General features: G+C 45.4%; 1 protein-coding gene across 3 annotated transcripts; it reads right to left on the bottom strand.

Annotated features, from left to right (window-relative positions):
* Window positions 1-18487: 18487 nt before the first annotated feature.
* Window positions 18488-45195, bottom strand: LOC306733299 (thyroid hormone receptor alpha-B; the record flags this gene model as incomplete). 3 transcript variants are annotated; one of them, XM_079214515.1, is made up of 9 exons in its annotated part: window positions 18488-18738; window positions 20327-20585; window positions 22566-22712; window positions 28449-28654; window positions 28873-29020; window positions 29865-29965; window positions 33369-33425; window positions 33902-33963; window positions 45140-45195. In XM_079214515.1, 9 exons carry the CDS (start codon window positions 45193-45195, stop codon window positions 18488-18490), a joined length of 1287 nt encoding a protein of 428 aa, XP_079070641.1. The 3 variants fall into 3 exon arrangements, with proteins under 3 accessions (XP_079070641.1, XP_079070642.1, XP_079070643.1); XM_079214516.1 differs by lacking the exon at window positions 33369-33425 and having other exon boundaries at window positions 29865-29986; XM_079214517.1 differs by lacking the exon at window positions 33369-33425.
* Window positions 45196-72089: the final 26894 nt, after the last annotated feature.

Raw genomic sequence — 72089 nt, 5'->3', positions numbered from 1 at the left:
TGTGTATGTGTGCATGTGTGTGTGCGTGTGTGTGTATATGTGTGCATCTGTACGCGTGTGTGTGTGTGTGCGTGTGTGTGTGTGTGTGTGTGTGTGTGTGCGTGATAGGGGCGCCAGGGTCGGAGGAGAAAAGGGCGTCTGCGAGCGGTCCTTGAGATTCGAGCACATACTGAAATTGACAGCTGGCTGCAATGTTCTCCTGCTGCCGAGTGGAAAATTCCTGCCATGACGGAGCATGAAGTGTGTGCAAGAGAGAGAGAGAGAGAGAAAGAGAGAGAGGGAGGGTGTGCGCATGACACACACATGAGCAGGAGGGAGGAGGGCGATCCGAAAGAGGGAGGGTGGGATGCCGGGCTATCGTCCAAACAGCTAGCGAGGGGATTGGTTGGCGGAAAAGCTGCCTTCGTGAGATCACAGCCCCCACAACAGCTTCCACCCACATGGTGGCCCTCATGTGAAAGAGACCCACCCCAGCCCACAGCGAGTCGACGAGGAACCGACCCGTGTTCTGTTCTCCCCGAGGGGCCGGCCGCCAAAGTCGTTCACATCACCTGCCGCACTCTAATAAACGCAACGACACAGACTTCTTCTTCTGTGAGTCAGACTGAAGCTCCAGCGGCTCTTTCCTCTTTACTGTACATTAGTGAATCAGTCGTGCACATGCAGGTGAAATCGTCAAACTCTCATCATCTAGTGCAACACTACATTTTAGATGACGTCTATTGAGCGTCCGTACCTTTTTAAAGTTTTAACACTGGTTCAAATCCCTTCATGCGATGGGAAAAGCCCACAGAGAATAATCACCAGCTGACTCTGCAGCTCAGCCTTACAGAGGCTTCAGCGTCTTTAAGCTCATTGTTTTTGTTTTTACGACTCTGAAGACTCGACTCAGATAGCAGCAGGTAGCTTGTTTTCATACTCCCAGAAATAATCAGCAAGTTAGGACCACATGGTGGACGGTTTAGCGGCTAAAAGAGGCGGATATTTCCCTTCAGGAGATGGTGGAAACCAAACATGGAACTAAAAGGAGAATAAATCTGTAGCCAACGTTCATCAGTTGGCCAGAAACACACAAATAAGTCACTGTGCGAATGACGGACAGCTGCTAGCTAAAGCGTTTGGCGTTATTATGTCAATAGTGTGTTTACCTCTGATTCTACTGCCCCCAAGTGGCCAGAAATATATATAAACGCTGCTTTTTTTTGGAAGTTTTTGGAAGAAAATTGACTGTTGCATGGATGAATATATAATTTGGGCTGTATGATTGTCATGAAGCCTATATATATACATATATATATATATATATATATATATATATATATATATATATATATATAAAAATAATTAAATAAATATATTTATATATATATATATATACATATATAGATACAGACAGATACACAGATAGATAGATAGATAGATAGATAGATAGATAGATAGATAGATAGATAGATAGATAGATAGATAGATGCATAGATACATAGATAGATACATAGATACAAGAAATAATTTATTTAGAGAGCTTCTCGAGCCGCGGACATTGATCACCACAGACGCAGCTGATCGCCCGTCTCAGACACAGACTATCAGCCGCTGCATGCCGCTGTTCTTAAGTTTATTTAGCGCTTGAAAAACTTATGGATGTGTTGAAAGCACTCATAATTATATGACAGTGCTATTAGTACACCATACATATCATTATTGAAGAACATGATTAAGGGGATCGTGATGAGAATACAGAGAATCACACACAATTTATTTTCACTGCTTCAATTGATTGAATTTCTGATTATGAATAATGCATACATACTGATCCGCCCATACACATATTCAAACTCATATACACATATATAGTACATGATTCATACGCGCATACAGTACATATATCCTCATAAGTATATATTTATTCGTAAATATAATCTGATTGATTTGGGTGATGAAGCACTTCAAATTAGCCGATACATTTTCTCAACACTGACGCATTTAACTTGTCTGATATATTTGCGACGCTTATGTCTGGCAGCGGGCGATGTTAAAGTTGCGTTCACGGCAACAATGTTGCAAAAACGTTGGAATATTCGCAACGCGTTTGCTGTGAATGACTACGGTATTGACTTCCTCATATGCGTTCATGATAATCTCCTGCTTCTCAGTAGAGAAATAAAAAGAGGTTCCTCTGAGTTTATTTGCCACTGTATTGTTAGAACATCGTGGTGTCAGTGCTCCATTATTATCCCTTCTGAAGAGGAGCGGGCGCATTTATCCAGATGACTGACGTCTGGTTAGAATTAACGAGACCGTTTCAGCGCGGATCAGCCGTGAAGAAACCCAGATAGCCTGATGTCAATCATCTCGCTAATTTAAGATGGAGATTAGGACATTTGCTTGACTTTGGCCCAGACCTTTACTCCTCCTCATCATCATCATCCTCAGTCCGGTGTCACAGGACATCAAGGATCCACCTTGTTTGTACCAGAACCCAGTGGCTGGGAACTCTCCAGCCATAAATCCCATTTTACGCGGTACATTTTATGCCTCATGAGCTTTTTTGGAAAGAAATATGTACTTTACTGAGTTTAAGGCGTCTCAAGGGAGCTGATGACAGGTTTTCCACAACTCCCTGCGCCGCTGGGTTGCTAATCCAAATTGCCCCCAACCTGCAGCAAAAGCCTGGACTCATGACATGAGGATTTACAAGGTAAAATGCAATATTGTGGATTTATCCTCCCTCAGCATGTCAGTGATACAGAACAGGCTGGAGCTCACTGAGGTGTGACGACACGTCCTCAGCAGAGCATATATAAATATATATATCTTATTTGGGGCCTTCTCCTATCTGTGACATCGAATCATTCTGTGTTGAAGAACCAGCAGCTGTTTCTCACCGGGGAAACCTCATAGCCCTCCGCGAGACATCTGATTTGCTCCGTCAATAAATCCGACGGGATGCGCTGTGACGTGTGCTGATGAAATGAGCAGCGCCTCTCTGATCTGACCCGACAGGCCTCGTTTACTCCTCATTTAGCCCATATTCAGGCCTCCGACTTCACATCCTTTTCGCCGCGTGTGATTGTATAGAACATTGTTCTTTTCCAGATTTTTGCAAATACCAAAACACCAAACGGAGGCGCTCGCATGCAGCCGGGGAACGTAGCTGTCCTCAATCTCAGTGGGATTAAGTGCTCATCTTGGATTATGTTACGGGGGGACGCTTACGGCTATTATTACTGAAACGGCTTCAGGACTGCAGAGCGTGTCTGAGAGGAGCAAAACGTGTTGATGCTGCAATATATCGACCACATCATCAGTGCAGTCACATAGCATTGTGTATTAAATAGCATATAGTTTTATTTTTGGGGCTGCCTGGTGGGTTCCCTCCCACAGTCCCAAGGCATGCAGCTCAGGTTAATTGGACTCTAAATGGCCCGTAGGTGTGAATGGTTGTCTGTCTCTATGTGTGTCCTGTGATAGACTGCCAACCGGTCCATGGTGAACCCTGCTGTCGCCCAAATGTCAGCTGGGATCGGTTCCAGTGACCCCACAACCCTAAATTATATGATAAGCGGTTTGGATAATGGAATGAAGTTCCATTTTTTTGCACGTTTATAATGGAAAAAAACAGTTGTACCGCATTTTTTTTTCCAGGAAAGGAACACATTTTACTGCAAAAGTACAAGTATTGCTAGACCAAAGGCTTGATACAGTGACTTAACAGACATTTGTTTAAATAGAAAGCTTTGAGATTGTCTTTTTTACACTAAAATACTGGCCAGATCTTCCATGTTGTGCCTTTAACAACATATCCAGCCCAAAATCTTCCCTTTCACCAATCTGGATTGCAGATATGATACAGTCATGATGGAGAAATTACATTTATGATTTATTCCCATGTCCAGTGACTTCATCAGTCAACAAGAACGTTATATATACAACTTCAAATAACAGAGACAACAAGAAAAAACGTTGGTTGTTTTTTTGTGGGTTTAATTTATTAGTCCATTAATGAAAACCCTCCAGCACATGACGTAGCTGGCGGGAGAACTGAGAGCCAATAACAGCCCAGAGAGCCAGTGAGATGTAAATTTAGTCACATATTTATTACATAAATATATAGTAAAATAGACCAGCGACAATTACCATAAAAATATCTTCCTTTAAAACCCTGACCATAAACAAAGATTTGAAAATCACACATTGACATTTACAAACACGCTGATTGTCTGGACCTGTCGTTAAGCAGCCCACCACGAAAAACCTGACATCACACCACCCACTGGACTCTGGTCGGGAGGAGGCAGAGGAGGGGGGCAAAAAAGGGGGTTGAGGGTGGGGGGAAGGGTGGTGGTGGGTGCCCGGGAACAGCAGGGGATTGGGTAATCACGGGGGAGGACAGGTCCAGGCGAGACGGGGCTCGGTGTGATGGCGGTGCGGACGGGACGGCGTGAGAGGAGATCACAGTAGATATTCGGAGATTTCCTGCGCGCGCGTGTGTGTGTGTGTGTTTTATTTGAAAGACGAAGGAGCGTCTTCATTCACCGGCCTAAAGCCGCAACTGGTATATACGTCCTCGCACGTTTGAAAATGAATCCTAAAACATCTTAAACCTTTGTTTTCGCATGACTGAGACAGTGAGAGTTCCATGTGAGAGTTCCAACAAAGAGAGAAATGACAGGAACAAAAACCTGGGACTAATATATATTATATATATTACATTTTCAGATGCTTCCGTCTGTCTGGTTGAACCTGCACCAGACACCAGGAGGCTGGGGTCTGCAGTATCAGGGAACATTTAAATAGTATCCTGTATTTTTTTCGTCAGTCACGGAAACTGAATAAACTTTTAAATACTTTCTGCTACTCTTTTGTATAACCCTGAAAAATATATGAATATCCGGCACATCTGGATAGAGACTGAAGGAGAGATCTCCGCTGTTCGTACAGTGAATGGCCATGTGTTTCCCTGCGTGCTGTGTCCTGCCTTCATTGATTTGCAGCAGACTCTTCTAGCCTTGGATGCATCTGCAAACTATGTTATACTCTCCCAATATTTTATTTGACTTTTTAATTCCCTTTGGCTTCTTGTTCTCACTAGAAATCTCCAACCTGGACCATTTAGTCGCTCTCCGGCTCACAAAATTCACGGAGCGCTTATCTTCTTAGTGACTTGTAAGGTGGGAAAACGATGCGAGAGGACAGTAACGTCCCTCTGTAGTTCAATGCCATCGAGATGTATTGTAAGAGCTTGGACACATGGACTCCAAAGATGGCGCCCATTCACTTGGAATGAAAGTTTTACACAATCAAACTTTCACGATATACAGAGTGATAATTGTCCTGGTCCAGTAGTATAAAGATTACACAAGGTTGGCATATGAAGAAGGTTCCACAAACACAGGACTTTCCCCCAGGAGACTGGCGGAGAGTCCCGCGTGGAACCAAAAAAGTCAACGTTGATTTATTTACGTAACGTCGCCTCATATGCAACAAACCGACTTATTTCAACCAAAATCACGATGAAATTCCGAAAAATTGACGTCGTAATTTGTCGAGTGAGAATGTGCTGCCAGGAGACATATGAAAGCAGTACTACTGAATATCACAGTAAATTCCTTTAAATATGTTCTGCCACCAATGACGGCTCACTCTGTTGACTTTAGAGTCCTCGCTTGGTCATTTTGTGGGCAGTAATTTGGGAGTTTTGTGACTCCAACATATTTCTTTTCCACCTTATGAGTCGCTAAGTTTGCCTTCAGCCTCCTTCCGTGATTTGGTGAATCCGCCGAAGCGGCTGAAATGTTTCGGGAGATGTCCGTCCGGAAACGCGATACATAATTTGAAGGTCGAAGCTTCGATCTCTTGCACTTTAATAATCTGTAGTATGTAGTTTGCATGGGGAGCTGTGACAACAGGTTGACACGCTTTCAACATAACTGACAAAAACACCTCACTTCCTGTCTTTGGCACCTTCCGACTAACCCTGATCCTGAGCGGACAGGTCGTGACCCCTGAGTGTCTGCAGACCACATTGTAATTGTTTTATTTTATTTTTTTCCCAGCAGTCTCTGTAGTCACAGTGAAGCAAGGAACTCTTGGAGGAGTGATACAAAAGTAAGAAAGGTAGTTGTATTAGCTGTTGTAGTGAGTCTTTTTTGTATTTTATTTTATTTTTTAGCTCATTTTTTAGCTACTTTATTGTTGTGTAGGTTTTGTTAAACATCTACTGCTGGTTTGAAGTCATAGCATGTGTGAATCGTCACAAATATACTGAGCAGGCTGAACAGGGTCCTTGAAAAAATCCAAGAAAAGAAAAAAAAGACATTAGCAACTCAAAAAGAAACAACAAATTAAAACTTCACCACCGAGAGAACTCCATCTCTTCGGCGTTACTTCTGTTGGTTGAAATATCCGAACACAAGGTTTGCAAAAATGTGTTTGAATGCACGGTACGGGCCTTCAAACGGGCATCCTCGTGGTTGGTTTAAGACAAAGTAAACTCCTGCACACTGCGAATGCTGACGTTTATCTCCTTCATCGTTTACCTTGTTCTTGATCGATCATGAAATCATTTTTCATTTTGAGACGACTGTCTATACGAGAACAGTGGATCGTAGAATAGTGAATACAGACACAGAGATAGTTCATAGACATTTGTACAACACAACCCCATCTATAAATAAAGTCTGACATGGAAACATCGACCAGCACCAGCCGCCGCACACAAGACGTAGAACTTCCACCTGGCATTTGCTTTTTTTTTGTGAGTTTTTTTGTTTTGTTTTAGCGAAACACTGGTCCTGCTGTTGAAGAAACCACTTTGAAGCATAGCGTGTGTGGTTTTTTTGCGAAATGTTTTTAACAACATACGATAAGCATGCTAAGCTCTCTGTACATGCAAACACCAAGTCCTTTCCCAGTTGTAAAAAGGTGGTAAAGGAGACGTTCCCAGTGGTCGTAAAGCCGTAACGAGGTGGTTGTTGGTGATTTGCTGGTGCTGCATAAAGTGGATTGGACTTGCTACAGTTTTGGGAAAAAAAAGTTGAATCCCTTTTCTTTAGGTTTCAAAGTTAGCTGAGCAGAGAGCATTTTCCCGCTGGTTTTGCATACAACAGTGGACTCGTGTTCTGTGTGTGCCGAGAGAGCGGATGGTGTAGGTGGTGGTGGACAGACAAAGGAGACATGGTGGAGTGAGAGCAGAGGAGGGAGGAGGGTGAACGGCAAAGCACCCTTTGAGGCCAGTTCTTCAAACCTGAGCAGTTCTGAACAAATTCAAAACCGTATTTTTCAACCTGACAAACATTGCATATTTTTTTTTTCTCCCTCATCAGCACAGATCTCCCCGACAGGATTCACATAATGTATCTAATCTCTGATCTACATATCTCCGATTGATAGACTATTATTAAATGAGCTAATTTTTGTACATTCTTAGCTGTCTAGGCATGTGATTTCCTCACCTCATCCTCATCCGTACAAAAATAAATCTCAAAACCGCCACAACACCACCTCTTAAGTGCTCTTCGTTCTGTCTTGGGATTTGGTGTACTAGGCAACGGTCTCAGCGCAGGACAGCGATTGGCGTCCGCTCAAAGCTATAATGTCTAGTGGGGGGTTGGGGGGGAGGTGGTGTAATGTTATCTCATGATCAATACAACTCTCTTATTTACACAATGCCTCTCACTCAGCCTTTAACACACAAGCGGCTGCCAAATCGTACCGTAACAGTCCAAATTTAAACAGTCTGAACGTTTCAAAAGTGTCGATGCTGCCCAATAAGTCGATTTGGCACTTTGATTATCACTCAGCTCACGGGGGGCTTAACTACTGATTTCTTGTTGTGCTAATGTGGCCACAAATAAAGTATCGGCTTAGATTCAGCCGTTTAATATTGTGTGTTGCGATGACCTGAACATCACTCTCGGGAGTCCTAAACCTGCAACCACCCAGCAACACTTATTCACTCTTTAAACGGAGATCCCAACGCCACAAAATGCGTTTTTTCTTCCAAGTGCAAGTCTTCACAATAAATCCTCCAGTGTCCCATGAAACACGCCGTAGAACAACACCGCAGAGGACGAGGGATACAAAAGCAATCAATAAGGCCATCATTTGGAAAGAGAAACACAATTGCGAAAGCCTTGCGGACAGTAATCTGCTCTGGTCTGCTTTTGTTTGTGGGAATCCTCGCAGCTTTTCCTTTATTATTACCCAGCACGCTCCTCTTTGCTCTCTGTTAGCCCGCTGAACACAACCTTAGTTAAATTCTTCAAAAAAGGAAATAATGAAAGTCTATGACAGGACTCTGTTTTACAGACTTCTGTCATGTACGCGGCCTAAAAAGGTGCTTTTTGGGAGGGATTCGGGAGGGGAAGAGAAGAAGGTCGATCGGATAGCGTAGCGTTCACACACACACACAGCTCTCTCACATGAGCATAGACACCGACATTCACATGCATACACCTATATACATGCACAGCCGTGGTTTGAGCCATGCCATCACAAAGTTAAGCAGTGAGCACACGGAAATAGCACAGGCATGTGGACGGAGGAACCATGTACTTCTGTGTGAACACCATTAGCCAACTGGGAGAGGGAGAGCTGGATGTTGCTGCTGGCACTTTCCCCGTAAAAGGGAGAAAGTGCAAAAGACTAAACTTACTGACTGAGTTCTAATGGCTGAATTTGGTTTTGTTCACATTCTGGCACGTGTTCATGAGAAAAGTCAAAATGTGATTTATTTAGGATCACGTGATCAAGCTGGATTCTGAAAGTAGCTAACAGGCTGGCTCGATAAAAAAATTAAAAAAAGACAGACAATTCTCTTGTGTTTTCAATGGAAGCCCATTCCCACCAAAAAGATAACTCAAAAAAGATTGTTATACTAAGTCATTGATAGGACAAAATTCAGGGATGCGGGGTTTTTTTACTTCCCTAAAGTCTTAATTAAGAGATTGAAAACTAAATGTTTTTTACTTTCTTAAATAAATTCTCATCCTTTGACTTGCTGTGAGTTTGTAATCCCTTTGACTTGCATGTTTGTAATCCCTAAATGACTAAGTATGACATAATCCTGTTATGTAATCTTGTTAAAAAGTTAATATTACAATTTTTGTTACCCTAGCCTTCAAACGTATCCTCCCTTCCGGCTAACGCAACCTCACTAACGGTGTCTCTTCTCAACAGACGTGTCCGTCGGTCAGAACAGCTCATCTCTCCTAACGGTAGCTTAGATGTCAAACTCCAGATAGCTTCAGAACAGTTTACCGATATAATAGAACAGAAGTAGAACAGTTTTTCTCCAGAGAGGCGGAGGGATCTTTAGATGCTGTTCGGCTAACTTTCTGTAACCGGCGTAGCGTTAAAGCGCGGTGGAATTAGCTAGTTAGCTAATTAGCCAGCTGTCTGCGAGTTAGAAAGCTAGCTTGCTAATTCCACCGTACTTAAATGCTACACTGAATACAGAAAATGAGCAGATGATCTGGCGATAGCGATGTGCTTTCCTACACTGAAAAAAGATGAAGCGTTAAGTTGTTAAAAGCTTGTTTTAGTCGTGACAGCAAGACCTCACCTCAGCGAGTCATCGGCTTTGGATTGTACGCAAGCTATCGGCAAACGGTACACAACAAAATGGCCGCCGCTCTGACCGTCCTGCTACGTCGATTCGAATGCGACGACGTGGGAAGCATGCGACTGCTGCATGTTACTTAAGAGATTTGAGTTCTCAGTGACATCAATATTCCCCTGAATAATGGGGAAAGCATTTCTGGCACTTCTTGAAGCTTTCCAGTTTGCAACATGAACCAACTCACACAGCGGCAACACCCTCGACTCCATTCTATCGCACGGGATGGAGGTTTTTCTTTGTTATTATAAAACTTCCTCGTGCCGCTAGCCCGTCTTTGTATCGATGATGCCGACGTATTTACTGCATCGGAACTTTCACTCCACTCGGTGAGCGACGGCCTTGGGGCCCTGGCTCCTTTTTCGCTGCAGCAAATCGAACCAGTCTGGTTCTTTTCAGTAGCTATTTCTCTCACTTAATCAGTAACAATAAACACAATCCTGGATTTCTTTCACTGGAGCCAAACTTACTCTGAACTCTTTATGACTCACGATGTCTCAGTTTAGCCTCGTGCTTATAATCCATGTTGGTCCTGCCGATGAGAATGCTGTAAACTTTCTGAAAAAAAGGTTGTATTTTTAAACCCAGAAGCACAGGAACATATAAGCTTCTCTATGCTGGACCATCAGAAACCCTGGGACTTCTCCTCTTCCCCCTGAGTGCCTCATTCCAGATGTTTTGGATTTGGATCTTCATCCACCAAGATATTCAGCCTCTCCTCTTATCTCTCTCTCTCTTTCTCTCTGTGTGAATGCTTAAGCTTGGCCTCATGTGTGGTTTTGTAGTCTGACCTCTTCCCAGCTCTCCATGGTGGAGAGGTTGATCTGTTTGATCACACCTGGAAGTTGCATGACGTACTCCCTGATAAATACTGTTTGCAATCTATCTGTAATGTTGTAATTCTATATAATATATGTTTGTCTATTTTATACACACATTTATTGTGCATGTCTGTCCGTCTTATGAGACGGATCACTCTGCTGTTGCTCTTATAGTTTTTTCCTTATATGGCCAGAGCATGCTGTAATAATTATAAAGATATTGGCCTTATAAATGAAATTGACTTCTGGCGGTCGTGGGCTTCCATACAACTCACAAACACAACTCACAAACACTCCCCACCTCCACACATGAAGAAATGTGTCTAAGAAAGCAATGAGGGCTTGACTCGTCGTGTTTGAGGTAGACTCGGGACCCAAAGCCCTTGAAGTCTACTGGACAATCGTCAAAGAACCAAACACAGAACAGAAAAAAAGGTACATTGCTGATTGTGAATTGAGAAGACAAAAAAAAGATGAGCTAACAATGGTTTTTCATCTAAGGTTCATCATCATTTATTAGAAAATGTTCTTTTACCTGAGAGAATCCTTCAATAGCTTCCTTTACCCAGTCACAAAAAGTGGTCTGTGTTCGTGTGTGTGCATGTGTGTGTGTGTGTGTGGAGTGGGTCTAAGCTGATGCTCTCTCTCATGGGTGGGCGCATTTTAAAAGCAATCATGAGATTATTATTTTCCCACAAATGCATAAAAAAAAGAGGATCTGAAGAGAAATACGCCGAAAGGTCCACTCACTCACTTATTGCACTTCAATAAAAAAATCATTGTAAACTTTATAATTAGTCCTTAACTGTCTTTGCCTAAAGGCTGCAACTCTTAATTCGTAATAAAAAAAACAAACAAACCATTAAATGGTACAAAAGGCATTTGGCTTGGGTGCAATTTACATTTTTTTTCATTTTGTCACAATTATTACCAACAAAGATTCTTCCACTTATCGCGGATCGGTTTGGGCCATTCAAAGTGCATTTTAGTTAAGTGCTCAAGGTCAACTAGGGGTCAGCGGGTTGGAGACTCTCATCTCAGTGGGGTGATGCAGAGTTATTTTTCTTTTAAAGATTTGTTTATTGCAAATCAAGTCAAATCCTTTCCTCGTATCTTAAAAGCAGAGGTAACGGGTTAAGTAGACTTGCACCCCACTGATGGACCTCCACCACCCGGAATACTCTTTTAATGTCTTTTAACATTAAGTTAGTCGCGGGACATAAAAGAATTAAAGCTTCACACACATATTGCAGTAAGATTGAGTTTAGGGGCTTATCTAGATCTTAATTTGTGGCCTTAAGGCTCAACCCAACGAACACAGAGAGCATCGCTTCAAGTAGACACACCTACACTTCCAAAACAACACACACACACACACACACACACACACACACACACACACACACACACACACACACACACACACACACACACACACACACACACACACACAAACACCACTTTCTGAGCAGTTTACAAAAAAAAACCAGCACATCTCGTAGAATCCATATACTCTCCACAACATCCCCAGTACCCCTCCTACTTGTTCTCCGAGACCCCCGGACCACCGGGAAGAGGGTCTTCAGGGTCACGGGAAGAACCTCTGGAACTCACGCCAGGCCCAATTTGATTTCATAAGCCAGACGGGCCTTGTTGTTGTTGTTGTTGTTGTTGCACCGTGCTTGTCTTTTCACGGGGAAGCAGGAGGGAAATTGCATAGACATCTTGCTATTTGCATGTCTTCACAAACTCTACATTTGGCATAAGGGGGGGGGGGGGGGGGGGGCAAACACAACCATGAAACCAACAAAAAAAACAAAAACAAAAAACATCACAGACAATCTCCACCCTTGCCCAATGTGTCAACATGTGAGAATAAACTGGGGTCATAATATCTATGGTGGGCTCGGAGGGCCCCCGCAAAGCCAGCGAAACCCCCCACACTTTGCTTGGTTCAGGGGCGTCGTCGTGGACCAAAGCGGAAAGAAATAATATTCAAACTGTCATCATCCTCTAAGATGCCATTTACACTTCACTTCATGTGTCTTTGGGTGCAGATTGGATTGCTATTGGAGCGAGAACAAGTCAAGTGGAAATGCATCTAAGAGGCATTTAAGAGGAAATCTAGTTGTCGGAACCAACCGGGGACGTGGTTTCAGACGCACTCGATCCAGATGTTTTGAGGAAGCTATCTGTGGAAGTAGCCGCTGAAGCTCCTGGTGTTTCTGACCGTTAACCAATCAGCTTCAGGCTCCAGTTCAGCACCACCATCTCGACTCGGGGCGGGGCTTAGTGTCTTAAATTTGCATTTGCATACAAGAAACTTGAAGTGAGGAGTGTAAACGGCGGCCCTGGTATAAACTGGTCCAGGTGTATGACGGACTTGTTTTAGAAATTGAGATGCGAGATTTTAAATTTTCTTTCTTCAGGCTGGCTTCTTGGGAGGCAATGGGTTGGCGGACAAATGGGGAAATCCATTTTGGCCTTTCCCAACATTGATGCGGGTGTGTTGCAACCACAATAGCCGACATCCCCTCTAATTGACAACCAGCTCAGGTTCTACTCACACACCCCAACCTCCCACCCTCCTAAACCTTATAGGCTACTGTAGCTGCTGGCCACACCCACATCAATAGTTTGTAAGAATTCAATCTGACTCCATAGATGAACACACTTACACACACGCACAAACACACAACTGTCGGCATTCATGTGTGGTGTGTGATGTCGTCGTGAGAATACGAGGGGGACGAATCTATCTCTTTGCAAAACAACAGGAGGCACAGGGTTCATGATTAATGTCACGGGGCACTTCTGAATATGGATCAACATGCACATGTGAGAGAGTGCATACATACAAATGTATGAAGCAATACACATTACTTTGCTTTTTTTTTTTTGTCACCCCCCCTTCCCCCTCCCTCCCCTCTCTTACATGGCAGCGGGGACGGAGAGGTTCAATTTACTTTTGTTGCAATAAATCTTGAGTGTTGTGTATGTGTTTTTCTTCCGTATTTACATCCTTGGTTATGGCCAAAATAAAATGAAACGAAAATCAAAAAACAGAAAGAAAAAAAATACATATAAAAATACACAACATTGCACCTTGCAGACGGGCAATATATATTCTCAGTTTTGTAGTTTGTTTGTAACGTCTGTGTGACACCACTATCTTTTCTGCTGGTGTGTGGAAGTTGGGTTGTGGGTGCCCCTCCTGTCAGCTACATTCAATACCATAAAACTCTCAGCCATTACAAAAGTCATAATCCCTCAGTCTCTGGGTCATTCACATTTTAAAGTTTACTGTCTATAGACTGTGCCTTTGAGTCGGAGAAGCGCTCACATTAGCAGATGATCTCTAACGTCTCACAACCGAATAAAGGTAGAGCACAAAAGCTTGAGGGAAGAGTCCTTTTGTAACTTCTACTGATGCATACACACAAGCACATATTATCTTTAACATATACATACATATATATATATATATATATATTTTATCTATATATGCATCTCTGAACTTTCACATGTGCCTGTAAAATATGACTCCTCCCAAGTTCCTTTGAGTTTTGTGTTGTGTGAGGTATGACAAGATTGTTTAAGTTTTTTTTTTTGTATTTTCAGTTTCTGTTGCATTATTTTTCCTGTTTGTGTTTTTTTTTCATTTAATAAAAAAAAGAATATATATATATATATATATATATATATATATATATATATATATATATATATATATATATATATATATATATATATATATATATATATTAAAAAAATCCTGTTTTGTTGGTTGTAAATTCCTCCTGATAAAAGGGGACGGACAACTGGACAGACACACAGACAAACAGATCAGTTGGCTTTTCAACACAAAGTATAGATGTGAAAAAGAAGTGAAATATTCTCTGTTACACTGCACGCATGGTCAAAAAGTGACTACAGCTGTTTTTTTCCTTTTTTACACAGAAGCAGTTCAAGCGTCAAAAAACAAAAACAGAAAAATAAGAAAACAATGATAAAATGAAAAAAACATCTCCAATACTTTTGTTCAGGAGTCTTTTTTTGTGTTTTTTTTTAAAAGTCATCTCTTTTCATCTCGTTTTGTGGATTCATAATCATTTCATATATCTTTTTTTTCTTTTCTTAATCTAAATCAGACTCAGAAGGTAAAGCAGCATTATAACCCCTGACTGTCACACACACACACAGACCCGGTCAGCTCACAGAACAAAGGACATCAATAGGGTTTCTCTTTTCTTTTTTTATACTCTTCTCAGTTCTTTTTTTTTCTAACGCAGATGTGTTGGAAATTCCAAACCTGCACCTCTGGAATGAGGGATCTCTTCCTGATCCTCACCACGTGTGAAAGCTGGAGGTTATCCTTTTGGAGGGAGCTGAAGGGGGGGGGGGGGGGGCATTTGGGGTCGTCAGCTGGCATGGGAGCAGGGGCTCGTAACGCGGCTGTCGTGGGAACCGAAGGCGAGGCCGTTACGCATCCCTGCGCCGCCGCCGCCCCGTCCTCCGAGTGTTTGTTAACATCGTCTCTCCTGACCGGCCACGGCGCCCTCTCTCTCCCATGTCAATGATGGCAGTGAGGGTCGGAAAAGCTTTGTTTGCTGTTGTTTTTGTTTCCCGTCCCGCGCTTTCTTTCTTTCTCGTACATCCTCACAATCGCGCGCTCAAGTCTCTCGTTCCCGTCGCTGCTGCTTTGCCGATCACATTCATTCGGTGGCGCCCCTCTAAAAGGAGCGTTTGTGGCCAGCCTTGTCTCACAAGGGAGAGGCCTGGATCCCGTTTGGTGTCAATGATAATTTTTGGGGCCAAACTGGGGGGGGGGGAACTAGGGAAGAGGAGAGAAGATGATCATCTAAATTTGAAATGTCGATGGGAAAATGAATTATTAATGCAACACAGCCCTCCAGCGCGGGTTAAGCGGCGAGGGTTGTGTGCTGTTGGTCTAATACTGACTAACGGGTCAGGTTTGGGACTGAGCCCACTGCGACTGCCGGCATCTGTTACACAGAAAAACACCCAAAACTCGCCCTAAAAATCAACACCCGTCACTCAAAACCCGCCCCAAAGTGAGGCGGGTTTTGGTTGGTTGATTGGGGACGGGATTGGTTTAATCCAACAGTTCTCGGGTTAAAATTGGATGAGTAAGGGGCTGAAAGGGAGGACCGCTGCAGTAGTGCAAAAGCTCCCACCAGCCTGGCTGGTTGGGGGCCGTTTTAACGGTGGTAGGGGCGCAATTTAGTCTGGAGCTCGGCTCCAGGAAAGGGCTTCGTCGTGGGATAGAAGTCGGGTAAGGCAGGGCAGGTGATGGATCTCTGAAAGTGGTGATTGAGAAGGGGGGGTTTCTTCTGGGAGTCCGACCGGGCGCTCCAGTTCCTCTCTCCTCCGTCGGAGCGGCGAGGCTCGTCCGTCCGTGTCGATTACCCACAATCCCTGCCGCACGTCGCTCTGCTTCGGTACTTCTTCAGGGGTGCAGATCCCCCGACCTGCACAGGCGCCGAGCGGGAACTACTGGGAACTGCTTGGCTTTTTAAAATATAAAATAGATTCTTCTTTAGTCTTTCTCTGTTTTTCGTCCTCTTCCTGCGAGAGTGGCTTGGCCCCAGAATTGGAATGAACAGACCAGACTGGGCTTTTGTGATCAAATCAACATTCTTGAATGGTCGTTTTGGCTCTGCCATGGACGTCTGCCGGGAGATATTACCGTGATAGTGGTGAGCGTTGGTAAAGTGCACGGGGACTAAAAGAGCTTTTGAGCTGCCTCCTAAGAAGCTTCATTTCGGTGGAGAACATTCTACTTTCTTTCTTTCTTTTACGCCTAATGCACAGTCCGTGCATGCATGAAAGCTTATTCCCTGTGAAGATCTAACGGCAGCCATCACGAGTGTGTGGAAGATCGCCATGATGCAGGAGGAAACATCCCTTTTTGCATTGCTCATTAAACGGGCGTGGCCACCGAGGGTTGTTTATTCTCCCCGGTATTCTCTCCGCCAATCCGTCCTCTTGCTACTCGCGTAAATGGGCTGCACATCTACACCGTCCTGGTAAATCCAAATTTCCTCCCCCTCAAAAAAAAACAACACTTGGTCCCGTATAACAAAAAGAGATAACCCGAACGCGATGGGTACCATTCCCTGGAGTCGGTAACAAAAAAAACATTTTTTCCGGGGGGAGATGGCTGGCCCTTCCTGTCTTCAATGGTATTCCATTTCAACCAAGTGATAGCACTGAGGGTGTGCGTGCGCACGTGTGTTTGTGTGTGTGTGTGTGTGTGTGTGTGTTCATGACGTGAGTGTTTTTTTTGTGCACCGGCGTAAATATTATGCACATTTGCTGCGTTACCCTACACAATGGTGTGTGTCTGTCTGTGTGTAGGCTGCGGGCAGCCGCCTCGTGTCCACAGAGGTGAGGTAGTGCCTGACACCAGCCTGGGGGTGTAATCCACTTTTGAGGTAAATGGTAGCCTTCTTGGCGTTTGCCTGCTCTCAGTGACGCCCATGTTTAAAAAAAAAAAAAAAAAAGAAGAAAAAAAAAAAAGGCAAATGCGCATATGGAAGCCTGGGAGGGCCACACTGAGCAGAGTCCGTGAGGAGAGGACTCTGAACAAACCCTGCAGGTTAGGGCTGTATATCGACACTGCCGCGCAGTGCATACAGTAAAATGAGGCATTCACGTTACTCTGAGGTGATGTGTGTTTATGTGTGTGTGTGAGAGAAAGACAGAGAGAGAAAGTGTGTGTGTGTGTGTGTGTGTGTGTGTGTGTAAGATGAGCTTTGCCGTCTCGCTGGTGGTTGCTGCTACTGAAAACCTCCTTGGAGGCTGCGTGCGGGAGATTTATTCTGACTAAATCTTGTTTCCTCTCTCTATCTCTGCTCCTCCCTCCTCCTCTCTCTCTCTCTCTCTCTCTCTCTCTCCCTTCCTCCTCCCCAACCCCTTCTTTCTTTCTTCCTTCCTTTCAATGCTCCGACTCCTCGGAGAGAGAGGAGAGCTTCATTATCATTAATAAGACGGTGGGCTGCTGGCACAAGCAGCACGGGCAATGACAAGGCAAGTCAGCTCATATGTGTGTGTGTGTGTGTGTGTGTCACAGGAGCCGGTCCAATGACAAAAACAAAGGTAGATATGGAGCCATGTTCTGCACATTTTCAACACAATTTCATAAAAACTGGAGTAGCCTTGTATAAATATAGCACCGGTTTTCACTGGGATGTAAGTGCAAAGCTCCAAAAAACACCAAAAACAGCTGTTAAACGGCTCAGATTGAGTTGAGGAATTGATAAAAAGACTAATAAGTCCGGCAGCTCTGCTATATATCCTGCAGCCGGTACACACCCAAGCAATGCCGGGAGCATCTGCTGACTTTCCCAATGTGCAGTGTTTGCTGCTGATTGCGTGTGCATGCATGGCTGCGAGCAACAATATGTCACCTGTGTCCATATTTTCTGAATTACTGCCATGACACAGATTCAGAAATAATACTGAGAGGTGCTTGCCAGCGTGGAAGCTGGAGACATGGGCTTCAAAAAGGTGTGTAAATCTATGGCTGCTTACAAAAGAAAAGAACCTCTGCAAATTGCGCTGCTCTGAAGAACTGAGGTGGAACAGGCTGAGTGTGTGTGTGTGTGTGTGTGTGTGTGTGTCAGTGTGTGTGTGTGTGTGTCGGTGTACGTGTCTTGGCAAATGGCTACAACTCTTACTAGATAAGACATCATGCTCAGACAGAAGGGCCCCCGCACAGATTTTGAAAACAGAGGTAAGTAAAAGGAGGAGAAAGAGGTGGAGGAGAGGGTGTTTGTGAAAACAAAATCCTCTGTTCGCTTGACTCTCCTGTTGCTGGTGTGTTGTTTCTGCTATTGTTGGTTCCAGTTTTTATCCTAAAACCACAGACTGTAAATGCGAGGTCGAGAGAAAAGCAGAGATGGCTCTCCCTCCGTCCTTTCCTCCCCTATTCCAAACGAAGAAAAAAAAGAAAAAGATGGCCCTTCCCATCTCCCAAAGTTTGCCCCGGGGCGTCTTCCTCGTCCCAAACGGCGACAGCGTGTCACACCTCCTGGTCCTCGAAGACCTCCAGGAAGAGCGGCGGGAAGAGTTCGTTGGGACACTCCACCTTCATGTGAAGGAAGCGGCTGGCGTGGCACGCCCCGATCATCCGCAGGTCGGTCACCTTCATCAGGAGCTTCGGCCAGAAGTGAGGAATGTTGTGCTTGCGGTAGTTGATGTAGTGCTCGAACGCCAGCAGGTACGTCTCCTGGCACTTCTCGATCTTGTCCATGCAGGTGAGGCCCGAACGATCTGGTGACGGAGGAGGAGGGAGAAATGAGTGCATAGTAAAGGATAAACTGTGTGGGCTTGGTTGCATTTTTGCATCCTTTTTAAAGCGACGGTAGCACTTTATAATAACTACACACTATTTAGCATTAGTAAAGCATGAGCAAACACTTAATTAATCATTTATAAAGTGTTGTTACAACATGAACACTCATTAGTAAGAAGCCCTATACGTCCTTAATAGTTGGTTTGCAATATAGATTACAAATGGGGACTCCATCATTTATAAAGTATGAAAACCCAATCATGAAATGCATAATAGTCAAGCTTATTAATCAAGAATAAAACATTAGCATGGACAAATCTGATGGCTTTTCTCACAAATTAGAGGAGTGGTCAAGTACTTGTAGGCGGGATTTGTGTGTTCAGGAAAATGCAGGTATAAATGCAGGGCTGTGTATGCAAATGTACATGTAAAAGATAATTAAAGGGGTGTTGGGGTGATTGTATTTTTTTTTTTTACTTTAATATTGTCTGACAAACCTCATTTTTTTATTTATGTGTAATGTTAATATATGAAAATGAATACAAATATATAAATGTGTTTATGAATTGCATACTAATGAGTTACTAATGAGTGTTCATGTTGGAATAATGCTTAATAAATGATGAATTAAGTGCTTTACTAATGCTAAATAGTGTGTACTTATTATAAAGTCCTACCAAAGTGGCAATAAACAAATGTTTCTGTTGAACTGTGTCAGCGACCTGAGGCAGCGCTCGCAATAAACGTGTTGCAGGGTGTCCTCTCACTCTTTTATAACCAAAATAGGCAGTTTCTAGGTTATTTACAGTAGCTCCATCGCCTCTGATTGGCTCACACGTTACTACTGATGAGCATGATTGGTGGAGGGTTGTCGGGGTTAACGAGTAAAAAAAACATCACAAGTGGATGTTTGTCATAAGGAGGGCCGTCCTCTCTAATTTTATTACAACGTACTAATTATTGGAGGGTATTTTATTCCCCCGGGGCCGATGCAGGCTGACTTTATGGACGGAATAAAAATTACAGATCTGTCGGACGGTGTCACGACCAAAGTAAGTGTTCACCTTAATGTTGACGTGGCACACTGATTAACAAGACGCCCGCTACACCTATAAACCTTTCACTAGGAAACTCCGTCCTCGGCCAGCGGAATCAGCATTAGACACATCCTCTCTTTATTTGCATCCTATTATTTCAAAACTCTGAGCACTTTATGTGACATGCATCCTAAAAATCCCCCCCTAAAAAAAGTCTCACGTTAAGAGCTGAGAGGGAAAGGCTTTTTAATCACATTTAGGATGGAATTTAGATTCCCTCCACTCAACACTGAATATGTATGTGGACTTTAATCTTCATGCCATAATTACATTCTGACTCACAATAGGCGACAATGTATACAGTGTAAAGCGGCGGGTAATGAATATGGACTGTCATGGAAATGTGTCTCCGAGGGCACAAAATTAACATTTACATTACATTGAGCTCAAACCGCGAGACGGCCGAGTGTGTGAGATTCGCTCCGCGGAGTCGTGCATAGATAAAACGGGATCTGAAGCCAACAACAACCTGAGCTCATGAGCAGCACGGACTGCAGCAGCGCCACCTCCGTGTCGTCCAGGTTGAACTGCGCCAGGCTCTTGCCGAGGTCGAAGATGGCGTCCGACACCACGCCCAGGCCGCCGTTCTTCAGCTGCTCGCGCTTCACGGCCATCTCGCCGCTCAGCGTCAGCGTCTCGCTCTCGGGGTCGTAGCGCATGGCGGCTCGCAGCGACATGATCTCCATGCAGCAGCCCTTCAGCAGAATGATCTGGTCTTCACACGGTAGCTGGTGGGAGAAAGGTTCTTATTATTAAACACATTTCAAGGCTGTGAACTCCAGAGATCGGTGGTTACGAGGAGAAAATTACTGTAAAAGTCGGGTTACAAGCCGCTACTACGTTCAGTGGGTGTCCCCGCTAGTTCCCCGCTGTAGCCAGCTAGCGCTGCTGCTAGTTCCCCCGCAAACTTCCGCTAGCTCTCCGCTAGCTCTTGCTAGTTCCCCGACAACCACCGAAGGTAGCGGGACCAGCCCCGGCTCGACGCCCGACTCGGCAGCGGGGAGCTAGCAGCAGCAGCGCTAGCTAGCAGCAGCAGGGAGCTAGCAGTAGCGCTAGCTTGCTACAGCGGGGACAACCACCGAAGGTAGTAGCGGCTTGTAACCCGGCTTTTACGGTACTGTGGATAACTTCAGTTACAGATAATGTGGTTGCTGGTTTTTTTCTTTCATTTTATGGAGCAACGGGAATGGAAGTGGGTCTGGATATTTTTTTATTGTTATTCTGTTTTTGATTCCGTTGCTTAATGCATTTCTGACTGATTCTTATCAGATGATTTATAGCAGCAACTTCATCAATAACCATATTTACGCTGCACTTTTCAAAAGCTGTGTTTAGAAAATGTTCACTCAACAATCAAATCATAGAGAGCAAAAGTCACTTTTTTAAGATAATGAAGATAAAGCTTTTATACTTTGGGACGAAATAGAATATAAGGAACAGATAGAAGATAATGAGGTATATTGTATTTTAGTAGATGTTTAGAGTAGATGACAAACTCCCCCTCCTAAAAAAAAATAGGCCACACAGACATAATTAATTTACAACAAAAAAGCCAAAATAAGATCTGCCCTGAATTATAACAGAACAAAAATGCACCCCACACACACACAGCCACAGACACACACACACAGACACACACAGACACACAGACACACACACACACACACACACACACACACCCACCCAGAGGGGAAAATATAAAACAAAACAAATGGATTTCTGGATATTCTCATGCATTCATACGCTGAACGCCATCTTAACACGTGACCTGGATGGAAGTCTGAAGCATTATAATGTATGATTTGAGATATATATATAAGTATACAGATGTTATGGAGAGAAAACAGGAGGACGGGCTGAAGACACTGGCGGAAATGTTTTTCCGCTGATGAACACAGATTATGACTAATACGCCCTGATTTACATGGATATTAGAATCTCTGGGTTGAAACCCATTTAATTAAATCTGCCGACTCCGGGTGTGCTGAACTAAAATCTCACCTTCGTGTCAGCTTGTTTCATATTTCACTGCTCTCGACTGCTGAGCAGATTAATTGGCATTAATTGGCTTGATTTGTCTTCTAAATGTGCACCTGGAGGTGCAATTTTTTTTTTGAGAAAAAGCTGGCTTTGTTTTCGTGCGTTCTTATCTGTAATTCACCGCAGTGGTACAAACAGGTTCTCTCTCACATCAGATCAAAATGCTTCTCCTTATATCTAATATAATCTATTAGATTGTGAAAGAAAGATAACGTAATAAACATGACTGATTATCTGCTCTAGTGTCTGGAATACTAAAACTCTGCGTCCTTATCGGCTGCCGTTTGATTTCTTCATCTCTAAAACGAACAGAACGTCCAGCAGCAGCAGCATCCATCAAAAATAATAAGAACATTTATATAACAGAACAATATAAATGAATTCAGTGTTTTTAAATATGCAGATTAAAGAAGAAGAAAAAAGTTTACTCCCAGTGCTCTCTGGGATTCATGTTCTCACAAACGACTTATCCTCTCAAGACTCTTTCTTTCTCACACACACACACACACACACACCCTGATAATTATCCAATCTACGGTCCCATTACACGAGCACAGCCAGAAGCACATGATTACATGTTGCTAATCAAGGCTGATTGTTAGCAGCAGCAAAGGCTTCTGGGTAGGGTTTTTACAAGCCGGATGTAATGTTCAAAGACCCGCACTCACCTCGGAGAACATGGGCAGTTTTTTGGCAAAGTCGACGACGCGGGTGATGGCAGGAGTGATGATCTTGGTGAACTCGCTGAAGGCCTCCAGGTCCACCTTGTCGCCGTCTGACGTCGGGGCGGCCGGGGACTGGCCGATCTTTTCTGGCTACGTTGGGGGAAAAATAAAAACGGTCGATTAGAAAGCAAAAGAGCCACTAGAGCGGTTATTATTCTTGTAAACAAATCCAGAGAAAAGACCAAACTGATCCCATTAATACATATTGTGTGTGTGTGTATTAAAGCCTGATATCTCTTCTTCCTCTGAGCCACAGAGCTCCATTAAAAACACATGAATGAGCCTCGCTGTTGTTGCTTCATCTCCATGAACTCTATCACACACACACACACACACACACACACACACACGCACACACACGTTCTTCTGCCACAAATACTCACTAGAGTACCAAATGTGAATTCATCCGCCGCTGAAAATAGTCCCCAACAAATGCTTTATTTCCTTTTGAGTGGAGCCACGTGAAAGCTACCAGATGTTTTAAAGCGCTCACTGGGATTTATTATTATTATTAAGACGTGTGTCTTCAGTTAACCAACAGACTTGGAGGGCTTTGTGTCAAAGACCGGTTAAGGAAGCAACAAAAGCAAAAAAAAAAAAAAGCACAAAGATAAAAGAAAAAGGGTACAAAAAGGATTGAATGCAGGGATCTTTTGACTGGAGGGGTTTCAATACTACTTGGTACTGGGTTATTTTGGTACCTTCAAAAGGTACCGAGTTCCGATATCCAACACTGGAGACATATTTTTAGGTGTTGGTGCCATCACGTGTGTGCAAAGTGTGTGTGTTTTAAATTAAAGAGCCCAGAAGAATAAAATAGGATTATAGGGAAGAATCAATAAGAGCGGTGCAGGGTTTAGAGGGCACAACGCAGTTTTAAACAGTTTTTATGGCCTTCACACAAAGTGCTCACTTGCCTTTGGGAGACAAATTAAAATCACTTTACCAGATAAGGAGGGCAGATTGTGCTCCGTGAGAGGGATGGGACGCATCACCCGGCTGATAGCGCTTCCTTAGAGGAGGACTGCGGCTCCGTGATACGTATGTTTACAGAGTCGGCCGAGGATATAACGCACTCGTCAATGTAAAAAAATACCTTCATTTGAGATAATAGTAGGAGAATTATCACCTCGCACGATGGACCATCAATCATAATCCAGAACGGGGAGGGACTAGTATGAATTTAAGCCAATCCTGTGCGAAGCAAGTGTGAACAATGTAAACAAGCGGAGCAATAACTTTGATGGACCGCGACTCTGGAGCCAAAACAAAGCCCTGGTTTCCCCCCCGAGTCGAGGTCAGCGGCGGGTTTTGTTCCTTCCACAAAAAGCAGAGCGAGCAGCTCGAACGCTTTATTGCTTTTGGTGTGATTTGCTGATATTGTGCGGTAGAGATTGTATATAATTATATAGATTCCAATATAATGGAACTAACTGGCACCAAAAAAAATACATTGGAGAAAAAAGACCCAGTTATTCGGGATAATGAACGGGAGCTTGTTGCGAGCAGTTTCATAGAGGAACTATTTTCTTTCCACCGAACCACATGAGGGAAGCGTGCATCTACACTGTATATTGACGTTTGGGGTGAACCGTCCCTTTAAGGGGTTGCTCTAAACTATTTTGGTGGAACATATTTTCTCACTTCCCTCCTGTGGTATCAAGGTTTTCAGATATTTGATATTTCTGTATATATACCCCCAACACAATGGGATGAAAACTCATCTTTTCCAGAAATTTAAAAAAAATTTAAATTCAGTTTTAAATGTCCTTTTCTCTCTCTCTCCAATATTCCATATACCTCCATTGCATCGGTGTGCCAGCAGGAATCTCAAAACCTGGCCCAAAAAATAAAATAATCTTTCTGCAGGGCGGGATGTGAGTGATTCTTCAAGACGTTTCATCTCAATTCGGTTTCGTTGGAGCTCGAGCAATTACACAAACGTGTAAAAGTGTTCGTGAACGTCCTCCACGTCTTTTCTTTCGGACTAATGCGATTTCCCCGCGGCTGTTGATGCACGTTTATTGAGCGCGTGGCCGTGTGGGCGGCGTCCAGGGAAAACACTCAGAGGCGGGAGCCTAAACATTGTGGGGAGATATCGTAAAACTCAATGTGGCTCAAGCATTCCTCCTCTGTCCCGTATAGAAGAAAAAGAAACAGTTTCTCAGAGTCCCAAAAGGGGCTGACGTTATTTGGACTGGCATGAACCAACAGCAGCACACTGGGAACCGGCAATCGACTGGGAGGAAACGCTCTTTTCCTGCAGCCTCATCAGTTACGCGGCGAGCTTCAACTGTTGACCTTTTATCAGACGGATTAGAGCCGGGGAGTTTGTTCCAGTAGAGGAACGAGGATCTCATCTGGCTCGGATGTTTCTACCCCTGTGCTCTGAACGCGATTAATAAAGATAATAGCGTTAAGCGCTTTGTTTTACATTATAGAACCATGGAGCCCCTTTAGTCCCCCCAAAAAATTCCACACACACTTTTCAAGACACTCCAGTGAAATATAAACATCTGAACCTCAGGTCGCTTTCTTCCGAGAAACACTGATATAAACATCTGGTAATAATACGCTCAGATTCAAACTGCACAAAATGTGAACTGCGTCACAAGATGATAACATCACCGTGTGACTGCAGAACTGCGCTTAATAAAAATAAAATAAAATGCTGATGTTTTTGAACGCCTAATTCTGAATATCTGCGTTCAACCAAAACCATCTGTCCTCCGAGCATCGAATCACACAAGGAGACTGATTTTAAGATTTAGTGGCTGAACATCGTGCAAGGTAGCTGCCTGCTTATTAGTCTATGTTTAACAGGAGAGTTACTAAGTATGACGGTCATGTGTGTTGTCGTTGTGTCTCAGAGGAGGAAGGCATGAAGACGGCTCGGTTTTGTATAGATGTGCTTTTGTTCGGGTTTCTACGAGACGAGGCTTGTTGACACAAACACTTTCACACAACTTCTATGCCCTGTCCAACACAAGTGGCAATAAAAAATAACCACGACGACTACTGGAGACATGCACAGACCCACACAGCTGTTTACGAGGAGAGAGAGGGAGAGGGAGAGGGAGAGGGAGAGAGAGACGGAGACTTTGGCAATACTGTCTTTTTTTGGAACATTCATGCCAATAAAGCACATTGAATTGTGAGACAGAGATAGAGAGGGAGGGAGAGACAGAGAGAGCGAGAGGGAGGGAGAGAGGGAGACATAGAGAGTGAGAGAGGGAGACAGAGGGAGGGAGAGACAGAGAGAGCGAGAGAGAGGGAGGGAGGGAGAGAGGGAGAGAGACAGAGAGCGAGAGAGAGGGAGGGAGAGAGACAACGAGAGGGAGGGAGAGAGGGAGTCAGACATAGAGAGAGAGAGAGAGGGGGAGAGAGGGAGGGAGAGAGACAGACATAGAGAGACAGAGAGAGTGAGAGAGGGAGACAGAGATAGAGGGAGAGAGAGGGAGGGAGACAGAGATAGAGGGAGAGAGGAAGAGAGAGGGAGGGAGAGGGAGGGAGACAGAGAGAGTGAGAGAGGGAGACAGAGGGAGGGAGAGACAGAGAGAGAGCGAGAGAGAGGGAGGGAGGTAGAGAGACAGAGAGCGAGAGAGAGGGAGGGAGAGAGGGAGTCAGACATAGAGAGAGAGAGGGGGAGAGAGGGAGGGAGAGAGACAGACATAGAGAGACAGAGAGAGTGAGAGAGGGAGACAGAGATAGAGGGAGAGAGAGGGAGGGAGACAGAGATAGAGGGAGAGAGGAAGAGAGAGGGAGGGAGAGGGAGGGAGACAGAGAGAGTGAGAGAGGGAGACAGAGGGAGGGAGAGACAGAGAGAGAGCAAGAGAGAGGGAGGGAGGTAGAGAGACAGAGAGCGAGAGAGAGGGAGGGAGAGAGGGAGTCAGACATAGAGAGAGAGAGGGGGAGAGAGGGAGGGAGAGAGACAGACATAGAGAGACAGAGAGAGTGAGAGAGGGAGACAGAGATAGAGGGAGAGAGAGGAAGGGAGAGAGGGAGGGAGACAGAGAGAGACAGAGATAGAGGGAGAGGGAAGGAGGGAGAGAGGGAGGGAGACAGACATAGAGAGACAGAGAGAGAGAGACAGAGAGCGAGAAAGAGAGAGAGAGAGAGAGAGAGAGACAGAGACAGAGAGAGAGAGAGTGAGAGAGAGAGAGAGACAGAGACAGAGATAGAGAGAGAGAGAGAGAGAGACAGAGAGAGAGAGAGCATTGTAACTTGCAGCTCTGGAGGCTCGACCAAATCATAAAACGTGAAAGACACGCAAGGCGTTAAAAAATAAAAAACGTGGAGCTCTTTAGTGTCGACAGAACGCCGTTTAAGCGCCCAAAGCGACGCGTGAAATCGTTGCTGATGAGCTGCATTCATCCACGGCCAGCGAGCGGTTTAAATGTGACACTTCACGAGGAGGAGGAAATAAAAGTGACGGGAGTCACATGACCTAGTCTTTTAAATCCCGGTTCTTGGGAGCCCTGCTGTAGAGACTTCGCAGGGTTAATAAAAAAACACGTTCCTTGATTCTACAATCTCAGAAGGGAGGTTTGTAAACACCTCAGATCCACTCTCGTTCTGGATTGAGCTCTGATGCTCAGAAACATCCTCAGCACGTTAAAACCAGAGAGATCCAGGCAGGCTCTCTGCAGACGGACATCTGGTGACTAGGAGGGATTATTTCTGCACGAATCTATATAATAAATTGTTCTTATTTATTTTTCGGAAAAACCCGACGATGCTTGATCTACTCGCCGCGGCCTAAAAGTCTCGGTTCATAAAGAAGACAAAATCATCTTCCCTTCATCCCAAAACCAGCCGGGTTTCACATCTTCCTCTTCTCCTCCTCCTCCTCATCACCTTCGTCATCCCCATCGTCCCAACGCCCGGCCACGTCCTTCTTGTTGCCTAGCAACTGCGTCCACAAGTGCCATCAACCCCTCTCCAGAATAATCCCCCTCATCACACCCACCAACAGCCAAACATATTTATATATATATATATATGTCTTTTTTTTTAACAATCATTTGTCCGTGAGCTCAGCTGTGAAGTTGTTAACGAGTGTTATAAATTTTGTAAAGTGCCTCAGAGGATCCAAGGGCCAAAAACACGAGGTCACTCGGTGTGTATGTGCTGTGTGTGACGGGGTCGGGACGGTCCGGGATCGATCCGAGCCTCCGGGCCCAGCAGGAAGTCGGTTTGAGAGAAACTCTCCAACGACTCCGCCAGCGAAGGATTCGCTTTCGGCTGAGATAAGAGAGGAGAGCTCGCGGGAAAAAGTGAGGGTAGACACAGCGGGACGGTGAGGGAGGTAAACACAGAAATGAAGACGAGGAACAGATTAAAGAGAAGAGAGAGTCGAGGTGTGAATGAGAACTATGAAGGGAATTAGGTCCGGTTAAGAGCCCAGAAGGATTACCATGAATACCCCCCCCCTCCTCTCCCGAAAAGACGGAGAGAAGTGAGGAATAAAGAGACGGAAACAGGCGGCAGGGGAAACAGCGATAAAGCCACAAAGGGCTCCACTCCCTCGGCTCCGAAATTATGAAGGGAAACCTTATCGTTTATGAATTAGCGCTGCGTGTTTGTGCGAGGAGATAATGGGGGCGCGGGGTTAAACGCAGGGGAAAAGCAGGCGCGACACAGTTTACAGGGAGAGATTACGTGTGGGTTTGCACTTTTAAAAAGGTGGAGCAACGTAATTCACAGTGGACTAACTGATTCATTTCTCTCACACTTTAAATCTTGTGTTTCAGCAGCCCTTTAAAGGGTTACTTCATGTTCCTGCAGGGTGGGACCTTGAACACATCATAGTTCATGCATATTTACCAGGAATTTGCGCTTCTGTTTCCAATGAGCGCCCTGAGCGTTGGTGTGGCGGTGGGCCTCCGTCACCAGGTGGATCACCTCCCACTCGCTGTCGGTGGGCTCCGGACGGTTCTGGAGGGTTTTCACCATTTCCTCCTTCTTGCGGCGCACCCGGTTCTCCTCGATCAGGCGCCGCTTAGCCACCCGCTTGGAGTCGTCCAGCACCACTAGTGGGAGGATGGAGAGAGAGAGAGCCAAGGAAAGGAAAAGCAAAAACAGAGATATATAATTAGTTTGCGTGTTGCCTGAAGTCTGCACATATCGTCTTCTGTCTAAAGTACATACGGCCCCTTCTATATGCGGGCGCATCAGCACACACATCATTTATCTACCTCTCTTCTTAAAAAAGCCTTTTTAAAAGCAGCGATGAAATAAAGACACTCACAGTCCATGGCCATGCCCACGGCGATGCACTTCTTGAAGCGGCACAGCTGACACTGGTTGCGGGTGATCTTGTCGATGATGCAGCAGCCATCGTACTTGCAGGAGTAGCTGGGGTGGAGGTTCTTTTGAATGGTCCGACGGAAGAAACCCTGCAGACGAGAGAGAGAGAGAGAGAGAGAGACTGAGACTTTGAGTCGGCCTGTTTGTTCCAGCGGGACTAACAAACCCGCGGGGAGACGTTTTAATTACCGCCGCCTCCTCCTCTGTGCGATAAAACTAATTCAGAGATGAAATCTTTAATCAAATCTGGGTCTGTACCTGATTTGCGACCAAATCTGAGGCAATTTGTCTACATGTTAGAATCCGTGTAGTCTAATTGCTGGAAGGCAAACGGCGTGGGAGTTTAGCTGAACAAATCAGAGCTGGAAATGGATTCATATCCATGAAATATTATTCGATTAAAAAAAGGAAGAAAGTGTGCTTTTGCTGAGTGACGACGCGCTGATTGCTAAATTAAGTTGTGAACATAAATGTGAAAAATGTATTTCTTGAGAGGTGGCACAATGAAGCAGACGTTAAATGCACCAACGGGCCGCTAAGCAAAAGGAGGCGGGGTCTGTGCCAACAACAAGGAGGCGGGCCGCGATGCAGAACGCGCGCTCAGCCCTCGTGCGCCCGTACGAATGAATTTGTACCTAATGTAAAAAACGCCGGTAATCCCTCCAGACGAGCCTCAGATATCGCATGTCACCGGTGAACAAAGACGAACAATCTGACAAAGCGACGAAGACAAAAAGCGAAGTGACAGTTGACTGACAGGTGTGTGTGTAAATATGTCCGTACGGCGCCTGTGACCTTGATGTGCGTTGACTTTGACGTGACGTGAGAAGCCTCGCATCAGGTTTTCTGGCAGCTCTTATGTGGGTTATGAATCTGAAACTCTGGGATTGCATGTGAGTGCATGTGTGTGTGTGTGTGTGTGTGTGTGTGTACCTTGCAGCCCTCGCAGGTAATGCAGCGGTAGTGGTAACCTGTGGCCTTGTCACCACACACCACACATGGCTCATCCTTTTCGAGGTAGCTGGGGATGTACCCTGAGGGAGAGAAGCAAAGATAACGGTAAGACAGATAATATTACAACGTATACATATGTATATACTGTATATATTTATATTTTGTTGTCACAACATCGGTATCCAGTCCTAAATCCCCCTCACCTTCTCGCTCGGCTCCACTCGACCGAGCCAGAGCGCCCCACCCTGTGCGCCCCACCCTGCACTCTCCCCTACACATTATTTCCACTCATCACCGCTGCGACTGTGGAAAAACTTCACACACTATCCGTCTCCAGCGAGCCGGAGTCGTGAGCGTCACCAGATGATGAAAAGCAACACTCTCCAGTCGATTTTTAGATGTCCCATGTGGTTGTATTGATTTTCTCGGCCAATGAGAAGCTTTGCTACAGAAGCCCCGAGAGGAAGGTGAGAAAAAATAATAATAATAATAATCTGGTGATACATTGTTGGTCTTACCTAAATAGTTTTTTATCCTTTCCTGTCTTCTCCTGTTTTTCTTTTACAGTGAAACGGAAACAAATACAGATTTTATTTCCAAAGATAACTTTTTTGCTGTGAAAAATGCTCTTTATTTGGTTTTTCTTTCTCTCTCCAGCTGATTTTAAATTTCTCAAAACACAAGGTACATTGTGCAAGTTATTTAAATAAAAAAAGTTGCCTGGAAGAAAGCTTGCTTCTAGTAACATTTAAAACATTGGGTAGTGGTGCATTGCTGCCTCTTGTGGCCAAAATGAGTATTACAGCAACAACAGAACTTTTAGTTTTTGCTGTTTTTCCGCATGCTTCAAGATATATTTTTTAAGGAGCTTATATATTTATATGTATTACAAAGATTATCCTTCTTAAATCATAAACACAGGAGCGAAAACCGATCAGACTTTAGACATTTGCTTTTTGTCCCTTTCCCCTCAGGGCTTCCGTAGAGGTTTACATGCGTCTTGTTTTGGTGATGCCTGAACTTTGAACCTTGACGTTGACATTCAACAGTTGGAGCTAGTTTTCTCTCTGACCTGCAGGGAAACACGATCAGCCCTTTCCCTGACGAGGTTAAAGGGATCCTGTTGAGTTCGTGACCCGTAGAACGTTTTCTCAAGCGGGTTCCCAGTTTGTCTCGCCGATTGTTTTTTCACGTCATTCCACTGACTGCCAGTTGGGGGCGGTAATGTGCCAAGAAAAACGTGGATGTAAACAATGGCCGATTTTATTTATTCAAAGATTTGTCAGGCCTTAAGGAATGCACATGTTTGTGATTAACTCTGAACAGAACATAAACATAACTTTTTGTTTTGTTAACCAAAACAAAAAAAAACTCAACAGGGCACCTTTAAATGTCCACAGATTATTTATTTTTTTAGACAATTGCAGACTATTCCAGACACATTTAGTACATTTTACTACAGGACTACAGCCTCCCTCCTGTTCTGTGTCTTCTTGTTAAAAAGTCTTCAATCACATATATAAACAAACCTCTAATACATGTGATCACAACATCACAGATTAGGTCTTTAATGTCGCTATAAATGGGTTTTAAGCAAACTAGTATAATAAGGTATGTAAGGGCCATAATAAACATATTATTATTTGCATTGTTCTCTCTCTCTGCACTCTTCTTCCTCCCTCTGCAGCCTTCCTTCTGCTTTAAACTGGAGACCAGGACAGTTTGTTCTTTTTCCACGCACTGGCTACAGGACCAGTGAGACGGAGGGAGGGGAGCGCACAGACACAGGAAATAGCAGATCGCCAGTCGTTTCAAATGATATATGGCAGAGACACGGGGAGGGGGAGGGGAGGGGATGCTCGTCTGCGAGTCACAACTTAATACAGAAACATGTGTGTCTGAACACACACACACACACACACACTCATACAAAGAGGCACTGGCAGATCTTTGTACACAGACATGTGTGTGTGTGTGTGTGTGTGTGTGTGTGTGTGAGACGTTCGCATGACATATATGCTAGTGTGTGTGTGTAAATGGAGGCGTGGGGAGAGCTGTGACTGGCAGTGTCAGTTGGGCTCTGCCTTTTGGCTTTGGGACAGACTTTAGAGGAGAGGGAGGGGAAGAAAAGGATGCTGGGAAAGAGAGAAAGGAGGAGGAGAGACGAGAGCGACATACATACATATATATATATATATATATATATATATATATATATATATATATATATATATATATATACATATATAATTAAAAAGCTCTTTGTTAAAAACCCAAGTTAAGTTAAAAACCATCATATAGGGACCAATGTCAGCTCCAGTGTGCTGAGGACTATGTTTGGAAGCCGAGCCCAAAATCAATACGTCTGCAGCTCTGTGGCTACTCGGCACTCCTACGACGGGCCCTGCAATATATCTCCATCGACAAAAAAAACACCTCCAGGAAAAAACTAAAACGGAAGGACAGTTTTTGCAAGATAGATATTTTGTCCCTCCACAAGTTTCTGGCATTGCGTTTTAATTAATGTGTGTAATCGGGGTGGTATGGATCGGGTCCCTGAAGGAGTCTTGAGATTGTTCCCCCGCCCGCCAGAGGTTCCTACATGACAACAGCACAGAGAGGTGACATCTGATACTGTAAACACTGACGACATCGGGGCACGGGGAGCTGGGAACAACAGCTGTGATGCCGACTCTAGTGCGCCCACTATGGCTGCGTTTATCGGCTCTTTTCCTGAATGGCACTCCAAAAAAATTAATAAAAAAAAAACGTCCATCTGTTACTATAAAAAAAGAGTTGAATTACAGAATTAACGTATGACTGAAATGGACTACAGCTGCATCATTTATTTTTGCCTCTAAAAATGCATACAATATTTTGAAGGTTATTTTGAAGGCTGCAGGCTGCATATCAGGTTTAGGTTTTTAATGAATATCCCAAAGAAGTAGAAAATACCAACGTTTGGCATGCTTATTTATTAAATTAACTAATTAAATACCGGATTAATTCTTTCTTAACGCTGAATTCGTTGATGTTTGCCACTAGGTGGCAGCAGAACAAGCCGGAGTCGTATGAACTTGTTTGCTCACACATTAGCTAACATTTCTACCTTTATTCAGAAAGAATATTAGATATTAGCCACTTGCAGCTATTTTAATGCTCTGAATGTTGTGCATCGCTCCTTTAATGACGCAATTCTCTGCCGGTTTGTCACAGAGCATTTAAATATGTCAGATAATCTTCCGTCTCTCAACTGATTCACTAATCCTTTCAACACTTGATTCAGTCGTCTCAGAGTAAACTGGATTATTTTGCGTTCACATTAATATATCTCTGTCATGATTTGACATTTCCTGAATTGAGCATGACCCCTTTAGCGCCCCGCTAGAGCGTCCGAAGTCGGGTCGAGTGTCAAAATGCCATGCAGGATTGTTATGTTGGTGTTCCTCCCACCCTGCCTCCATCACTATCACTCTCTCTTACCTTCTTTATTCGCTTCTTTCAGCTCGAGGGATTTGGAGCTGTCACTCAGACAACGTGCTGCGTCCAACAAGAAAGCAGACAGAGCACAAGGCTTTCGTTTATTGATGACAGATGCCAAGATGTTTTTACTTTTTTTCTCTCTCTCTCTCTCTCTCTCTTTGGAGGTGACAAATCGAAAGTGCAATGCACGCGAGAGGCAGCAGTGAATCATGTAGCGCTAGCTAGCTTCTGTGCACTCACTCAACTGCATGCATTCAGTGAGGTGAGACTGACAGCGACAATATTGCTTTTCTAAAAGGAATTCAAAAGTGCATTCAAATATAGCTGAATGAAATGCAGGGGCATTTGGAGAGCTTTTATTCTCGGAGAGGAGAGGAGTATTTCTAAGGAGACTTACAAAATTCTGACTTCATTCACACTTCAGGTACGAAAGTGGAGGTTTGATTCCTAGCTGCCACTTTAGAGTGTCTCTCTCTCTCTCTCTCTCTCTCTCTCTCTCGCTCTCTCTCCCCTCCCCCCCATCAGTTACTCACCAGTCATACTCTTCAAGGAACATTGGCTGTTCTTCCTCTTCCTTTTTGGGCCATTGAGCCACCTGGAAGATTGCAAAAGAGACAAAGCAGAAAGACACATATGTAAAAATGCATGTAAATAGACCCACCACCTGCCAGCAGATTCAATATTATCATTGGACGGTCAAATTTCTGACGGGCCTTGAAGGAATCGTGTGTAACGAACAACTTGTGACCAAAGCGAAGCTTAGAAATTAAGATATTTCGTAAAAAAAAAAAAATCGTCATTTGTCTAATTTTAAATGTCGCCAAAAATAAACCGAACTTCATGATTTTTTTTTCTGCGTTCCTCAGCGTGAACTGGAGAGCCGTGATTTCACTCGGCTCAGAAACAGTCATGTGACAAACAGTCAGTGAGTAAACTGCCGAAAGGTTGTACAAATAGTTCAACATGTATAGAACGTGGAGCCCTTAGTTATGGTAAATAATGTATATAAAGATACATTTTGTGTTTTTTACCAATGTTTGTAAAAACAATAATACAAAATATTCAACACGCTGCACAAAGGCCATGTTGATTTCCCTCTACTTTTATATTGCAGTGAAAAACAAGCCACAGTGAGTAAATGTGCAAAAAAAAAACATCTATGGTTAAAGGTGCACATTGCAATCCGAACTGGATCGACCAGAAAAGCTGTCTGAGCAGTTGGGCAACATTTAAATGTAACAAATTGCTCAACGACAAGCTAGAAGGTCAGCGTGGTCCACGACTCCCTGCTACATCAAACCGCCCGGCAAAAGGTTACAGACAAATGCGTTTGTCCATCGGCTCCACAATCGAGCTCACGAGAACGCTTATGAACACCTGGTGTGAATATAAAAGGACCGTGATGAGCTGGCATTTTCCTGGTTAGTGCATCCAGGTACAGAACAAATGTCATCTATGACAGAGTTGGAACATACAATAAAATAAACCAAATGTGCGACTCCTCTGGTTGTATAGAAGTCTATGCTTCATGTGTTGAAGCTGCATTCTCTCTCCTGACCATCAGGGGGCGACTCCTCTGGTTGTATAGAAGTCTATATAAATGACTCTACTTCTCTCTTGATTTATTCCCTCAGTAAACATTGTAAACATGAGTTTATGTCTCAATCTCTAGTTTCAAGTCTTCTTCAATACAGCATGATGTTCATTTAGTAAATTATGGTCACTTAGAGTCAAACAGACCATAAAGCAGGGGATGCTTTGGGGGCGGGGCTACAAGGTGATTGACAGGTTGCTACCACGGTGCTGTTCGGTCGAGGAGTTACAACCCTTTCACAGTTTGTTCTCAGTTCTTTAAGTTAAGTAACATTTTAGTCTTGGCTCCACCCTCTTATCACTTCTGGTTGCAATAAAACAAAAAAGCAAGATGCCGACGCTCAGAACACTTCTAAGACACAGTCATCGGGGTACACTTGCAAAACCAACACAATAACAGACCGAACACAAAGACCACGACTCAAAGCAGCGTGCACTCAGAAACACAGCAGCGGCCGCACCGACACATGTGAAAGGCATGTAAAGCCCAGATGGGAACTGGCTGCTCTGAAGGGAATTATGAAAGCGAAGAGATGAAGGAGAGAGAGACTTAAGTAGAGGAGGGGAGAAGAAGAAGAAAAAAAAAGAAAGCATTTCTGAAAAGAGAGTGTGGGAGAGAGAGTTGGTGAGTGCGTGATCCCAAGAGTCCAGCTCTCTGTAGCCCACAGCCCTCCTCCCACACCAGGGCCCTTTAATCCCGGCTCCAGGAGCGGGAGCAGGGCTCCATTAGCACCAGAAATAAAATCAAGTTCCACGCTGGAGATGCGACGCCGGTTGGCCGCCTCTGCTTTGCGAAGTCGCACCAGAGAGAGAACGTTAGTCGCCGTCTGAAGGAACGGTTTCTAATGCTGCGCCTTCTGTCTCTGAACCAAAGGTCTGAGGATTATGAAGCCCTTTGTGTCACAGTATTGGGTTGTTTCCTGTTTTATTTTGAAGTAATTGTCTCCTGTGTCTAATCACCTGCAGTCCAACAGGGTTTAAATACACAGAGAAGGTGCAGGTGATTAGACACGGGAGACAATTACTTCAAAATAAAACCGGAAACAACCCAATACTGTGACACTTTGTGATTGGACGATATACATCTAAAAGACAAACATCATCTCCCAACTGAACAATATATACAAAAAATGCCATAAGGTAGTGACTATAGTGTATACTACGTAATTTAATTAAAACAATATCTTTATTTAAATCCAGTATCAGTATTGTGACATGAATACTTCAGTGAATAATATCTTCCTCGCATCCAAACTCTCAAAAAAAAGCTAATTTGCATACAAAGTGGAAATAAAAACAAAACGAAACACATGTTAATATTAAAAACTACGTCTGAAATATTGCCTCCAAACATTTCTTTTGTACAAAGAGGTAATTACGCAGTATGTGTGTGTAGATAATGAATCCATTGCATTAGAATCCACTTTGGGACAAACATGAGGTTCAAAAGGTTTCTACAGCCTTCAGCTCTGAGTATCTCTTTCATTTCTGTTGCACTTTGCATGCTGGGAAAACACGCCTTCTCCAAATACAGTATGCAAACTGACATTATCTTCTGATTGGTCGCTTCACAATATGTACCATGGAACTTGAAAGCGGCGGTGGAAAAACCTGGACTCCAGTCACTCTAGTGCAGGAAAACATATTTATGTTTCCACGTTTTCATGAAGCGATTTAATGCAAAGTGACTCAGAGGGGTCGAAAGCTCTGGGAGACTCTGTTCACGCTCGGTCCTGAAGCGGCACGGTGGACGGTCTGGGATCGCAGTCGCGTGAACGCAGATAAATGGACCCGTACAGCGCTTTTCTAGTCTTCCGACCGCTCAAAGCGCTTTAACACTACGTGACATCATTCACCCACTGATGAGAGGAGCTACCATGCAAGGTGCCACATCAGCATTATCAACCATTCATACACCGTAGGCGCAGCTACGGGAGCAATTTAGGGTTAAGTGTCTTGCTCAAGGACACATCGACATGGGCTAGCGGAGCCGGGGATCGAACCGCCGATCCTTTGACTCACCACTGAGCCACAGTCGCCCTGTGATGCGTCCCCGACGTAACGGGAAACAGGCCACGAAATAGTTTTGATCCCTTCCCCTTCCTTCCTCTTCCTACAGACTACCGGCACGTGTCATTGCTTCTGGACGGCTCTCAACATGGCGACGGCTGATTTCAGTGCAGCTCACGCGGCTAACCAGGGGGTGGGAGGGCGGGACTGAAGGGTGCCTCCTCGACTTCCTCGATGCGAGCCAGTGGGGTACGCTCACGTGCTAACATGCACTAAAAGCTCTGATAACAACACACACACACATACACACACACACACACACACGGAGGGAGAGTGACTTTACTCTCTGCTCAGGTTTACTGCACCATTTCTGCTCTCGATCCCATGTGCTGCAACAACAACAACAACACTTTGGGTTTTTGTAAACATAGGCGATAAACGTGTTTATTTGCATAAAGAGCAGGGACGTGGGATCCAATCTCACTCCGTCACTGGAGAGGCTTCTCTCTTAAAACCAGCATGTTTTATGCCATTAAACGGCTCTTTTGGAAACACAACGACACGATTGCCTGTTAAGTTCAGGAGTTGCTGTAATCGACGCCTTCACGTTTTTTAGCCTCGGCTTAAAGCGCCGTTTTGTTCTCGGTTATTGTTCCCTTTGCCCTTTTCAGATAGCTTAACGGGCAGTAAATTAAGCTCTCAAACCGCCGGTTGAGACGAAGCCCGATTAATCGTGATTGTAGCGCTGGCAACTTCTTATTAGAAACCCATCTGAATGGCGGGATACAGTGTTCCTGCCACGGTGAGGAGGGATGACAGCTGACATGACGAGTGACGGAGTCGAGCTGCTCACCTGTGAAGCGACACAACAACAACAACAACAACAAGGTGCACATTTCACAACGCAAAGCGGCAAAGTTCTTTCCCCTTCGAAGGTAGACGTCAGCAGAAAGAAGAAAAAAAACTGAATTAAAGCTGCCACAGCGGCATAAAAGACAAGGCGGGTTTTTTCCACTAACTGCCACTCAAAAAGGTAAACATTCTCTCCCTCTGCCAACCGGCTCCCACATCACAGGACTGAGCTGACAGCGACCTGACAGCTCAGTCCTCCTCCCCCGACGCGGCGGCACATTGTTTAAGATGGAAACACAGGCCGAAGAGGATGAAAACAGACGCGGCAGAAGATTTACAACCTGCCACATGTTTGACTTTGGTTCCCATCCCCAAAAACCTCAGCCGAGCTGCCTTCACGCGACAGCCACAGAATGTGGCGCGGCGTGGGATTGAATGATGAGACGGTCACACGGCTCCAGGTCTCACCCTCCATTAAGATCAATCCCAAAATAGCACTAATGAAAATATTAGCACTGTGGCAGCGAAAGAAAGAAAAAGAAGAGCTTCGCACTCTTGGCGGAGCCTCAGAGTTGCTTTTCACTACTCTGAGAGTTCTCAGTGGAAAGACTTAAAGAGATGCATGTCAAGTGGCCCAACAGGCGAGTGAGAAGGAAAACGCCAAAAACAAAGATTAGCTTCTCGCCAAAACATGACGGTTTGAAGCCGCAAACAAACACACGGAGAACATTCCCGTCTGCGTTTATGTGAAGGAGCAGGCGGGATGTGGAACTGTAAATCACGCAGCCGGTGAACGCAGAGGCGAGAACGCCCGCGGATGAAAGCATCATCGTGCATAATTGAATACCTTTTTTTTAATGGAATGTGAGGTTTTTTTTTTGCAGGTTAGGGCAAGACGCCCAAAGCAAACGTGCGGCGCAGGCATACCACGGAGGAGCGCCTTTTAATCTCCAGCTCCCCGGGACGGGACGAGGATTGCAACACACCACTAAACACACACACACAAAGTCCCCCCCCCCCACACACACACACACACACTGCGACTGCGCTTCTCTCGGCAACCTGAGCCAACCCTTTACAGACGCATGCACATACTGTACTTTCCACTCGGCATGAAACTAAACTTGACATGTCGGAGCAATACGATTCCCTCCTCCCCCCCAAACGTCTGTGCAGAACATGCACAGGTGTTGCACAACCAAGTGCACACACACACACACACACACACACACACACACACACACACACAGACAGACAGAAAGCCCAAAACCGAACACGAACACGCAATACGGAGCAGAAGAGTCAACAACTAGCCAAAAAAAAGATGACAGGGGAGGAAAAGAGGAACTTACAGCGCTGACCCGAGGACGCAGTGGGGCTGTAGAATATGCATGGCCGTGCCGGGCCGTGCCGGTTGGAGTTGCAGTTGCAGGTGAGCAGCTGCTACACAGCCCTGGTGCGTGGACTCGGTCTGTGTCTCTCTGTCTGCGTCCCTCTCTCACACCCTGATGTCTCTACCAGTTGTGCTATGTTTAGCCTGCCCACTCAAACACAGCCAGCCTTCTCCCTCCCTCTTCCTCTAATCTGTGAGACTTTCTCGCTCCGCTGCCGGCACTGCCCCCGTTCCCGTCCCCCCCCCCCCCCACCCTCCCTCCTCCGCTCTGATTGGACGGCAGCCAGCTGCTCCACCTGCGACTCTGACAGAGCGATGACATGTACAGTAATTGCCCCCCGCCTCCTCAGGTAACCGAGAGCTCGCATGAGACTTTGACTATTTCAAGACGTTTTTTTTCTTTTAAGGCTGGAGCCGCCGCCCACAGAGGACTGAGTGTCCTCGCAGATAGTATCAGGACGCGTGTTTGTTGTTGTTGACAAATCCTGTGAAAAGACAACGTGTTTTCATCAGATCCATCAGATCCTGCTGCAGAACTAAATACAAAATTAATAAAAATAATACAAATAAATATACATAAATAAATGCTTACAAAAATAATATATATATATATAAAAAAAATAAATGTATATATATACAAAATGAAATAATAAAAATATACTACAAAATTATTACAAGAAAAACATTATATAAAAAAATTGCAAAAAGAAAATAGTTAAATTTTTTATTTTGGGGGTCTCCGAAATTACTTCAATGTGCTCAAACAAAAACAATAAATGTCTCTGTAATTTATTTTCTCCATAAAACATATGTCGCTGTTGTTTTTTTAGATAGATACACAGACATGTGCGTTTTGGTCGTTTCATGGCATTTGTTGAGAATGAAAAATAAAGAAAATGGATATTACCTTCTGATTAAAAAGGTAAATCCATCCTTCCTTGAGCCGTGTGCAGCGATGCACACGGTTTGGGTTTCAGGTCTCATGGTTGGGAGCGTTCTACCTCACTGCTTACACAATGCAAGTGGATGGAATTTCACTTGTGGCGCTCAAAACAATGAACATTTTACAGGAATGTCCCGGTTACACAAGAAATACCCACGTCTCCCTAAACTACGTGTTGCTGTTGAGCTTCTTTGTTGTGTGTTAAATGTCACTTTTCTTGCTGTGATCGCCTCCCTTGTGTTTTGGGTCGGCGCCAGCCGGCCAGCAATCTCACATTTGCAAATAAAAAAGCAGAACTATGTGCATGGCACGGCTACAGGTGAGAGGTGAGAAGAGAGAAATATGTCAGGTATGTGACGTTTTAAGTGAAAAAAATGAAAAGAAAAGAACTGAGAGGCACCTGCTCTGGAGCTCATGCATTAAACACTCAGAACAATACAAAGAGACACTAGTGCACAGCATTATATCCATAACGGCGTCTGAATGAGGCCCCCTGTGCTATGTTGGGAGCGCTACACTGGCCTATTGTTCAGCATGCATGCTACGGGCCTACAGCTGGGCCTGCGCTATACATCCACAGCTAATGGACACTTTGTTCCCTCGTGTATCCCACCACTGTCTAAATTACAGGCCGAGCCAGAAGGGGGACATAGAACGCCACCGAGAAAACTCCCTCTGTCCAAATACGCCAGTTTACGGCAAACCCACACAATTAACCCATGAACACGGAGGCCAAAGCCTCGAATATATACAGCTCGCAAAGAAACTTAAAAACAGACACGGCTACATGCAGGCCTGTATTTAGCTGCATTTAGGTCACAATAACCTAAATGTGCAGGGTTCATACACATTCTGACCAAGGGATTTCCATGACTTTTCCATGACTTTAAACCAAATTTGAGAGAGACAATAGTTTGATTAAAAGAATAAACATTTATATAGATGCCTGTATGTATGCCTGCTTATATTTTGAGTCTTTCTTTTCAAAGCATATTAATGATTTCAAACTCAGCGTAAATGAACATCATGAACACATGAATATAACACATTTACATGACTTTTACTAAACTTTTGGGATTACATTTTTTTCAAGGACTTTTCCAGGCCTGGAAATAACCATTTTAAAACTCCATGACTTTTCCAGGTTTTCCATGACCATGAATGTGTTTAACCCCGCAGCCAAATGTGAATGTATAAAAACCATACATGAAAGAAATAAAAAAAAATACATGTTAAGTTTAAATAAATAAAAAGATGTTTTAACCAGTCAGGTTCCCTCGGCTTTGAATCCTCTGGGTGTGGGCTTCGATGCGACACAATCGGCGTGTAGATTAACTATCAATCATCTGCAGCGGGCGCATCTCAATGTATAGCTGCTTATCTCTGTATTGCATGTTCTCTTGTTTACCAGAAAACATGCACACACCAAATCACACACACACACACACAGGGATCACGGGACGCTGAAGAACCTGATGTTTTTTTTTGCATAACGGCCTCTTCATGGTCAGTGACACAGCACAACATGTACTGGACCAGTGATTCCAGAGCAGCGTAGCGTACTGAAATGTTTTAAACCTTTAAAACCAACAACCTTCTGGAAATGTGCTCACAAATGTTGGAGATGGGAACTCGCAGCGGAACTTCTCTCGGACGAATCACAGGAACAATAATTGACGAAAGGAGCTAGACAGTGTTTCAGTTAGTGACTCTGTGAGCAGACTGCACACACACACACACACACATGCACGCGCACGCGCACACACACACACACCTGCTTCTCTCTCTCTCTCTCTCTCTCTCTCAATTTGCCACTTGAATCTAACACACACACAATCCTGCCTCTCTCTCTCTCTCTCTCTCTCTCTCTCTCTCTCTCTCTCTCCCACAAATGACATTTTCAAACACCCAGGAACCTTCTCGGCGTATGCAATGCAACGCGGTGCAGCGCCGACTCGCCAGGGAGCCGTGTTATTGTTTCAACACGCGGTCGCTTCATGTTTTACACCTGAGGCGTGTTCTGTATGGACACATCCATACAGAACACGCTGTGTGTTTATCACACAACAGACCTTCATCTTCAGACCCACAATACCGGTACGTACAGTTTGTCTCTCTCACTGACGCTCAATATGAAAGGATCTCTCAACAAACGAGGAACCGGCGGCCTTCCTTGACTGTATGTCAAGGGAGGATGAAAGAAAAGAAAGTAATGATGCATTCTAGATTCATATGTGGAAAGGATCACATCCCCGCCCCGCGTGTCAAGATGTACGTCTGGCAGCTTGATCGTCACACCTGATGCACGGACAGGTTCCAGTCTGCAGATACCGCAGAGTTATTATCTCACGCCTCGTGCTATTTCCAGATCGTACCTGTGGAGAGCACAAAGGTCTGAGGAGTGCGTGACACGTCTAATGCACGGAGAACATCGTGTTCAAACCGCCGTCTTATTGGCCCGGCAATTAAGCACATAAACAACAAAGGTGAAGAAAGATTCCTTGATAACAAAGCAACACACACACACACACACACACACACACACACACACAAAATTAGGCTGCTGCCTCTCTCTCTCATTTAGTTGAATTTGCCACTTGAATCTAACACACACACACACACACACACGCACACACACAGACAATCCTGCTTCTCTCTCTCAATTTGCCACTTGAATCTAACACACACACACACACACACACACACCACTATGGCGCAAGCCTTCTGCTGCTGTCAATGCAACACACTGCAAGCCGCCTTGCGTCAGCCGTGGTGACATGTGAGCAGCGGTGACGCAAGCCGCAACTTACACGCCTCCGTTTGAACTCGACCCAGCATGCCGTGCGGCGCGCGACAATGCGTAGCGTCCTAATGAGCCACCGAGAGCTTTCTTACGGAGGAGCCGAGCGACTCTAAGGAGCGCCGAGCTTTTGAGGGTTTCGGCAGCTCGGGAACGGAGAACCTTTCACATTCACGCGAAGGGCATCTCCAACAAGCAGGTGTTCTATTCCCGGCCCGCGTGGCGGGACGTGTAACTATAGCATCGCTTCAAAGAGCCGCCGGTGGGGCTTCAAAACAAAAGGGTGACAACGTGCAGACGGGAGGGGGCAGAGATTTAAACACCGAAAAAAGCCACCGTCAGCCCCCCCGAGAGCTTTCACTCTTTGTGCTTTTAATTACACCGAGAGGTGCAGGAACACAAGCGGAGATGCGCAGAATACTCGCACCTATAAAAAAAGAAAAAAGGAAGGCCGACGTATGGGCGCCCCCTCCCCTAACCGTGTCCGGGGCCCCTGCGTCCGGGACGGCACCAACTGTCCCCCGGCCCCCGGCGGCAGAGCTGTTAATCCCCTGACAGGTGCTCATGTTAGCCGAGGAATCCTCGCAGGCTCCGGCGGCTTGACTTTCTTCACACGCGCTCGTAAAGCAGCACATGGAGCCGGCTAGTCTCTCCATGACATCCCTAATGACATCCACTCATATGGATTTTATTATTATTATTATTATTATTATGACAAGAGATTCCAGTTGAACTGCGGCAGTTTGGCTCTGAGTTCGGATGCTCCTCTGGTCCACTGAAAGTCGTAAATACTACAAGTCGTAAACAGAAGGGCTGTGGTTTTCAAATAAATAAACAAGGCAATAAAGCTCTTCTGCAACAATGTAAATACGCTTCGTGGGTTAAACGCTGCTTCACGTCTACGCGTCCGTGTTCTTCCTAAACATCCGACACTCAGACTTCCTGATCCCCAGAAGGAGAGCTCACTGTTATTCTATGTTAAGGGTCATTTTCATATCTGTAAAACCTGCTTGCTCAGGTTTTTTGTGTCTTTTAAATGGGTCCATTATTGAGAGAGACACTCCTCACCTTCAAAGCACGTGCACTAAAAGTGCTTCTTTCTATCAGAGTGTTATGGCAAGTGTCTGATAACATTATGGAAAAGACCCCACGGTTCTTTTTCCCTTTCCCTCTTTTCGCTTGATGCTTGTTATCGTGTGCGAGAGGCCTCTGATCTGAACGTCCACGTTATCGGAAATCGTGGAAATATTGTCGACGATCCTTTGAGATGACGCTCGGCCTCCGACGCGTCGCGGCCTTCAAACATTTATAATCACGGTCGCTGCCGTCTGCGGCGTTCTGCCTCGGAACTGGATACCGTTTTCAGAAAAGTTTCCCTTTTAAATGAATAAAAAGGTAATTTATCCGTTTCTCCGTCCCATGAAACTATCATAAGAGTTCTGTAACTGAACTGAGCTCTCCTCCCAAAGCCGGAGCAGATTGATACGCACTGATAAGGCTTTTCTTTCAGCCGGAGGCACCTTCCACACACGGAGGGCCTCTTCCTCCCCGGTGGCACCGCGCTCTATGAGAGAAAGCCTCCATTCCACTAATATTATGTTTTCATTTATGAGAAAGGGGCTTAAACAGTGCCGTGTTTGTTTGTGTTCGGGTTGCTTGACTGGTTCTGCTCCTCGAGGGCTGGAGGAGCGGCGGGGTCAGATGTGGCTGTAAGCTCACTTCTCTGGAAAACAATCCAGACCAGAGGAGAGCGGCGGCGGCGAAAGAAGAAAAAAAAAAAAAAGCTTTTGTTTTTTAGCTTGTCTGGAGAGAAAGAGAAAAAAATAACAGAAAGAGCCATGAGAACGATCCGGACGATAAACGGGAAGGACTGAAAACTCCCAGAATGCCTCTCGGGCGTCCTCAGAAGACCTCCTCCATACGTAACGCCGTGGCGCAAGCCTGCTTCGTTTCAGGGAAATGTTTACATCAGGGAAGACACAGAGCGGGAAAACGACGACGGCACTCGAGGCAAAGCTTCGGAGTGGCGTGTTTTACTTTTAAACATTGCACAGACCAACGTGGAGCAATGCGAGCCCAGCAACACAAAGAACTTTTGAATAAGCGGACAGTTTGCTCTGAAAGCATCGGGAAACGTTTGTGTAGAAAAGGTCCATAAAAGCTCAAATGTGCCGACTCACCGTTTCTCCTCTCCCTCTGATGGGTTAGGGTCCGGCTCCTTGGACACGAGTTCCATTCACCTTAATTCCATCCAGCAACCAATCATGAGAGACTGAGGCAAGCCCCACCCTCGGATGCCCGCTTGTCATTCGCCGGTCGGGAGGGGCCCGTCAGTGAAACATGACGGGGTCCCGTCCCTGGGCTTTCTTTTGCCTTGACTGATTTTCTGTATTTTCTCTTTGGGCGGACGGGTCTCCGGAGGGGAGCCGGCGTGAGGTCGGCCGCGGTGTGGAACTGCGAGACGTCGGAGGTCAATCGTGGCTTCAGGGACGCGGAGGGAGGAGCGGGATCCAGTCTGGAAGAGAACAAAGGACCCTGTGAGATCACACTGAGCTGAAACCATGAAATATTACGTTGTTTTTAATGCAAAAGGGAGAAAAACTCAATGTCAAATGTGAATATTTGCTGGTTTTCGGACACAATAGGACACTGGGAAGCTGTGATGAGGATTGCTTCATGATTAATTGTGTAATTGAGTGTATAACTAGCAGATTAATCAATGATAAAAACAACAAAAAACATTGGTTCCAGCCTTTGCTCATTTCAGACGTGCACACATCCGACTCTTTGAGCGTTCACTGACAATCACACATTCCTGCAACATTAATATACTTATAACTTGATGTTTTTTAAAGAGCCCGACTTCATCTTTGTGATACAAAGAAAGTCCTGAGGAGGAAAATGAGTGACACACAGACGACCGGGTCAGAGGAGGGAAAACAGCTCCTCGTGCACCCCGAGTCACTCACACACTCACACACACACACACACACACACACACACACACACACACACACACACGGCAAGTTAAAACAGGCTACGGTGGCCTGGAGGTCAGAGGTGGAGTGCCGTCACCTTCAACCGCTGCGGCTACAACTTGATAATTCCTGGAAAACCTCTGACAGGAATGTCACCTCTCACGCAGGGTTAAGTAGCTTTGAGATGAGCAGCTGATCTGTGTGTGTGTGTATGTGTGTGTGTGTGTGTATGTGTGTGTGCTCTCAAAGGGGTCTTGATCCATTAGCCCTCTGCCTCCCTCCCGTGTTGTCAAAGGAAGGCTTTATTCTTTCCCCCCACTAATCCCTGGTTCAATGCCTTTCTAATCCGGAACAGTGGGATACGGGGCATGAGAATGTCCTTAGACGTGACTGATATTATTATTGCTTTTTTTTTTTCACTGCTAATAGAGAGATTACATACATATTCAAAACAAGCCCTTTTCTCTGCTGGCAAAAGGGAGTTGTTTTTGGAGTCATTTTACAGCAGAAGGAGAATGAGTCACACCCGACTCCTTCTGTGTGGCGCTGACGGACGATCAGACAGTAATTATGATGGTCTGGATACAATTCAACAGTTGGAAATGTAAAAAAAGAAAAGAAAAAGCATATACAAGATTATCAGGTGTCACGGAGAGATTAGTTTGGTCGAGACAGCCTAATGGTCTTATTATGCTTTCAATCAATGTTGAAACAATTGCTCAATTAATCAATTAGTGGTTGGACAGAAAGTTATGGATAACATGTATTATCTATTTATCGTTTTAAGCAATTAATCAAGCAGAAATGCCAAATATTAGCTGGTTGAGGATGCTTTTCCTAATTAATTTAATTTAATTTAATTGAGCCTGAGGTGACCTCTTTATTTTGATCGTTTTGTCCAACCAACAGTTTGGACAAAACGATCAAAATAAAGAGGTCACCTCAGGCTCATGTTCTATTTGATATTTTGGGGTTATTTTCTATAACATTTTGACATAATAATTCATATAATGTTCGGATGCAGCCCGACAATAAGATACGCTTTATTGACTGAATGTTTTTTTCGCACCGCGTTCCTTTTCTTTCGTTAAAGAAACTGCATACACATCGGAGATATTGAGTTTAACATCTTTTAGAGCCTTCACTCCGCTGAATGAATCGCAGAATCACTGAATCAACGAGCGTAAAAAACACGTTGATTTAAAGAACACATTCAGCTTCATGAAGCGCTGAAACCTTCGCTGTTAAAACAGCGCTGAATATATTTATTCATGACTCACCCAGAGGTTGAGATAAAAAGCGCAGAAACACCAAGGATGTGTCTGAAGTGGTCTGACGCGATACGAGGGGATGATCATACACACACATCTGCAACTACCTTGTATCCATTTAAAAGAACCATTAACCAAGAAGCCTGTTTCTCGAGCACAAACAAACAAACAAACCAGTGACACTCTGTTCGCTGTTATGAAACCCGGTGGACGACCCAGTCGCTGGCCGCTCTGACCCGAGCAGGACGAAGTGTGTGACGGTGAATAGGACAGTAATGATGACATGAAGCCCGGAGGCTTTCCTCTAATGGAGTGTGTCCTTTATGGAGGCCTTCTCTCTATCACACCGACTGTCGCTACAAGAGGCGCTGGCATCAGCGCTGCTGTTTGTGCAAACAAACAATTAGTTGTTTATCACACTGGGACCGAGAGGATGGAGGAGAGAGGAGAGAGGGAGGGCATTGTTCGACTGGCAACGGAAAATACAAAAACACAAATCAATCAATAAAGGAATAAATGAAATTCCATATCAATAACGACAAAATGAAGAATAACCCGGTTGACCCTTTCTGAAACTCCCTGACTCTATATATACAAAAAACATATATATATATATACCGTAAAAGTCGGGTTACAAGCCGCTACTACCTTCGGTCAGTGTCCCTGTTAGCTCCCCACTGTAGCCAGCTAGCGCTCCTGCTAGCTCTCCGCTAGCTCCCCCAACAACCACCGAAGTTAGCGGGACCAGCCCCGGCTCGACACCCGACTCGGGCAGAGGGGACGCGGGCAGTAGCAGCGCTAGCTTGCGCTGCTACTAAAAATCTCTGCTAGATTGCGCTGCTGCTAGCTTGCGCTGCTGCTAGCTTGCTACAGCGGGGACACCCACCGGAGGTAGGAGCGGATTGTAACCCGACTTTAATGCCGTGTTCACACCGGAGGCGGCGCGAATTTGCGGCGCGACCAGATTACATGTAAAGTCAACCCACAGACGCGCTGCAACGCGAATTGGCGATTTATTCGCGCCGCGGCGAGATAGACGCGTTTGAGGCGGCGCGAACAGAACGTTTGACCTGGGGCGAACAAAGCGAAGGACGCGGTGCGAATTCGCGTGAGTTGAATTCTCCCAACTCTGGCGGAGAAATCGCGTGACGTAAAGTTGCGGCAGCCAATCAGCGTTGAGAATCAGCGTTGAGAAGCTCCGCCCGTCACCACCGCCGTCTCCCCGTTTCTGAATGAAACTGCTGCTGCTCCGCCTGAACCAGCGCTGACAGCGGCTTCATTGAGACGCTGTTGTGGGACTACAGATACAATTATGAACCCAGACACCATGGAGTTTGATGTTCCGACATATGTGGAATTTACACAAAAAGTATAAAGCAGAACTGGTGGTTATTTCCATGGTGGATGGCATAATCGGTATCGTTTTACGGAGATACGCGAGACGCAGTTCCTGGAGGAGTCGGTGAAATTCACCGAGCTGTGTGCGGCTACGGATGATGTTATGAACCCAAATACGAGGGCGTTTCATGTTCCGACATGTTTGGGACTTCCACAACAAGTAAAAAGCAGAACTAGTGGTTATTTATTCCATGGTCGATAGCGGAAATGAAAGCTTCGTCGCTTGTCTCTCACAGAGGCAAGCAACAGAGCTAAGCCACGCCCCCTTCGCACCGCGATTTTTCGCGTTTGGTGTGAACACCTTGGTTTCACTCGCGCGAGTAAACTTCCGCGGTGGACGCGGCGCGAATTTTCGAGTCCGGTGTGAACACGGCATTACGGTATATATTATTTAAAAATAAATACATTTATTTTAAAATATTTCCTCTCTATAGACCCCACCCCAGACTGACAACTAACCTGACTTTGTGTACTTATTCCATGATGACCTTTTTCTTTGTGTTCACTTTTTCTTTGTCTTGCAATAACCAAGAGAAGAAGCTGCAATAAAAATGTGTTCCTCTCAACCTTTAGTGCACCGCCGCCGCCGTTGTTCACACATTTCAACAACTGTTGAAACGACGTCTCAGCTTCAGGCTTCTGGGTCGCTGCTTCCCTCAAGTCCACTTCAGTGACCTCTGCGGTGCACTTCTGACTCAGCACATCAGTGTTAATGGGAGACGCCCCCCATATTTCTTTTCAAGTGTTGGTCGCGTACGGTTTCTTTGACCAAAAGTGCTGTAAAGTTTCCATTTCACTCACGAGCTAAGCTAACTAGAACACTCCATCAAAGTATTTCCAGAAAACGAATCATAGTGCAATAAATATTGGTGAGGACACACTCTCCTGCGCTGAAGGCCACACACACACACATATAAATATATATATAGTAGCCCTCTTAACTACTGTGTCCTTGTATGTACTCGTTCGACTTTGCCCCCCCACCAAGGAAGCTATGCTCAAATTAATAACCATATATCCAAGGTCGGGGCCCGAACATACAGCTCGTCAAGTCTGGGGTGGAAAGGAGAACATGGCACACCGGAGCTGAGGAAAGACAGCGAGGAGATAAGGAGAGATAAAGTGAGCTTGAGATCGTATATACTGGATTCTGTGCAGGAGGCCACGGGGGTAAAGTTGAGGAGAGGTAAAGAAAAGACTGGAATGGAGACAAAATAAACCCACTAATCGGGGCTGGAAGATGAATAACAGCAAGAGAACGGGGGCGCGTCGAAAGGGCGAGTCGGGCCGCTCAGCTGGCTTCACGGCTAAGAGATAAAGGTCAGGGGTCGGACATCAGTTACGGATTCGTCGTGCGACCATTTATGGTGCGAGCGCGTCAATGTGAGACATCAGGCTGGAAAAGTAACATGTGATCCCGACACTTTCTGGGTTTTCTTGGTGACCTTCCATCGGCGGCAAGAGATACAGGGACAGAAACTAATAAACACATATTTTGATGTAACTGGGAGATGTAAGGCTCCCATAATGCAGTGCATAGACAGATAGAGGCTGTTAAAGGTCGCTCTTAAAGGGACAGTTCACTCAAATACCTGTGGTGCTGTTTATCAATCTAGATTGTTTGTTTGTGAGAAGTTTTGGAGATATCGGCCTTCGCTCCAATATAATGAGGCTCGATTTCCAGAAAACCATGACCCGGTTACTCATCATCAGATATATTTTTTAAATTTCTAAACCCAACTACATCCAGCCAGATGTATCGCCGCGCCGGAGGAAGCGCGCATCTATTCGTGGCCACACCTACATTCGTTGGCATCAGCTCGGGTCTACTTGAACACACACACACACACACACACACAAATAGTAGAGCACATATTCAGCATGTCTGGTGCACAACATCTGAAAAGCTGCAATCACTGAGCACGAATCAAACTGGTGCTAAACGATCAAACGGTAACTGTGAACACACACACACGCACGCACGCACACACACACACACACACACACACACGCACACACACCACATCTCTCAGCCACATGCACATTCTCTTCCCTTCCAGGACAGCTTCCAAATTTTAATTGGGCCTACAAAAACTGGCATTTTTCCCCCTCAAGGAAAGAAATGTTCACCTTTAATTGCACGCTCTGAAATACAGCCTTGAAAACGTATCAAAAGAAAAAGTAGTGAACGCATGTCGACGCCCCGGAGACACTGAGAATTCATTAAACATGACCCGCTCTCGTTCTCCTCGGTTCCAGGCCAAAAGAGATCGATGTCCCCTCTGTTCCTCGAGCGAGAGAGGAGGGCCGGTCCGGTTCTACGCCTGGAGGAAATCGTTACGGTCAAGGTCGCTCTGCTCTGTTGTGATGGGAGAGATATCAAGTTACGGTATTATTAAAAGAGACGGGGGCACCGAAACAATATTAAGGAATTATGTCTCCAGTCCAATTAAGTTCAGGAGGAGCAGAGGCTCTTTGAAAGCTTGCCAGCTGCAGTACTGACGCGATTAGCAAGAGAGGCTCTGGGAATGAGGAGCGTCTGCTTTGTTTATGCTTTTCTCTACTGTACAGACTCCGGCTCCAAATGATGTCGGAATGTCAAGATGGCGGCTCCCGTATCCGGGATAACGCATCGCAAGAGTGGACATTTTTTAAGTCGCGTGCAGTTTCTCAACCAGTTTATCACAGGGTTCATACACATTCTGACTAATGGGTTTCCATGACTTTTCCATGACCAAACATTTTGTGAAATCTGGGTGTAAACATGAAAAAGTGAGTAAATGTAGTATTTAAACTAATAATGAGAATACAAAGCATACAGTAAACCTTAATGACACAAATGAATGAGACAATAGTTTGATTAAAAGAATACACATTGATATAGATGCCTGTATGTATGCCTGCTTATATTTGATTTCAAACTCGGCGTAAATAAACGACATGACACACATGAATATAACACATTTCCATGACTTTTCCAAAACCTTTGGGATTTTATTTTTTTCAAGGACTTTTCCAGGCCTGAAAATAACCATTTTAAAATTCCATGACTTTTCCAGGTTTTCCATGACCGTAAGAACCCCGTAATCAAGACGGACGCAAATGACACAAATCCCCCCAAAAGTCCTATAAGCTGAGAACCCACCATCCCATCTGCATGACAAGTCTTCCAATTTGCATATGGATTCAGGGCTCTTTGACCAATTACTTGAACTTGCAGCCGAGTCCACAAGACACCTGTTAAGACGACTTACTGCATGCACGCCTCTCGCAGCAGCTGCCGCTCTCTGGCGCTTGTGATCGGCTCCGACGAACTTTCATGTGGATCGTGCTCAGCCGTGATCCGTCTGTCGCCGCCGCCGCCAACGCAGACGGATCACAGAGCAGCAGATTTAATAATGTAACCTCAGAGGAGGAGGATGATGATGATGGTGGCGGTTAAGCTCTCGAGGAGGAACCTCTCCGTGTTAAAATTCACACCATGACAGCAGACGCTCCGCCGACTCCCAAGGGTGGCCCCGAGCAATTAGTGGTTAAGTAATGGAACAGGGCCGGGGTCCAAGTTGTTGATGTGGCACATGCCGTGGAAGCAAGGGAGGTGAAGGGGGCGGAGGTTAGCACCCTAGGGTCACAAGCAGTCAAAGGCAAAGAGATCACGTTTCAGGCTCCGGCTCTCAGCAGGCTAATTGCTGTCAGGGCCTCATTAACAGGCGCTAATAGGTCACAGCAAAGGGACTGAATGCGACCTTTGCGGACGTTTCTTTTAGAAGCTGACCTTTTGGCCTTGAGCGCGCACAAACACAGACATGTGCATACACTAAAATGTTTATGTTCAACCTAAATGTGCACAAACACACACACACACACACACACACACACACACACACACACACGGGCGCTGGTTTAGCTTGTTCCTCCAGGGACAAGGACGCAAACTCGCTATTTTTTTTTTACGACGGGAGACGCAACTCTTGACTCAGCAGCTCGCAGGACACTTGCTTCAGGGAAGAAAGAAAGAATAAAAAGATTCCAAAACACGGAGTCTCTGGTTTCACACCGTTTGCACTTTGACCTACTTTTGACCCGGCGGGCTTTCACGCCGGGATCAGCCCGTCTCATGTGTCCCTCACTTAGATGTCAAACAAGTAAACAATCGTCCCTTTACATGTTGACACGCTCTTTGGCCCGGCATGTGGGTGCAGGCTTTGTGTGTGTGTATGTGTGTGTGTATCTATACGTCTTTATATAGTACACTCTCTCGCCCTGCTGCAAATGGGAACACGGTGTCCTAGCCTGACTCTGCTGGTAACAGCATGTTTGGGTGTGTGTATAGATACCGTCTGTACAGCCAAGGGCATGCGGGGCGCGCCGGGGGTCGACAGGCCCCCACGGCACGCTGACGCAACCTTTTAGCTGTCGCCTTTTTGCTCGTTCTTCGCGCAGCCACATCCGTGATTATTCAACAATTCTCTTTCAGTCGTCTCGTTTGTCTTTTTCTTTCAACGTTGTTTTATTTTGGGCTTTTTTTGTGCACATTTTTTTGACACGTCCCTGCCTGTCTGTTTGCAGCACTTGTGAACTCTGGTTGTCTCCATGTCACTTTCAGAACTGATGATGATAAAGGCGAAACCCCCTTGGGAGAAAGCAGAGCCCCTTTGACATTCGTTACTTTGGCTCCCAGATTAACAGCTAACTGTGGATGGATTACTGAACGAGTCCCCTGGGAGGGAAAAGAGCCCCTTAGGTGACAGTTTTGTAGAAAAACGATGACAAAAAGATGCAAAAGAACGACAAATAGACGTTAAAAAGAACTACAAAATAATGCAAAACAACCACAAATAGACACTAAATCACCACAGAGACATCCACACATCTATCAAGAGATGCAAGTCGACTGCAAAGGAAGACGGAGATGACAAAACGACCGCAAACTACTCTCTCTCTCTCTGTGTGTGTGTGTGTCTTTTAGCGTTGGTCGACATTTACATAACCTGGCCCAGGTGCTTGTTGTGTCATAATCCATCCATGATTGCAACACAAAAGCCGTCCGAGACAAACAGGGACGGCGGAGGAGCCGAAACCGGAACGCAAACACAGAAAAGCGCGAGGAAAGTCAGCCGCTCGTGCAAAGACGCCGCAAACAAGCGGCCCGGAGCTGCTTGTGCTAAGCTTTTGTTTGAAGAGATGAGAACGCTCACACCTCAGAGGACCGAGTGACGCCGCGGCTCCGCCTGCCTTGCTCAGCGGCACGTGAGCAAGGCAGGGGAAAAGGCTGGCAGGTAATTCAGCAAGGTGACACCTTCAGAAGTCCTGTTGCTTAGCCAACCGTCCAAAAAAGCCCAAATATTTTCATTTTACGATGACTTTAAAAGAGCTGGACTTTTTCACATTAAAGAACCTGGACTCTTGGGCAAATTCTCCTTTTCTTTTTTTTATTTCAAAACCTTATGAATCACTGAAAGCATTCATCAAAGATCGCCGCCCGTGAACTTTCGGTCAACTGTGCCGAGTTCACTTTGAAAAAGGCTTCTATGCAGACAGACGCACGGGGCTGCAGGCGGTGGGAGAAACACCCGAGGACACGCTGTGATTGGTCCGTTGCAATTGTATGGACTAAATATAGAAAAGTACACTTTGTCAGCAGGGGCTAAATGAGGCAATGTATACTTAAAGACCGACGTACATTGTGAAGAGATTAGAAGGCTTCAAGGGGATGTGTGAGCCCAGGACAGAGACTAAAGTACATCTATAGATAATGCTAACATATTAACTTTTAATGCACTGAGCACAGCAGTGAGCAAAAAGAAAAAACAATCTTCTCTCTCTCTCCCTCTCCCTCTCATCCCTCCCTCCTATTCCCACCCTCCTCTGGCAAGGACGAGCTAAGGTGCTGCCAAGAATGTGACTGCGTTTGGAAAACAAATCCAGCTCACTTCTGGGTTTTTTTTCTTCTTCACGTCTTCTCTTTTCCTCCATTTGCAGCCCCCCCCCCCCCCCATTTCTTAAGGTGGTCCCATGATTATATACTCTTTCCACCCGATTCTCCCAGACACACATCCAGCTGCCTCACATGTCCTCTTTATCCCACCTTAAGTGAAAACTCAACTCTGTGTGAAACTGTTGGATGCTGCATGAATGTGTGTGTGTGTGTGTGTGTGAGAGACCCCCCCCCCCCCCCCCGATTGCTTTTCCCGGAGATTTCCACTTCCTCACACTTGCTCATTTCCTTACAGCTCATGGAAGTGTCTCATTGTAACTAGACAACGCGGATGAAGAGAGCTTATTGCTGCTGTTTGCTTGGGGGCACAAAGAGTTACGGTGCATTCAAGGGGCTTTAACAAGGCGGGGTCAACGTGTGGGCATTACATTATGTTAGCTTCCAATAGCGGCTATTAAAACAAAATTAAAGAGAGCTATCCCTCGGGGCAATGCATGCATTATTTAATTAGGAATGTGTTGATTTAAGATTAAGATCTACACAATTTAAAGGGGGAAAACGTGTTTCTTCCCTAAGCACACTATTGGGTGTGTGGATGTAAAGGCCAAGCCTCTTAAAGAGACAGGCGCCAAAACGGAGCGTTTCAGACAGAGGACGAAAACAGATATATTCAGATTGACAGTGTGAGAAAAATAAAGTTACATTAAAGCATGTACATACATATACATATATGTATCTGAAAAGCATGACAATGACAATAACGCCTTTAAAGATCAGTTTTCTTTACCTTTATTTAAAACATGTTTGTGTGTGTGTGTGTGTGGCAGCCTGTGCAGGTGGTATAATTAGATGGTCTAGCAGTGTAGGGAATTCCATTTTCAGTGTGTGTATGTGTGTGTTTGTATTGCTTCATTAATGTGTGTTAGTGTGTAAACTTGCGTGCATCCAACATTAGGCAGATTGAGCTGGTAATGCCAACACAGCAGGCTGGGGGAGAGGTTGTGTGTGTGTGTGTGTGTGTGTGTGTGTGTGTGTGTGTGTGTGTGTGTGTGTGTGTGTGTGTGTGTGTGTGTGTGTGTGTGTGTGTGTGTGTGTGTGTGACTGCATGGGTAACTTTGTCCAACTGTGCCAGCAATCTGGGCAATCACTCCGCTTTGGCCTCTCTGTCATCTTTCTGGTGCGTGCACACACACACACACACACACGGAGACACACACATACACGCGCAGGTGCTGTTGCCATGCCAACAGCCCGGGGAGAGGTCTCCTTTTCCCACATTGGCGATGGAGCAACGGGGGAAACCCCCACAAAAAAGATCAACATCCAGTTTATTTGCGTCTCAACGAGAAACAAACAAAGATGCTACGTGTTTGTTTACTTACTGAAAACTATTAAATAAACATACTATCTTCTGGAGAAACCCACAGAAAACACCTGCAAAGGTAGAAATGGCTACCCAGATGATGAGACTGTGTAATAAAGGGAAACCTGAGGGGATTCATTAATGGACTTCCTGCAAAATAACCCCAGGAACTGCATCTGCTCTAAAACAGAAAGCGCTGACCTCAGCAGCACATCTTGGTCGTTTTTCTAATATTTATATTCAGTATCCTCCGCTGATTTCGTTGCCTTCGTCAAACGCTTCGTACTTTCCTAAAACATGTCCTGATTACGTTTTGTTTACTTCACTTAATAAACAAAAGCCGAGTCGAGTGCATCGACTTAGGAGACGCTCTATTAAGAACACATGAGCGTCGCTTCCACATGCGAGCTGGTTGCACATTTAAAAACAGGTTCGCAGATCTTCATCTCCCAAATTGGTTGTGAAACAACAGCAATTGTTTGCATGTGTGTGTGTGTGCATCTTCTGTTGCACTACACAAGCCTGGCAGTAGTGCGTGTGTGTGTGTGTGTGTCTTGGGGTTTGAAAACAGGACTGGGCTCCAGGCACCAGCCTCAGCTCAAATACAACAAACCAGACTTGCGTCGGGCGTGCAAACACTGGCACAAAAAAAAAAAAAAAACATCAATAAATATATGCAAATGTAGGAAACAAAGTAGCAAAGCCTCGACAAATTGGGACGGGTTGTAGAGGAAACATGAAGCTGCAGCATCCCCCTGGTTTCAGGCGTCTCGGTATGAAACAAAGGGGTGTGGCTTAAGCTCCAGCTATAGCCGGCATCCTACATACAAATGGGTCCAGTACGCATGCACTGGTTCTGTATGAATCTACACCTGACCTTTAAGTTGACCTTTATACTTTATACTCCGTATGGGGCAACGTCACCACGCGTCTACTGAGATTCATCCGGTCCCAGGCGCCGGCACGAGACGCCGTATACGAGCAGCAGAACTCGGGGCGCACGCTTACCGGCCTCCCGCCGCCGCCGCCGCCGCGCACAGGATGAGATGACACCCGGCGACAGCGCCCAGGCCACCCTCCCCCTGCGTGACCGTGATAAAAAAAATATATTTTCCTTTCTGTCATCATGACGCATTTAGCACAAAGAAAGGAAGAAAAAATTAAGTGAACGTTAAGAATCGATCGTTTCTTCACACACGGACCAGTCACGTGAGTACACGGCAGTACTGGGAGTACTGGGAGTACACGGCAGTACTGGGAGTACTGGGAGTACACGGCAATACTGGGAGTACTGGGAGTACACGGCAGTACTGGGAGTACACGGCAGTACTGGGAGTACTGGGAGTACACGGCAGTACTGGGAGTACTGGGAGTACACGGCAGTACTGGGAGTACACGGCAGTACTGGGAGTACTGGGAGTACACGGCAGTACTGGGAGTACTGGGAGTACACGGCAATACTGGGAGTACTGGGAGTACACGGCAGTACTGGGAGTACACGGCAGTACTGGGAGTACTGGGAGTACACGGCAGTACTGGGATGCAGCACTGGGAGTACACGGCAGTACTCGGAGTACTGGGAGTACACGGCAGTACTGGGAAGCAGTACTGGGATGCAGTACTGGGATGCAGTACTGGGAGTACACGGCAGTACTGGGATGCAGTACTGGGAGTACACGGCAGTACTGGGAGTACTGGGAGAACACGGCAGTACTGGGATGCAGCACTGGGAGTACACGGCAGTACTCGGAGTACTGGGAGTACACGGCAGTACTGGGATGCAGTACTGGGAGTACACGGCAGTACTGGGAGTACTGGGAGAACACGGCAGTACTGGGAGTACTGGGAGAACACGGCAGTACTGGGATGCAGTACTGGGAGTACACGGCAGTACTGGGAAGCAGTACTGGGAGTACACGGCAGTACTGGGATGCAGTACTGGGATGCAGCACTGGGATGCAGCACTGGGATGAACCCCTCCAGGACCCCACGTCACCTTCCTCCAGCCCCTCCAGCCCCTCCAGCCTTTCCATCCCTGCCTCCTCAGTAACGAGCAATAAAACACACACTGTAAAGAGACCACAGCGCTCCCTCTCAGAGGGACCAGCATGGACCCCCCCCCACACGCAGGAGTGCGTAATGAAGCCTACACGGCCTAGGTGAGGCCCCTGGGAGCCCCGGAGCCACACAACCACCCCCACCTCACACTAAAATGTAAAATCTTTTCCTGACGGACGGCAGAATCCATGAAAGGGGAGAAGGTGGTGGAGGAGGCCCCGAAAGGTGGAGCCAGCGGGCTGAAGGTGCTGGCGTGGTTTTGGGTAACCGTGGGCCGCGGGGCCCGTGTGCCTGTGTGGTCCTGGAAGTGATTAACGGCGAGCGCTTCGTCATACACAAAGCACACATAGCTGCCCACATGTGGAAGGTAAGGCAGACTAGTTTTTACACACACACACACACACACACACACACACACACACACGTGCTGTACACATGCAGTGTGTCCAAAACACACTCCTCATTGTTCAAAAAAAAAATCCCCCGTTGTCTGAACAATGTCCGAGTGCATCAAGGGAACAAGCAGTTGACAGGTTTTTGACTCGCAAACACAAACACGGTGATAAGAAACAGAACAAAGCGGTCGGGTCGAGGGGAAGACAAGAAGATGAAGATGAGGAGGAAGAAGAAGAAGAAGCGGTGAAAGGCGGCGAGAGCCAGAGCTGTCAAAACGTCCCTGAGGAATAAAATGAAAAACTTACTCAATCATCTTTTCCATGCTTTCTCCTTGTTTTCGTTGCATGGACACACACACACACACAGACACACACACACACACACACAGACACACACACACACACACAGAGTACATCCAGATTCAGTCCGAAGGCAACGGACACAGTACACTATGCGCATGACAGAGATGTGTTTTTCTGCAGTGTGTATGAGTTCATCCGAAGTTTGCCACCAGTGTGTGTGTGTGTGCCCGTGTGTGTGTGTGTGTGTGTGTGCGTAATATGTGTGAGTTCGCCCGAAGAGCTTGAGGAAAATTGTGTCCATGTGGCAGTCTATACACCACATGTCCAGGTTGTGCACGTGTGCGTGCGTGTGTGTGTGTGTGTGTGTGTGTGTGTGTGTGTGTGTGTGCAGCAGACAGAGAAAGCAGATAGAATTATGTTGAATGCCAGGATGGATTTCTATGCGACCTAAACACGTCTCTGAGTCTTAGCGAGTCTCTTGTCAGCGCTACAGTTGAGAGTGATGGAGGACGAGCGGAGGAGTGAAGGGAGCAGGGAGCAGGGAGCAGTGAAGGGAGCAGGGAGTGTGTACTCCTTTAGGATGTGTGTTCAAACAGGCTGCACCTGTCTAGCAGACGCCTCGGGAGCGACTCCATGTGTGCCGGTGATCTATCATCTGTCAGCGCACCAGTCCGTTCCCTTAAACTATGACACCTTTTTTCTTCTTCTTCTTCTCTTTTTTCTCTTTCTGCTTCACTACTGAAACGACACTTTTGATTAATGCACTTATTATTTTCCAGATCTCCGAGGGCGAAGCGAGCTAAAGTGCACTCATAGTGCAGATGACGCACCGCTCGCTCGAACGAATGAATACAAACCCCACGAATTCTGCACACCTCGTCTCGACCACTCAGGATTTCCACCGTCTCCTAAACAGCAGTTGGAAACTTCTATATGAATCGCCTGCCAGTCGTTAATGAGATCGATAATCTGTGGGGTAAAAAAAAAAACACGTTTCTTTGCCTCCTTTTACCCGAAGGTCAACAACCAATCAGAGGCGAGGATTCTCTGACGCATCAAGACCGTCAAACTAGGCTTGTTGGTCAAATAATGGAGATTCTGTCGAATGAGAAAAGTACATGTGGCAAAAACAAAAAAAATGGGCCTCAGCCGGTAGGAGGCGGGGCCAAAGGGGGCGGGGCCGGGCTGTCAGCAGCCCGTCACCGTCACCTCCGCTTTGTGTTTCTGCCTCGTTGGGCAGGAATCTGAGTAATAATCGGGTAGCCTCAATAAAAATGTTTTAAAAAAGAAGCTGTCGGGAGATATATGTCATGCTGGAGAACATGTGTCGGTTCTCGGAGAGCACAGATTCCCCTCCAGATATGTTGTAAGACGGAAAAATATACGTTGCGTGTTTGATTTGCACGGTTTAAACTAAACCCAGCTGGTGCGTTAAAACTCCCGTCTAATGTGAGCGCAGAGCGACAATGAGCCCAAACACAGAAGCACACGCGTGTTCATAACTGTGCTTAGAGTTCAAGCAAACAAACACACACTAGGCTTGTTTTCTGTGCAGGTATAGAAGACCGAAAAACACCGAATGCACTCTGAAAGCGAAACAAGTCAACCAGCTGATTTATTGCATTGTCAGAACATAAGGTCATGTGACCAAGGTGATTGTTTGTTTGTGTGCGCGCAGAAAACAGAAAGAAAACAGAAGCTTTTTCTTCCTTTCCCTTGTTTCATATTTCAGGCTGTATCAATTATTAATCACAAATAAAAATAAATAAAAGAGGCAGAAATCACATATAATATGATCAAACCGACGTTCAAAGCCAAAGCAATGAAGCGTGTCCCGAATACATTACACCAGACCAAAAACTTCAGCTTGGCTTTTAATTACGGCTCGCCGTGAATTATTAAAGTGAGTCTGCAGAACTTGTGACAGGAGAAATAACACGATCGTCCTCCTTCAAATTAAAAGCTGAGCTCGTGTCTCGTTTGATTCGCTCTTGGTTTCCTGTGGCTAACGTTAGCAAACGTTAGCGAGATGCAGCTGAATAACAGACTTTACTTTAGGGATGCACCATATTGGATTTTGGCAGATTTGCCAATATTTTCCAACTCATTTTGGCTGACTGCATCCTGTGTGGCCTGCAGTAGAATCGACAAACTATAAAAGGCAGATACAGTATAAAAAGTAAATTAAAAAAACACTCACTTGTAAGTTAAAGTCAAATAGGTTTGAAAATAATTAAGTAGATGTGGATTAATGTAAAAATTAAAAAGGAAACGTGGTGGGACAAATGGAACATTATGTGCGCTTAGATAGTTCCTGTCTGAGCTATGAATGCCCTCGTGGTGCTGGTGTGTGTGTGTGTGTGTGTGTGTGTGTGTGGGGGGGGGGGGGGGGGGGGGGACAGGAATGAGGATGAACTATAGCGGGACGTTCCTGTTCCACCAGATACAGAGCAGCCGTTATGGCGGAGCGGCTCCTTCACACCCACACACACACACACACACACACACACACACACACACACACACACACACACACATACACACACACACACACACACACACACACATCCATACGTTCATATGCATTAAAACTGTGCCGGCGGCGCCATGCAGTGAGCATCAGACACACGCCTCCACATACGGTATGGATGCACACACACACACACACACACACACACACACACACGGGGATTGTCAGAGGGGTTCAGTGCGCTTAAGTTCACTGCTCCACTGCGGGCTGTTTAAGGCCGCTGAAGAATCAAGTGCACCCGACACACACACACACACACACACACACATTCTTTTTCCATTATTAAAAACAACTCCGTCTGCGTCGGTCTGGCCCGCTGACCCCTGCATGCTCTCGCCCAGAGGCTCCTCTCAATCAGAGAATCAAAGGAGGAGACGGGAGAAACGAGGACGGGAGACAAACACAAGAAGAGCGACTGCTTGGTTGACTTCACACCGCGATCTGCGCATGTTCGATACACACACACACACACACACACATATGCGCAATAGGGGGAAGGAATGCTGTCCATCTCTGCTCTCCAGAAACACAACTGTCTGGAAGAACAGGTGCAAATCATAATTCACACTCTTCGCTTCTCTTTTGAAACGCTTTGGGTGGAGTTTAGATCGAAAACACGACATCAGCTCTCGTTTGCCAGAAGTGGAAATATGTTGTACGTCAGCCTCATACTCAAGATGTGACATGCACACATGCCATTTGCATACTGTACTTTTACTTTTTGTTGGTCTTTCAGGTTCATCTGCTTCTTGGCACGTTGAATCAATCTTTGTTCTTGATGCCGGCGGGTCGAGTTACAGTGGAGTGATATTTAAATGTCACTCGTGCAGCAAATATTATATTATATCATGTAATTAATTTGGGGAGGGGGAGATAGACACGTTTTTGCTGTAAAGGCCACAAATTGGTCGTCAATGGCTACTAACTAGCACTGAAACAATGTATACGACGCACTAATCAGAAACATAGATATATCAAGCAAAAACCACAAACATTGGACATTTTAGACCATTTTTCTGACGTTTAACAAACTAAACAATGAAAAACTAAGAAGATACAAATCGATACTAACTAAAGTGGAAACTGAGGAAATGTTCAAAAGCGGTGGAGACATTCTCCTCCACAGTTCTGTGACTCCAGAGTTGTGCCAAAACAAAAGTCGTTAACATCAACTGGCAATTAAAAGATACGATGCCTCCAGCGGAGGAGATTAAGGCGACTCAACCCACAGCACCTCGATCGCGCGGCGACTTATTATGAAGCTCAGGAACGAGATCTTTTTGTTTTTTAACAGAAGTCCTCGACAGAGTTTCCTCACTGGGCTGCAGACGGCAGAGAGGAGAAGAGCCACTGGAGGCCCGGCGTTAACGAGCTCCCCGTCGCTTACGTTTGCAATTGTAAAAAGGAAAAGGTGATTATTAACGGGGAAGAGTTGCAGTGAGCGGAAAAACCATTTCAATGTAAATACGGACATGCGGAAAAATGATGGACCCCGTCCCTTTAATGCTTCTGTATTTAAATGCAAATCAAAATCATCATGTCACACAAGCGAAGGGAGGAAAAAAGACGACGCATTCTAAATCAAAAGCAGATTCACAAGACATTTTTTTGTTTGTTTTTACCCATAGATAGCAATGCAGAATACAGAGCAGAGAGCTGAGTGGGATTCTTCCATTATAATACACACAGGAGCCGAGACAGGAGAGTTGTTGTGGATAAGAGACGAACCCATTAACCGGTGGCAGACCCAGTAGCTCCCACCGGTCAAGTGGGACTCCACTCACTCCTCCAGAACCTGAGATCAAAAGCGCCCCCTTTTTTAAGTTTTTTCGCGATGAAACGGTTAACGTGCACCTCTCTGGGAGTAAAAGTTCAGAAGAGGGACACGATTCTTTCTCCGAGCTAAAGCCGAAACACGAGTGGCATAAATAGTAAATGAGCCTCGCACCATCGGGCCCAGCGGTGGAACACAGCGCCTGGTTGGGGGAGGGGCGTTACGACGGCGATGATGATGATGATGATGGTGATGATGATGATACGAGTAGGATTTGTTCTGCTTACGCTGAGCAGAGATTTTTTTTTTTTTAGATGATCTCCGAAAAGAAAGCGCGTTTCTGCCGGAGGAAGCAGCGGCGGAGGGATACATGTGTCCGCACTACTTCCTGCATGTGTGCACAAAACATTCACGCACTGCACAAATATCCACGTTCTATTTCAGCGCTCCTGTGGCACTTTGAGAGGGATGCAGGCTAAAGATAATATTTACTTTATGTATTTAGAGGATTACACGTCTAAGAGAACGGGACGTTTTAACTTTCAGTGTCTTAACGCAGTATGATGAAGACCTCAATTTGTATTATGAGCATCTTCTCCTTTAAATAATATAAAATAAATAAATACAAATAATTCAAATCAATTTCTGAGCTGTGTTGCTGCTTCAAGGAGATGAGCGAGGAGGAGGAGGAGGAGGAGGATGAGGAGAAAGAGGAGGAGGAGGAGGAGGAGGTGTACATATAAGGGGAAGTCTGTGAGAACATTCTGTGCCATGTCAAGATCATAATGATAAACATCTCGTACTGCCACACACACACACACACACACACACACACACACGTATGTGTGCAGGTATGTGCGCTCACGTCCCATTAGCGTCCATGAAGGATGGTTTGAGGGAACTGGAGCAGCGAGACTTTCTGGGTCGTCCGGTCTGTGGCACAACCGCCCGCCGTGTGTTTTGAGTAAGTACAGTGTGTGTGTGTGTGTGTGTGTGTGTGTGTGTGTGTGTGTGTGTGTGTGTGTGTGTGTGTGTGTGTTTTATCTATTACTCTCATCGAATTCTTGAGGAAAACTTCTCTTGGGTGCCTCCATGGGGAACAATAATAATAATGTTTAATAACAGCAAAACTACCATAAATCCGTTCCACAAACACATGCATCCTCACAAAACACTTCCCACCGTCGCATGAGTCCTCGCATGAGTCCTCGCATGAGTCCTCGCATGAGGACGCGTTTTAAACAGTATTTTTACATGAGGATGCGTGAGTTTGTGGAGTCGTGAGCCTTCGACTGGATGAATGAGACTCGGATCATATCGCACGAGTTGTGGGAGAGTTTGTTAAATGCAGATTTAATCCGTTTTTATTGGAGAAAAACAATGTTTCCTTTAGCATTCAGGGTGATAGTCGTGAATATGTCATATACAAATGGTCACTTTGTGGCTGAGGTACTCCTTTAATGTCCATCCCCTTTGTTTCTACAAAAGGTATTTAAAATGTCTAGAAACGACAAGACCAATGTTATGTCAAGGTGACGGTTCGTTTTAATTTGGTCGCCCGTTGATGGCGTCGTATCCCCTTTTGGTTTTCTTCGTTGTTTTAATATTTTAATGGGAGTAAGATGTTTAGTCATCGGACGTCTGGGTCAAAGGTCACGGGAGAAACAAGCTCTTCAACGTGCTCATTTCAGCGTTTATGGGCTGAAAACACCTGAATGACTCCTAACCGACTCTCTAAAGGAAACAGCTCCCATGATGCAGCACTGCGTTTTGACTCAGCGGCCCAATGGCGGCGGTGCATTTAATTAAAAATGTTTTTTTTTTTTTTTTTTTTCATTAAGCAGCTGACGGTTGAGCGACGACGGGAAATCAGGGCTGTGACCCCGTGGCAACTACTGATTTTCACATTTAATTAAATTTGTGAAATGACAAATTATGATTTCCAGGTAATAAGATGGAGTCAGAGGCAACTGGATTTGCCGCTTTATTCTATTGTGGAAGATCCCGTCAGCCTCGTTCAAATCTAAATTAAAAAACCTTATTTATAGTTTTTGGGATTGACTACTTTCCTTGAATTTGCACGTTGTTGTACGATAAAACTAAAAAGAGACATTTACTTATGCTATCCAAATCTGCAACCGTGACAAACGCCCCCACAAAAGGAGGTGTCAAAAAACAAAACGAGCATGAAATAAAGTGGTGTCGGCTGTTGGGGGGCCGAGGGGGCCCATTGTGCCGCGGCCAGCGCCCTCCGCCGACAGCCGCGCCCGCACCAGCAGCAGCGGCGGCCCCGTCGCGCGCGGCAGCCGCCCGGAGCCCATGTGACCCGATCATCAGGCTAATGGGGCGTCCATTAATGTTAACACGCCGGCAGAGCTCATATTGGGGAGATCTACAGAGCCATTAATAACAGAGCTGATTGGCCTGCTGCTGGAGAAGGGATCGGATCTATAGTGTTGTCTAAGCCCCCTCTATTAAGTCCATAGGATTCGATCCCGTTGCCTACGTCAGGTTACAAAGGACGCGCACAGACTATCCTGCACATTGAAAAATGAGAATATATCAGGGGAACGTAGCATAATGAATGATTCCTTTACTCTTTTTTTACAGACGAAGAAACAGAGCCTTTGCCGCATCGGAATAATGTTATTAATATGGTGGTATTGATCTCAGCCATATTTCTTAACTCTACTAAAAAGATGTCTAGCTCCATCAGCGTCTATTTAAAACCCATTCATCTGCAGCTCCTGGTGGCAGCGGGCCAAAAGGAAGGCATCCTTTGGCCCGAGCTGCATTCTCCATCTCCTCCTGGGGGGATCCCGAGAATATATATATATATGTATATATATATATATGTATATATATATATATATATATATATATATATACATATATATATATATATATATATATATATATATATATATATATATATATATATATATATATATATATATATATATATATATACATATATATATATATTCCCTTGTCTGGGTCTGTCCCACTGTGCTCGAGCCACCTGGCTCCTGCATGACTCTGCACTTCATCTTATCTCAAAGGGCGGAGCCGATCCGCGTGGTGCGAGACACTCCGGACGCTTCTGAAAGGGAATAATAATCGCCGCGCTCTCTTTTGACACGCGGCGATTAATGCTCCTGTGGGGCGCCGCGCTCCTCGGATTGGAAAAGGCCACCGACAGTGTTTTGGGAAAAGGTCGCGCGAGGCTACACTTCTGTACATCACAGAAAGCCCTTCACACCTTATCTTGTACATTAATGATATGATGTGAATTGCTGCACACTGGTAGTGCAAACAGCCATCACATTTCAAACTGAACTCACTTTAAGTGCTGACACTGTTAGGAAAAATGATTTATGTCGTTAAATATCGTCTTCACAGGAATAAATGCTTAGCTTTTTATTCCTTTCAACCCAAATCACCATCTTTGCTCTCTGGGTCCTCGTTTACTGCTCTAAAATTAAAACAAGGTCAGAGTACGAACAATCAGTAATAGATCAACAAAAAAAATGATTTGAAAGAAAAGGCGCTCCACGTGCTTTCAGTGCGGTTGGCTTTTAAAGTTTAGGTTTTGCAACTCTTTCCACGCGTGCAGACGCCCTAAACAACGTTTAAAGCTCTGGAAGTGATGCCGGCTGTCGTGATTGGCTGAGATCGACTGCTGCCCGAAGAAACTTCCATCCGGGTGCCAACTGTACACCAGAAAGCAGCCGACAGGCAGCAGAGCCGCTCTTCGTCTGGGTAATGCCTTCTGTGGAGGGGAAAAAATAAAATCCCCGCTTAAGAGGATTGGGAATTCAACCCAGGCACTTTCTGCTGAATAAAATATCAGAAGCTAGAGGGGTCCTACGCCGGTTAAATGCTTAGCTCTGCACAGAGGAGGGATGGTGGGAGCCTACGAGGCATTAGGCTCACCTTTTGATGTCGGTGAGCAGGTGAAAGTGTGTCAGGAACAGCTGACGGATGAGCAACAAACACCAGGTACGCTTCTTCACGGGGGCTGACATCAGCGTGGGGATTTAATCTTTGACAACAGCAACGCCTCAGACAACATCTGGCTCCACCGCAGAGAGGGGAAGCCACAAGGAGCGCTTGTTTTATCTTTCAGCAGTCTGAAGATGTTCGGAGGGAAAGCACGAGGTGTGATTCCTACTGATGCTGGAAGACGTCTGTTATATCTTTTTTTTTGTGTGTTGCTCAAGCTGAAGTGGTTTCGACTTTCAGCGAAGTGCAGGCGGAACATCAAATACTTTCTCACGACTAAGAGCGGAATCACGGAGCAGCGTGAAGAAAGACTTCGGTTATTTTAGTCAACATTTAGTCTGCGAGAATCAAACAAATTTCTAGACTCGAAAACACTGAACACAATGCGGTGCATGAGGTGAAACATTGTGCATATTTTAAGGAGGATATTTGCATAGTATTTGACCGCATATGCCGACGTGTCATTTTAAAGGTGCACGTGAATGTAAAGCAATCACAAAATTATGATGTGTATTTGTGTATTGTGTAGTACTGAAGGTCCTTCCTGCTGGAACTACAACTCTCTCACTGACGGTATAAATGAAACTAAAACATCAGAGAGAACTGAGCTACAGATCCGTGAGAAAGTAAAGAAAAGTGTGAGGTGGCCTTAAAATTGCCTAAAGCAAATGTGTATAGCTGAGGATTGTTTGAGCAAGTAAAGGCATCCCTTTGTATAACTGTATGATTTAATTTTTTTGTAATTCTCTTTTATGTTTGCACAACTCATATTTTGCATCCCGAGACTTCCCGTGAAAGAAGAAGTAAAATATTAAAGTCTCCATGGAGATGCAGCGCAAAAAAAAAAAAGAGTGAATAAATTATCGGGGGAAGAATGCATTGGAATATAATTATTAATAAACTGCCAGGAGCAAACATTAAATACTTCACATATTTCCCTTGCAGCACCTGCACCGGCACAATCCTTTTCAACTGAGCCGGCGGCGGCGTGGACGTCATAAAAACCGCCAATTACAGATCATAGTCGTTACATGGCGGGTCGTAGAAATGTTTTCGGGGCATGAGGAACGCGTTCTGTTGGGGAGCCTTAACGGTAATTGGGTTGTAAAGACAAAACGGCCGGCCTTTGATCTCCAGGGAAGTTTCTTGGACTGCAGCGCCCCGGCGGGGACGTTATTGAGCGAGCGTTTGAACGCGGGTGCATTATTTGTGACGCTCCTGGAGCCTCCGCTGGCGGAGCAATGAAGCGTGACTCATTACCGGGAGGGTTTAGAGCAGGGGTGTGAAACTCACCTTAGTGAAGGGGCCACATGCTGCCCATTTTGATCTCAAGTGGGCCGGACCAATAAAATCACAGCATAATAACGCATACACAACGACAATATTTCTCTATGTTTAAATCATTGGTGGAGGTTTTTGGATGATAAACCCTATTTTAAGGTCTTTCTACAATAAACTAGAAACATAAAGACCAAAAATTCAGAATCAGCCGACTGTTTACCTGCCTGGGCTTCCCTCTGCAGATTCCCTTGCAGTTGAGCAATATCTCTAGTAATGTCAGCACCTCAATCGAATGCAACTGTGGCTTAATGGTTAGCATGCCTGTCTTTCAATCAGAGGATCAGTGGTTCAAACCCCAGCTTAGCCAATTTTTTTTTTTCTCTGCAATTTTAACAATTATCTGGACCGTATGTTTGACACCCCTTTTTAGAGGAAACCTCGGGATGCTGTGACTTCATATCGCTGAGGAGCTGCAACACCAGTCATGGAGGATCCTGCAAAGAATATATAGGACACAAGAGGACACATTCTGGATGTAATATATAGGAGGACACAAGAGGACACATTCTGCACGCTCACCACCGTGTTAACCGACTGTAGACAAACAAAAGCATTCAAAACAAATCACAAGATGACGCAAAGAGCAAGTGCATGCACTGTTGCTATGAATTATTCCTCAGCGTTATAATTATATATTCCGTGCAGCATACAGCTCGGATAGAGAGGGAGAAGAGTCAGACCCCAGTGTGATGACTCATAAGCACAACCCCCTCCTCCTTTGAGGCTCCCAACGGACCGTCTGCACAGATAACCTACATAGCGTCGCCTCGTCTGTCACGCTCAAACACACCATCACGCGAGGTAACGCCGGGAAGCCAACCAGGGCCTAGACGTGTCACATGGGAAACGTTAAAATAACACAGGGGACCCCCCCTGCAAGCGGCCCCCATCGGTACTGTTGAACAGAACACGTGTGTGTGTGTGACCCCTAGCTGACCTCTGCACGGCGCGGCTAATCACGTCGTACGATTACCTCGCTCATTAGTCACAAACTCCCGGGGTTATCTCCACGAACTGTCACGCCGGCTGTTTTTGGACAGCGGGCTCGCGTCGTCGTCTGCCTTTAATTAATCGCACTTGAACGGCGGCCGTTCACAGCTGTTCTCCGCTTGTGAACATTGAAGTCTGACACCTAATCGCCGCCGTATAGGAAGACTAATATGAGGTGGTTTTACATTGTAGTCACAGAAAAGTCTCTCTCTCTCTCTCTCTCTCTCTCTCTCTCTCTCTCTCTCTCTCACGTTACAAGAATTAACTGGACGAACAGGTCCCACATGTTTATTCTTTTGTGTGGTTTATATTTGCACATGCTTCCCATGCATTAATATTTGTAATATCGTGCCGTGACTCATCGCCGAGCACGTGAATAGGATGTCGACTAACTGACACAAACTGTACATCGCTGAGAACAAATACCGGCTTTCAGACCTGGAATCGATTTTTCAAGCAAATCGGAAATTAAGTGCAGCATCTAAGAATGTGACTATTTGCTTGTGAAGCCTCACATATTTCAAATGTTAGTAACAATGTACGTGGTGTGTGTGTGTGTGTGTGTGTGTGAGGGTCTGTCTCATGGTCACGCAGTCTATTATATTTGGAGGCGGGCTCTGTCCTTGCGAGGCCCCTGACCTTGCGGCAGGCTGACAATTTGACTCCCACCTGTCATGTCTCTGCGTAGAGCTTTAACCGCGCTGAAGGAGCTTAAACCTCACACACACACACACACACACACATTCCTCACATGCTATAGATACACCCCCTTCTCTATAGCCCCATTAAATGCGGCACAACTTCAACACATCTCGGGCGTGTCCGGATAAAAAGTTGAGTTGTGCTTCAGTGTTTATCTTACTTACAGTACATTTTTCTCGCACTTTTGAAATAGTAACAGTCTCATGTACAGGTCATGCCAAGAAATGAAAATGTATTGGCAAAACATCAAAGAGCAGGAGATTTGTATCTCGGCACAGCGGCGATGTAACACACCTGTTTCATGTATCGTTCACTGGTTTAAAGTTTTCAGGGGAAGTACTTTTAAGTGGTACTTTTCCCTGTGTAAAGAAGTATTTTCTGTGGCTTTAAAGCCCCCGGGCTGACGTATTTCTTTAAATGATGTGTGGTAAAGGCCTTTCCACTCACACACCTGCAGTCCGGACATCTGTATTAAAGCAGTTGAGCATGGAGACCTCTCGGCCCTGTGTGTGTGTGTGTGTGTGTGTGTGTGTGTGTGTGTGTGTGTACCAGCTCCGGCTAATTGAAAGCCTTGCTGGGCCTCGGGCGGTCCGTGTTGGTTTACCGTCGCTATTGATCGCAGCTCTGGATCTCCATTAAAAGCAGCCCGCTATAACGTCTCCTGCAGCAGCACCCACACATACCCACCCACACACACACACACACACACACACACACACGTAACAAGCACACTTCATTTACAGCAAAGCAAACGAGGGAAAGCAGATGCAAGAACAGACAGGATGAGAACAGAAAAAGAAAAAAGAGCAAGGGAAGTATCCACACTGGATGCGGCCTTTTGAGCCACTAAACCAAAGCCATTAAATCAATTTCCTCTAATCTGGACTGGGCCATCCCAGAGCAGGAAATGCCAGCCAGTAAGCCTCTCGGGGGAAAAGCAGCTATTGTGCCTGCACACAGACCATAAACTGAAGATCTGATTTAATAAAGTGCCTTTTTCTTCTTCTCTGCTATTGAAGACGAGCTCCTCTTTCATTCTTTCATCCGCTCTTGCTCTTCAGCTAACACTTCTCGGTTACATGACTTTTCAGCAACAATCATACGCCTCATTACCGAGAACAAGGTGTACCTGATTAATTCAGTACAAATGAATTTAATATACTATTGACAAGCCTGACAGGTTGGGGGAATTGCCATTGTGATTATTGCAACATATATTATGCTAATGCGTGTAGAGAACGTGTCCCGATGTTAATCCGGCGGTTTTACTCGGCTCCAGTTCGACAAATGAACATAATGCGCAATCTTTTATAGAAACTATACTCTGTCATTTAGCATTCAGCAAACAATTAAAAATGTTCTAACTCGCCTCAGGGGAGTAACGACACACCCACCTGAAAGAACAGTTGTTCTCAACCGCTGGGGCGGGGCCAACTGGTGGAGATCAGGCCGCCATCTAGTGGGCCGCGGCGGTACCGCCAAACGGTTTGCTTAAGTAAAAAAGTGATGCTATGCACCGATCTGATAAGTTATCAGCTTCTTTACGCTGCACGTAGCATGTCAAACTCTGAGAAAGAAGCGAGAGGGCTCACTTGTTAGCTACTTCCGATTTTTGGGCGCTGCAACCGTTGTTCTGGAGCCGACGGCGAGAAAGAAGCTAACGAGTGAGCCTTCTCGCTTCTTTCCCATCTCTGTTGAGAGTCGCACCTCGGCCTTCGAGCGGGCGGGTGCTAGCACGCTAGCTTGCGCTCAGCCTTCGAGCGGGCAGGTGCTAGCACGTTAGCTAGCACTCGGCCTCGAGCGGGCAGATGGTAGCACATTAGCTAGCGCTCGCAGAACAGCGACAATTTGGCGATCTTTCACACTAGAACGGTAATTGTACTGGCGGAGGTTTTGGAATCGGTACTGGGAAGAGAAAAAAAAACTGGCATCTGAAGGTCCCTATTGGGAACCATAGGTTTGGGGGTCAAGGTCAAGTGAACGACAGCAAATCAGAAGCCTGTTTGATACCGAGACATTGTTCTGATCTGATGTGTGTGGTGGTAAAAAAAAAGGTTTTGTCACAATGTGGGATTTTTGCTAAT

Source organism: Taurulus bubalis (genome assembly GCF_910589615.1).
Source record: "Taurulus bubalis genome assembly, chromosome: 2".
Classification (NCBI taxonomy): Eukaryota; Metazoa; Chordata; class Actinopteri; order Perciformes; family Cottidae; genus Taurulus; species Taurulus bubalis.
Note: the sequence above shows the minus strand (reverse complement) of the source record. Positions and strands in the feature narration are given on the sequence as shown.